Here is a 72,089-nt window from a genome sequence, read left to right on the forward strand (position 1 = left end):
GAGCCAGCCCTGGAAGATATTTGTAAACAACTTGACATGGCAGATGTTATGGCTCCCTTATTAAAGGGACCACTTGTGGACTGGATGCATTTTGAAATCTGGACTAATAAACTAATTAGGTCCTTAATCTTCATTTTTAAAGAATGTAATCTCATTATTTAAAAGAGAGATACACAGGTTTTGAGAGGCAAATGGTTTATACTCAGGTTTAAGATTTGCCTGTTACTTATTTTGTAACTTTTGACATCTCCAATTTTGGCTCAGTATTCTTCCACTTCAATAGCTCAACAATTAGAATATTGGTTATGCAGAGATAATGTTTTCATTATTTGGATAGTTGCCATATTTGCTTGGTCAATGGCAAAAGTAAGAAAATAATTGTGACATTCTTTATGCCCTAAATGGATCAATTTATTTTTCATGTTAATGCAATTTTATCCTTGTATGTTGTTTTACTGGATGCTTTGAAAGTTTAAATTGAAGAAGGGCTTAAATTCTGTTTTCTGTTCTTTGTATCATAATGAACTTTTGAATTTGCACCTCTTTTGTTGAGCATTATGGCTAATGGCTAAGATGCTATATTAATACAATTTGAGTTTGCATTCTGAATATGAATTTGACTACATGTTTGAACTCTGAGTGAATTTTGTTTTTTGATTAAGCAAATCTTAGTTCCTCTTTACACAGCTATTCATACAAACAAAACTGATGGAGGGCATGTTGGTGCAAAATGAATAAAAAAGGGATGTGAACATAGCCAAAGTGAAAATTGTATTTAGAGGTCATCAAAACATTTACAAATACATTTTCTCACTATCTATCCAGTTCTAGGTCAGACCAAGGAAAAGACAAATTCTGGCAGTATTCCACAAGTGAAACAGACTTACAGTCCAGGGGATTGTAAAAGCAAACAAAATGAAAAATAGCTGATCTTGGTAATTAAAATTAATGTACGACTTAAAAGGGTGTTAGACATCTCAGATATGGAACAAAGTACAATTTTTGAATGACATTTTAAAACAAAGGAGATGCTTTATACTATTCTGTTTGGTTCCTTTTCCTTATACCTCCTCATATTTTGCAACATTGTATGGAAACACCTTTTGTGATTAATGTACACATGAGAATTGTTAATTGTTGGTTCATTGAGTTGTCTGTAGCCATTACAAATTGCACATATTGCACCTTATCTGCAGGATATAATTACTCATCACTCTGTGCCTGCTTCATGGCATCTGGGAAATGTGGTCTTTAGTGAACCTCTGGGATAATGGGTGTGGAGGACCCATCATGACTAAATCCCCAGGAGACAACATTCTGTCAGACTTACCAATAATTTTTCTTTCATACCAGTGTAATTGGGTTGTTCATCTGTTCTTGAAGGACTACAGATTGGGGAAAAGGATATTTATTCTGTTTAGTTTTTCTAGCTAGCTTGTTTAACATGTTCTGAAATTTCTCACAGTAACCACAACAATGAATCAACAGCAAAGACCTATATAGCTGTTGTCATTCCTTCCCTTGAAGCGGTTTTCTCATTGTCTTAAACAATTTCCTGATACAATAGGTAAACATATGTCTTTACCAGTAACTTGGTTTTTCCTTTATGCTTCTTCTAGAAACAGTGAGAATTCCCCAAGACTGGAAAAACAGTGTGTTTAAATGAAAATTGGATGCCAAACCTGGATGGATCTTTTGACACCTCAAAATTTTGGGATGTTTAGTTTCTTGTTTCAAATAATTGGTATTGAATGTATCTCTGCTTTGCATGTGGAAATGGACATTTAGACACACAAACATACAGAACTAACTCTTCACCTTTGGGTATGCAGGAAAGATAAATATGGTAGTCCCTTAATATCATGTAACCCAGACTGGAATTGATCTAAGTCTTAAGATGGTTAGGCTGATGTGGAAGGAGGCATTAAAAGAATCAAACTTGTTCCACTGGAGCAGCATAAAGAGATATTTTAGAAATTCATGTAAATTAGACCCTTGCCCATTGTGAAGGGGCCCTATAAAAACAAAACCTACTGCAAGAAAAAAATACCATCTTTCTTCAGCTACCCCACCCCTACAATTAAAAATGTCAGCTCCACTCAATAGTTTTAGATTGTGTTATAGATCAAATGGATTATTGTGAAACCTACAGCTCAAAAGTTAATATATAGTTTTAACAAGAATAGATTGATCAAACTTATTATTTTGGATGTGATAACAAAATTACTAAGATCAATCATCCTTGAGTAAGTCTTTTGTCATAGAATTTCTTATTATGAGTGATATGAAGACTTATAACTCAAAAACAGTGTTTAAGAAAATGCAGTCTAAATTCTTCCAATATATCCAACTCCTAAATTACTTTTTTACATTCTATTTTAAAAAGATGTTATGTTCTGATGGGGCTGGATGACTCTGAGCATTAGCAATCAGCCACGAAACATTTCACCTTTTGGTGGTAAGTCTGAATCTAAACCCAGGGGTTAAATTCTTGCCTTTGATGGGATATATCCAGTCACTGGAAGAGTTTCTTTGTGTGGGTGTATTCTCAGGTGCCAGCATGATTCTAGAGCACCCCTTCTCCTCTCAACTGATGCAGGAGGTATGGGGAAAAGATTGTAGTCAGGGAATTCCTGCATTATGGTTATTCTCAATTCCTGGAACAGCTCTTGGGAGCCATGGGCAACTGACTCAGGCATAAATTGTGTCAAGAGCTGCTCTTGTATAGAGTTGCCCCAGGGGAGGAAAAGGTGGCAAAAAGCTACTTTTATGTCCCTCTGCTTAGCTGCAGCTGAAAACTGGGGCCAAGGTTGATGACAACCAAAAGATGTTACCTATCCAATGGCTGTTCAGGGGCCTCTGTGTAGTAGATTGGTGATCTCCGTCTACTTCCTAATAAAATGTGTCCTCATAAAAACAATAACCCACAATATCCTTTTCACTGAGGCCAACAAATGAATGGGCAAGGAGAATAAACTACTCTCTCTCACTCCTATAAAGGTGATACTTTCTGGGAAAGTGCTTTGAGGAATCTTACACAGCCATTGCCTGTCCCGTATCCGTTTTATGGGACGGGGGAAAAAAACTTCAGCACTATCAATGCATTAATCCACTAATTTTAGAAACAGTCAATTATCTGATAAACTGCATGAATCAAAACAACCATACACATCAAAGCACTATAAAAAAAGAAGAGTAGCTCTGCAGATGGTCAAAATATTTATCACGTAAATAACGCATTAATGTTATCAGTCAGTGAGTAATAGGCCAGATTCTATGGAGTTACACTAATCTATGCCAGATAAATGTCTGGCCCAGTATATTCATTAATATCTTCTTACTATAACACTGATATGAAAGAACAGTGTTCAGAAAAAATTGTTTCCATATATTATGATGTAAATCTGAGAACATGTATAAGTCAAAACGAGAGCTGCATTTTGGGGACAATCACAAGAGAAAATGAGTGATTAAGAGGAATGCAATAGAAGGCATCCATGAACTATATTAGAGGCAGAGCTGGCAGACAAAATATTTCCATAATTCAAGACCCTATTTTTAATTGCTTATAACTTTGCCAAAATTGCCCTTTACACTGAAAAATTCCTTACTTGGCTTCTGCCTTGTGCTGATTTAAAAAAAAAATTGACAAAAAGTGGTTCAGCCATTTCTGAGAATGAGGTTAGGGAAAAATACTTAAAGAAATTTTTATAATAATTTCTTTGAAAAGCTCGAGCATCTTCATGGTTTTGAGCAGGGACATTTAGTGCCCCCCCCACCCCACACACAAAAAAACCTGAAAAATTTCCTTGCATAATACTGTCTACATATATACCTACATACTAAATATAGTGCAATGCATGCTGCAAAATGAATTTTTTAAAAAATTAACTATTCTGTAGGGGTGGAGATGTGTTTGAAGAGACCTCATTCACCATAATAAAACTGTGCACTTCTCTGGTACCTTCACCCAGGTAGGGATCGCCGAGTACTTTACATAAACTGGAGCAAAGCCACTCAAAACTCAAAGTGAGCTGTAGCTCACGAAAGCTTATGCTCAAATAAATTGGTTAGTCTCTAAGGTGCCACAAGTCCTCCTTTTCTTTTTGCCTATGGGGAAGGTAACTGTGGAGAAGCTGGGGCAAAGAGAAGTGACATCACTTGTGCATGATTACACAGGATGCAGAACCAGAAAGAGTACCCTGACCTCCTCAATCCCTCTCCTCTGCTTTAACCAATATAGAAGTCATGTCAACATCTCTAAAGATAGGTCTACCCTTATAGCAGTGTGTAGGATACAGAGACTGCAAACCCAGCTAACACAAATACAAATTGCAATTTAGATAGGGAGGCACTGCTTAGGTGAATAGAGTGCCCTGTACACCTGAACCCTAGGGTATATACCTACACAGCTCTCTAATTCCCCAAGCAGCGCCTTCCACATCTACACTATTTTTAACAGTATAGTCTCCTGCTGCTGGAGCCTTTCCCCACCCCAGAGAAAGGTTCCAGCAGCAGGGAAAGGATCTGGCCGGATCCAGCAGTGGGGAGTTCCCAGAACCTTTCCCCACTGCCTCCCACCCTGCTGGAGCCTTTCACTGCTGCATTTAGCTACACACCTCAGTGACAAGTGTGGGTGCAGCCTGCTTTCACTGCGGCATGTAGCTACGTGTGTGGTGCCTGTACGCTACCCGCTGCCCTTAGTGTAGACAAAGAATAACTGTGACAAAATGACAAGTGTTAATGCTAACAATTTTGCTTTGTGAAGCTCCAGGAGTGGGCGAGATGCATAGTTGCCATTTAAAAAAATTACTCTAGTGCTTTGGGGGATTTTTAATGGTGCATTTTGTAGATAAGTAAATATATTTTTGCCTACATTATACCTTCAATGACATGGTTTTCACTTTTGAAGCATAATTGCTTTTTGATTTTTTTTTGCAGGGAGCTTCCCAGAGGATGATACTTCCCTGGTCCTACACTGATCTCTCAGCACATCAACACATGCTGCTCACTGACCTCTGCAAGGACCCAATCTAAGTGACCCTACCTTAGAGGAGCTGCTCCCATTTATCCAATTACAAAAACACAGCTATTAAAAACACAACAAAATATCCCAACACCATGGTTCAAAATTACTAACAAACCTCTTTCTAAAACAGTATTCCAGGGCCTTCACACAGCACAAATGTATTTTATCACTTTAAATTCATTTATAATTGCATGCAATTTAAAATTAATCATCTTGGCTTTCGTACGGCTCTTGCCTTTTGTGTCCCTAGGACTCTCTTGAAAAAAAAGAGATGCGAAATATCAGGGCCCTTTCTTGGTAAAAACAAATGATAAATACGATAAGTAGAATCAAGGGGGGAATAAGGACAACTGCTTTTGTCGTGGGATTCTCCCAGAAGTGCTAGTTTGGAGTTTTACTGAATTGAAAGAGCAAAGTTGCTCGACCAATAAAAACATAACTAATTAGCAAATGTTTTACCATGAATCCATGTAGAATATACAGAGGATGGTAAGGTTGGGGGGCAGGGAGGGAATGGTTTAATTGTTAGTATTACTTGTCTGATTGTTGTTGGCTCATTTCCAGCAGTGATAGTCTGAGACATAATTTCTCTCTCATGCATTTAGGAACTGAAGTTTTTGATTTCAATTCCCACTCATCAGGCAGCATCTTATAATTGTGAAATAGAGTACTTTACCCTTTAGGTACTTAAATCATTCCAATTATGAAAATTCTTCCCAGGGAGCAGGTTCTATATGTTAGACTTAGTAGGACATAGGGGATCATCTGCAAGAGGGAGATGGTCTGCTGGGAGTCCGGAGTCCTTACTTCGAGCAGCTATTATCACTGTAATTGGGGGGGTGGGGAATCAACCCTCAAGACTGAGATTCATCATTATTACAGTGGTGTTGTTTCTGCCTTGAAAGTTAAACCTAATGATCCTGCTAGACATATGATGTAGAAATTCTCAAGTTGGCTATTGTCAGCACCGGTATTTTAGCTTAACAATCAGATGTCTGTGGTCACGGTGCCATTTCTGACGACACTATATCCAGATTTTGAAGGGAACCAGGCAACAGGAGATCTGGATTCTATCCCTTGTTCAGCTTAAGAATTGTTGTGTGACACTGAGCAACTCACTAGCCCTCTTTGTATTTCAATTCCTCGTTCCTCAAAATGGGGATATAAACACGTAGCACCTACTTGTGGGAAAGGTAGGAGGTCCAAATAAACACAATTCTGAAGTGCTCACACTCCTTAAAAGGAAGGTGCTACAGAATTGCAAAATTTGTGCATAAAACCAGGTCAGAAATCTCAGCTGCCTTCAACCACAATTCACATTATAGGAAACTGTGCCCAAACTGGCTGGTTCATCTCAGGTTACCCCCACCCACCAGGCCCTTTTCTGAGTTTATGAAAAACAAAACAAAACAAAACACACTGAATTAGCTTCTAGCTTTAGAATAATTTATCTCAATCATAATCAATTTTAATTTAGTTAGGGTGGGGGAAAGTGATCTCTTACTATACTGTCTTTATATAACACCTAAGGATTTAAATTTGCCATGTCAAAAGTACTCCACTTTTCTGAAAAGTGGCTGTGAAAGTGATATTGAGAGGTTCTCAATATGTTCCAGATCAATTGTACAAGAAAATTGTGTATTTTTTCCTCACTCCCAGCCCTGCAAACTCAAACTGGGATCTGAAATTAAGTAATATCTATGTAATGCTTAAGTACACATTTATAAATTGTATAAAAATACCATAATTTAACCTCTCTGCTGTCTACAGTAACATCAATTTTTCAGGAAAAGAACATAAACGTAACATAGAAATAAAAATCTACACAAAAGATAAACCAAACAAAATGTGTTTGCTTTTTGCCCTCCACCTTACTGAATTCAGGCTATGAAAATGCAGGATAGAGTCAGTCTTAGAGGTGAAGGCCCTCACTGAACTGAGAAAGTTCTTTGTCAACTTCCCAAGAGAACTGGCCTCTCCCCGAGTTTCTTCCCCAGTATTTCAATGACATATTTCAGTTTCAGAGTGATAGCCGTGTTAGTTGGTATCAGCAAAAACAACGAGGAGTACTTGTGGCACCTTAGAGACTAAAATGTATTTGGGCATAAGCTTTTGTGGGCTAAAACCCACTTCATCAAATGCAGGGAGTAGAAAATACAGTTGGAAGATATATATAAAAGTACATGGAAAGATATATATATCTTCCTACTGTATTTTTCACTCCATGCATCTGATGAAGTGGGTTTTAGTCCATGAAAGCTTATGCCCAAATAAATTTGTTAGTCTCTAAGGTGCCACAAGTACCCCTCGATATTTCAGAGTATTTCAATTGGTCTGGATTTCACAACCAAGGATTAAAAAAAGCTCTCTATTTTGGCCACGTGCAAACATTGTTTCTAACACAATAAACTTGTAATTAGTTTTCTGAAGCCTTTCTCCCCTTTCACTTCACCTCTCACTGGTGATCTGTGTAATATACCAAGCTGCAAAGATGGTATGGGATGAAAGAGGCAACCAGGTGCCATTTTGTCACTGTTCAATCACAACATATGGTTCTGTTTCACTAGATCATCACCAAAGTGGCCCATTAAACAACATTTACATCTCTTTCATGGGAGCTGTGTAAATGAAGTAGTTTTTACTGCTCTAACTACGGCAAATCCAATATATCACAATGGAGGTTACAGTCCCGTGTACTGTTGCCCACAGCACACCAACTCTGGTGCAGCCTTTGTAGTAAATGAGTTAACATTCCTCCATGTACACAGTTGCACATTTTATCTCTATTGATCTGGCAAAATAATATGCCATCAGTTTTGTACAGATTATAGCCCTAAGCTTCCAGCAGCCAGACCTGCAGATTTTGTCTTCATTTTTTATTTTCTTGAAGCTTGCCAGTGAATGCAAAGGTTGACATACACTTTGAATTACCCAGTTGGTCTGTCATCTCATCTCTATTGGTTAAGTTCATCACAAGGGCCAATCCATATTTAACAGCATTTTAGTAAAGTCTTACAGATATCCTGTGTACGCTCATTTAGAGGAGGTCACAGAGATTTGAAGCCAGAGCAGTATCTACTATATGTGCACGGCTGCATGATCGTATTGTTTTAAACAGATTTCCTTAGAATTACACAGGCTGGCAGACTAAGGATATACAGTATAATATATACAAAGCAATATCGATTTTCTTACACAGCAAGCTTCACCAGGACTCTGATTTCAAAGTTTCAGGATTTGGAACTCCTAATTATGCTGCTGTGTCCTAACTGAATACTCAGTATCTTAGGAACCCAAATTTCCTGAGCATCTCGCCAGTCTAAAATATTTTATCTTCACTATGTTTTCAATACAGACCAGTTCATTCTTCTAATTCACCCTCTTAAATTATTTATGGCAGCAGCATATTTTAGCAGTAGTCTCTTAAACTGAAATCTTCCCGTCTATGTAAACGACATGCTGATAGCCTTGTATTTTTTAACTACCAAGGAAATTCTCTCCTGCAGGGAGTCCAGCCATTAAAATCATCTTTGCTGCTGTCTGGAACACGTCTGAAGTTTTCTGCCATCCCAAATCATTAGCGAGCCTAGCAAGTGAGTTAGTCCCAACATCGCTGAAAGTCTTTGTGTTTGAAATTGTTTGAATGGATAATAAGTTTACCTGGGAGTTCTTCCTTCTAGGGTGCTTTTTTCTTTTTAAATCAAAGTTGCAACTCAACTGTAGAAAGTCAATGGCTGCAGCAAGCTGAGACTAAGTCCCTGATTCTGCAAGCTGAGGTATGCAGGCAGACCTCCTCAGAGCCACATTCACGTCAGTGGGACTGAACGCAGGGATGAGAATCTGCCCACATGACTCAGGCTATGTTTACACTCGCACTTTTGTCAGGCGGGTGTGTGTTTTACGCCTGGCGAACATAAATTTCACTGACATAAGCACCAGCGTGGACAGTGCTATGTCGGCAGGAGACATTCTCCCGCGGACAGCTACCGGCACTCATTGGGGGATGGTTCAATTAGGTCGGCGGGAGAGCTCTCTCTCTCCTTGGTATAGAGTGGCTACATGGGAAACCTTACAGCGGCACAGCTGCAGTGGTACAGGTATGCTACTGTAAGGTCTGCAGTGTAGACAAAACCTCAGACTGCAGGATTGGGGTTAAATTAGACCAAAAAGGACTAAGAATGGTAAAAGTAAACTTAGTTTTTTAAGTTTCCTCTTAAACTGTGTAGCCTATTAAGAGCCACTCAGCCTCAGCCCCAGCCCCAACCTAGCCCAGCCCAGCCCAGCCATGGACCTGCTGTAGCCAGGGGAGATGCGCCCCTCCTCTGGCCCCACCCAGCCCAGCCCAGACCTCCTGTGGCTGGGAGAGAGGCACCTCTCCCCGCTGGCCCCAGCCTGGACCTGGCATGGCTGGGGGAGAGATGCCTGTCCCACGGCCCCCACCCCGGAGCTGCCATGGCAGGGAGAGGTGCCCCTCCTCCCCAGCCCAGGTGCTGCTGACAGGAGAGAGAGCTGGGGGGAGTCCTCTCTCCCCGCCATAGCCTAGGGGCAGCCTGCACCCCAAACCCCTCATCCCCAGCCCCACCCCAGAGCTTACACCCCCATCTGGAGCCCTCACCCACTCCCAACCCTCTGCCCCACCCCAGAGCCCCTCATCCCCGGCCCCACCCCAGAGCCAGGACCCCCCCACCCCCGCATACCCCAACACTCTGACCCAGTGCTGCGCCCTCTCCCACACTCCGAACCTCTCAACCCCACCCCCACCACATGAATTTTGTTATGTGCACCAATATGGAGATGATGTGTCACACATCACCTCCACATTGGTGCACATAACAAAATTCATTCTGCATGTGTGGGGAAATTAGAGGGTTATCCATTTCTAGATACAGCTCAGGTGACCCCAATTTTTATATTCTAACTAGAATCCTCAAATCTATTGATGCTGCATTTAATATGTATGCATTTCTCTGGTTTCATTGCTGTATTAAAATAGTTCACATAGGTCAGGTGGTAATGTGGTTAAATAAATTAGGAAACAGAGTTCATGTTTTCACTTGTTTTGCATGGAGTTCACTTATTGAGTTTTTGGTATAAAATCTACAAAGGATAACATCATTTATATATACAGACAGATTCCAGTCCTACTGTGATTTCTTACTATGTATTTGTTATTCAGTCTAATTTCTTTAATCAGTAATGATGGACACCTTTCGTACTAATACTATAATGAAGCTAAGTACCTGTGGAAGAAAAATACACCATTAAAATAATGCTGCATACACATATTAAAACCATTAAGATTATCCACATCTGATGTGACACTTAAGACTAAGTAGAGGCCAGTTAAAAGCACATGAAAGACATTAAATTATTCTTTGATCAAGTACACTACATATCTAATTAATTACAAAAATTACGACTGATTCTGAAAGAATCAATCCAGCTTCCTAACAAAAGGCTACTCTCAGGAGTTAAGGGACCAACTTGACTAGCTCCAGTGACTGGAGTTTCTGTTATGTAGCACCAGGCTACTTTTGTCTACCCATAGCAACTTATTCAAATGGCATCTTCTGTTAAATAAGAAGCTGCAATATCTGCAAAATGAGCTAAGATTCGACCAACAGCACAATACTTTGCTATCTTTCAGATGACTCATTCCAGCATGGCCACAGGTATCCATTCTTCTAGACTGTATTTTCTTGTGGCATCTGAACTTGATAGGCCAAATTCATCGTTGGTGTAATTGCACTGGCTTCAAAGAGAGCTTCATGATTAGAGAACTTCAGACCAGCTGGTCTGCAAATGACACCACATAGCTAGTGGAAACTGTCTAGATGAGGGCTTTAAAAAGCACCTTGGATGTGACCCAACAGTCAAAAGGACCCTTCCTCGCCCATTTGTGCTTGAAAAAGAAACAAACACTCTTTCACGAGGGGAATCCAATGGAGACATTGTTTCCTGACTTAATGGGCTGATTCAACAGGCCAATGAATCCGTCAATACACATTTTTGACATTGATTCCATGTACCAAACATGTAGTGGAAAAAAAGACTTTCAATAGCATTGACTGATATATTGAGCTCTACAAACATCTTCTCAGATACAGCCATGTAAAATGACATGAGCGCAATTCATAGCATACTGGGTTAGAAAATGGAAATGAGTGATTCAATAAGTTTTATATACAGAGAATTGAAACCTTATTTAATTTCCTCTGAATGTTACACTTCATCTGCTGTGTCTGCATATGTACTGTATACTATTAACATTTAAAAAAAACAGATTTACTTAAGTGACAGAAATGAAGTCACACAGGCTGTAACAAACCATGAAACTTCTCTCTCAAAGGACACGTTTGTGTCCTGTATTGGACAATTAATGTCATTACAGATTGTAGAATTAATAACCCTCATTAAAAGCATCTGGAGAATTTCACTGCCACAACTGTGACCAACCTGTAATGCCCAAGTGGAAATCAAGGTTATATACTTAATTTCTGCCTTTAAATTTTACTAAATTAGCTTTTATTTATCAAAGTATGAAGTACTTGTGCCACACAATTATACAAAGCCCTGAACTCTGCTGCTGGTCAAGGATAATTGGAAACACTAGATTACATTTGAGTATATGATTAGCAGAACTGCTTTAAGGTGATACTAATTAGCAAAGAAAAAAACTGAGTTTCTTACTTTGACATAATATATTATTATAACCTTCACAGTTTAATATTTAGAAAAAATGCTCTTGCTAACACATATATTGCACTTATGGAATCGGAAGTCAGATTTCCATCTGTATTAGCTCTGAATTATTATTATTATTGCTTATCTATACTATTGTAGCATATAGAGGCTGCTAATAAAGGGCCCTGCTGCATTAAGCAGTGTATACATTCCTAACTAGATGTTCCCTGCCCCCAAAGAGTCTGCAATCTAAGTAGTGTATCCTCACAAGTAGCCTCATTGATTTCAATGGGACTGCTCACAGGGTAAAGTATTACCATGAATAACAGTGTCAGAATCTGGCTCTAGCTCATCTTAGGAATTTTTCCAACCAGCTCTAACCAGGATCTCATTGTTCTAAACATTATGCAACCAGTGGGTCCCTGCCCAAAAGGCTTATAATGTTTAGAGGCTGGTCAAAAGAATCAAGAATGCTTGTAAATTTCAGAGATAGGAAGACCAAATTGTCTACTTGCAAAGTTGTAACGAGCTGCTATAGCTGGTCAAAATAGATGAAAACTGGTTGATTTTTTTTTCATCAAAAGATTTCCTCAAATTTTGAAAAAAGTTGAAAAATCTCAACTAGTGCTAACTGCATCTTCAATTACATGCATTCATGATTTTGCTTAGATCTATATTTGCACCTGTAAAGGTGTCCATGCTTGTCTATGGAAATGTTCATGGGAAAAGGAAACCTAGTAATTACAAGCATCTGCAGAATTCTCTAGGGACAAACTGTGTGGAAGAAAGATGGGCAAGATAGCTGCTGACTCTGAGAAGTGAGAACAAAAATGTACAAATTTCTTGCTTTCTATTACAGAAGAGGAAGTGGAAATCAATTGTAAGGTGTATTAAAATATTTGTTTCAGAAAAATGAAGATGTTCTCTCATGGATCATATAAAAAGGTTGTCATAAGCAAAATCTACTAAGAGAAAGAAGAGTGACCCATAATGCAATCAGAATAAAAGTGAAAGAAAACAAGAATGGAGAGAATAAAATAAACTCAGAATACAGAAAACAGCAAAAAAACAACAACAATGCAACAAAGATTAAGAAGTAAGGTTTTTTTATCAGACTGGAAGAGCTCTGGAGAGGATATTTTCTTTGTCTATGTCTACATTGGCAGAGTTTTTTTGTTGAGAGTTTGGTCGCTGATAAAAAAAGCACTTAAAGAAAATTGCTGTTGTGTGTTCACATTGTCTTCCACTGGTGGCATAGTGCGTTCACACTTGCATCACTTGCACAGGCAACGAGAGCAGTGTACGGCGAGTAGCTATCCCACAGTGCATCTCTCCCTCTTCTGCCAGTAGGTGTTGAGAGAAGGTGCAGGGGATTGTGGCACATCATGGGTCTGGGCTCAATGTCCCATGCTGCTTTCTGCCCCAGCATTCCATGTTCAGTTCATGGCATTTTTCAATGTCTCTTGTTCTCTGCTTGCCCCGCCACACCTATCTGCAGGAATGGATCCCATGCTGATCTCCACTGCTCTGACAGCTGTCACAAGCACGTCGCGAATAGCAGTGGAGTTATTCTGGAAGTTACGAAGGCAACGCTAGCCTTCGTTGCCTGATGCGGTGTCCGCCATGGAAAGCAGCAACATTAGATTGCTTTCGGCATTAACGGAAGAGCCGAACACAGTGAAGTGTCATTTCTAGGCTCGGGAAACTAGCACAGCGGGGTGGGATCGCATCGTTATGCGGGTCTGGGATGACAAGCAGCGGCTGCAGAACTTTTGGATGCAGAAAGCCACCTTCCTGGGACTGTGTGCTGAGCTCGCCCCAACCCTGCGGCGCAAGGTTACCCAAATGAGAGCTGCCCTCTCGGTGGAAAAGCGAACGGTGATCTCTGTGTGGAAGCTGACGACTCCAGACTGCTACCGGTCTGTCGCAGACCAGTTTGGAGTGGGAAAGTAAACTGTTTGGGCTGTGTTAATGCACGTGTGCAAGGTATTTAATCACATTCTGCTGTGAAGGACAATGACTCTTGGCAATGGGTGTGAAATTGTGGATGTCATTGCAGAAATGGGTTTCCCTAACTGCAGAGGGGCGATACATGGCACACATATTCCAGTTCTGGCACCGGACCACCTTGCAAGAAGTGCAACAATTGGAAGGGGTACTTCTCCATGGTTTTGCAGGCACTTGTGGATCACCGTGGGCATTTCACTGACATCAGTGCGGAGTGGTCCGGAAAGGTGCATGATGCCCGTATGTTTAGGAACACTGGCCTGTTCAGGAAGCTGCAAGCAGGGACTTTCTTTCCAGAGCAGAAGATCACTGTAAGGGAAGTAGAAATGCCCATAGTGATCCTGTGAAACCAGCATACCCCTTAATGCCATGGCTCATGAAGCCGTACACGGGAAACCTTGATAGCAGTAAGGAGCAACAGGCAGAGTAGGTACAGAATGACAGCTGAATGTGCATTTGGTCGATTAAAGGCATGCTGGCAATGCCTATATGGCAGGTTAAACCTTAATGAGGAAAAATTCCTATGGTCATAGCCGTGTGTTGCACACTGCATAATATTTGTGAAGGGAAGGGCGAAAAGTTTACTCAGGGGTGGACTGCCAAAGTGGAACACCTGGCTGCTGATTTTGAGCAGCCAGATACCAGGCTATTAGAGGGGTGCAACGTGGGGCAATAAGAATCAGAGATGCCTTGAGGCAACACCTCGAAGAAACCAGTAATGTTTGTTGCTATGCTTGGGACTGCAATGGTTAATTAAATTTGGTATGCTAGGCAGCAGTTGTGATTGTTAAGGCCTAGGATTTAATTTAAAGAACTGATAAAGTGCCTGTTGATTTGCAGGTGCCATCTGCTATCATAACTTACGTGGAAACAAATAAAGAGTTCTTGTAATTCAAATAACTTTGTTTTTATTGCCAAATAAACCACAACACAACACCATACGCACACACACACAGATTCTTGGTGGGGGAGAAGGTACCGGGAAGGCTGACTTTCAGAGCTGAGCATAAGTCCAGTTTTAATTTAAAAAGCTCTCTGTGGGGGTGGAATGTAGAGAAAAGTGCAAAGTGCCAGTAAGTGGAAAGGGATGCACAGGGGGAGTTTGTGAAGTGCATGGGAAAGAGTTCTGAATGTGCTGAAAGGGACAGTGGACATGCATCTGCTCAGCGTAGACCATTATTAGAGACTGGATCATGCCGGTTTGACACTCCAAAACTTTTATCAGCCTCTCCATGGCGTCCCTATTGTACGCATCCTTTTCTTTTCTTTCCTGCTTGTCGCTTTCCCTCCACTTCTTGCATTCAGTCTTGTCTGTCTTTGACTGCAGTAACACCTCCTGGAACATATCTTCCTTGCTCCATCTTAGGCATTTTCTTATCTGGCGCAGATGCTCTGCTGCTGTTGGGTGGTGGGTTCTCAAGGTCACGTCTGGAAAGGTGTAATTAACAACAAACAGAAGTACTATTGGCAGCCACACACAGAGCATTGAAACGCTACATTAAAACACACAGCTGGTAACATACCTATCACTTTCTCAGTGACCCTAGGCAAGCACACATGCAGGAGAACACCCCAAGCATGGTAAGTGAACCCAGGGGCATTGTTCATTAAAAAAAGCAATGTGAAAGGGTCACGGGACACTTATGGGGCGCAACACTCTAAACTTTCCCACCGTTTTCCACATGCAGGTGTCAGTATGGAATATATCTCACTTCTGAGGGTAAGCAAGGAAAGAATGGTGCATCTGTTACACACTTACAGCTTCCATCCCGGTCCCTGTGCTGCTCTCCTGTCTGCAGCTTTGGTCCCTGCCCAAGTAATTGCAGAGTGGCGCAGGAAAGTCCCTGTCAATGGGGGAAGGAACAGAGCTGCTCTGCCAAGGAACCTCCAGCAGAGGATTGCTGAGTACCTCCAGGAAAGTTTCCGAGATATCTCTCTGGGGGATTCTCGTGAAATCTCGGAGTGCATCAACTCCCTGTTCTGCCGTACCGCCTAGCTGTGCAAGGAAATGCCCAGCCCACCAAAACACAGCCATCCTTGTACATTTCTCTGCCCTCAACCCGCTTCAACTTCAAAGCAAAACCACTTACCAGGGATCCGCTCTCCTTCTTCTAGCTCACCAGAGAGCGACTGACGAGACTGGCTAGACACCTCTGGAGTGCAGAACAGCTCCTGACTGGACACACCACTCGGCAACACCACCTTGGGCTCCACATCTTCTTCAGTCTTTCAAAATTTCAAAATTCCCAGGGCTTTAAAGAGGGAGGAGTGGAGGGTTGTTTAGCTGGCGGCAGGCAGCAGAGTTGAAACTGCTGACCAGAGTGGTCAGGAGAGACATTGTGGGACACCTTCTGGAGGCCAACAGCAGCACTAAAATCAAGCACGGTGTCTACACTGGCACTACTGTGATAAAACCTTGATGCAAAAAGCCTTGTGACTCTCGTCGAGGTGGTTTTTTTTACAGTGCTGGAAATGAGGAGTTAGGTCGCAAAAAGTGGCTTTGCAGTGGTTACATCTCGGCTGTTTCATTGCCAAAAGCTGCCTTGTGGCGGAAAAAACCTGGCCAGCCCTTAGTAAGAGCTGTAAAAACAAATTGCAGACAGAGGTTAAAGTGCTGCTTAAGAAGAGACAATGATCTGCTGATAGCATCAATCATTTCAGCACTATGTTGCCTTTGTGGGGATAAGTCTCCTTGAAGCGCTTTAAAAAATATACCAGACTACAGTATGGAATTGGCAGAAGTCTGTTAGAGCTAAGGTGATAAATTGTTAAAAGGTACTGAAAAGTCTTTTAGGTATTGTAAGAAAACACTTGAGTATGGGGGGAACAGAGACCAAAGGAGACCTGTAATCCTCAGGTTAAAAGCAGAAGGAACTAAAGTAGTAGGAAGGAAAGCAGAGATTAAACAGGAGATAATTCCAAGTAGAAATCAACTGAAAAATAAAACGGATTTGTAAAAGAAGCAAATATGAACAGCTCATAAATTAGACAGAGAGAATAAATGACTACTGTTTTTCCCCCCTAATCCCAATTCTATTCCATTCCATTATAGCCACAACTGCATTGTGTTTTCCGTAGGCTTAGTTTGGCACTGCAAAGGTAAAGTCATATTATCCAAGATACATATTTCAGAGTAACAGCCGTGTTAGTCTGTATCTTGGAAAAAGAAAAGGAGTACTTGTGGCACCTTAGAGACTAACCAATTTATTTGAGCATAAGCTTTCGAGAGCTACAGCATCCGATGAAGTGAGCTGTAGCTCACGAAAGCTTATGCTCAAATACATTGGTTAGTCTCTAAGGTGCCACAAGTACTCCTTTTCTTTTTCCAAGATACATAGTTTATCATTAATATTTATTTCTAATCTCTTAACCTATATATCAAAAAAAAAAACACAACAAAAAAAACCCACTACAACCACAAAAGGGCAGATTTTCCATGATTTTGCCCTACCAAAATTCACGGAATGTTCATTTTAGTGACAATATGCATTATGCTGAGATGTGTAATTTTGCCTCTACTTTTGTGAATAATCTGCTGCTGTGAAGCTGATGTTTCTCCGTAAGTATGTGTTCTGAAAGAGAATAGGTTTAAGAGGGTTCATAGAGTTTCAGGCCATACGGACCACCAGATCATCTAATCTGCCTACCTGTATGTTACAGGACACCCCCACCACCCAGCACCTGCACCCTAAACCCAACCACCAAAATTAGAGCAAGTATTACAACCCATAAGAGACTAGCCTATAGTACTGCACAGGTAGAGAATGGGGGAACCAGGTGCACCAATGCCTAAGGCCCCTGCAATGGCAGGAAAATAATTAATTGAGATATACACAGATAATCCAGGCAAGTGACCTGTATGCTTCAGAGAAAAGTGTAAAATCCCCAATTGCACGGTCAATCAGACCTGGGGGGAAATTCCTTCCCAACCCCACATATGGTGATGAGTCAGACCCTGACCATGTGAGCAAGAACCAGACAGTCAAGCACCTGAGAGAGAGAATGCTCAATGCCACTCAGAGCCCTGGCCCTCCCTGTAAAATGTTTCATCTCCAGCCATGGCCATTCCTGATGCTTTAGAGGAAGGAGATTAGGGGGAAAACCTGCCGTCTCCACTGTGTGTTTTGTGTGGAATCTCTTTCTCACCCTGCCAGTGGCTGGCTGAAATCCTGAAGCTGTTAGCAACAAAAGACAAACTAGAAGTTGAGCCCTTCCACCTACCATCACAAGCAAACACATCATACAATTGCAATCAAATTTTCCCACCTCTGTGTTAAAACTAATTAAGTTGTTTGCCCCCACAACTTCTATGGGAAGGCTGCTCCAGAACATCACCTCACTGAGAGTTAGAAACCCTTTAAACAGATAAATATACATACATAAAACCTCATTTGTAAAACAAAATGATGCAATCAAAATGGGTCCAACATCCATCTCCAACCTGTCAGGGCATTCAGATCCAGACCAGAAACTTGTGGCTTGGACTCACTTTTAGTGTTTCATTTAGGCTGTGGTTAGTGAGATCACAGACTGGATGGGATATGTTTTGTCATATAATTAACTCAATGACTCAGGCATTACCTTTAGCAGTAGATGTCCTGTAATTCAAAGTAATTATCCATAAATGGTTTAGCAGTTCCTAAGTGTAAGGGTGGCAGCTGAAGCGTTGCTTCTGTGTAAGCCCCTCAGTGACGGAGATAATGTACTACTAGGTCAACACCGCAGAGCCAGTTTAAATCTGGAGAGTCTGATAGCTCCAAATAATACAGTGCAGCTTTATCAAGATGATAGTTGTGAGCAACTGTAACTTTTAGCTTGGAGTTACACAGGTTTCAGTTAAAATGTGATCATTCTGAGCCATACTGAAAGATGTACTTTCTTGCGGCTTCTCTGTATTATCTGTATGCTAATTTATGCATATAGTCACTTTTTGTTAAGCTTTTAAAACACACATTTTAAGTTACTGAGGTTCAGCCAGTTGCTCTCCGGGTTTCGAACCTGTTTCCTGTTCTGCCAATAAACTCAACAGGAACTTGCATAAATTTCAATCAGGGTGATGCAGAAAGAAAGCTGTAGTTTGCTCCTGTGTGTGTGTTTACATGCACTATTATAGTTTAATCTACCCCCTAATCTCTAGAACAATGAAATATTTTTCCTTTTTCATTCATTTTGAAAGCATCATGTTCACAGTTGCTGATTACTTTCCGGCTAGGGATTTTAGCCATCTGTGCAACCATAGTTTCTGAGAGAGTCACATACAACAGGAAAAAAAAAAAAAGACAATAATCATTAACATGAAACAACAATAAAAGATCTAAATTTGTAAGCTTTGATTTTGCCTACATTTTATGATTAATGAAGGCTAGTGCTTACTGAAAGCTGATTATGTGTTTCATTCTATGTGAAGCCTCAGGGCTGCATCTTAAAACTGACTGTACTGGAATCCCTCAAATTCCACATACAAGTGCAATTTGCTGTCCCAGTTTGAATTGACTCTGGGGCCCAGATCACTGAGTCAGCACAAACAATTATGCACATCAGTGCAGCTGAAGCAGTCTGGTTATATTCCCATGGGCCAACCCAAAAACTGATACCTGAAGGTCTGAGATGCTGATCAATACAAAATAATGCAAACCTTTCAGCAGCTACATAAATCAAGTCTCTGGTCCATGGAGCTGCTTCTGCCATGGTGGTGTCAATATCATCTCCTTTGAGAAGTAACAAATTGTTAACTCTTATTTTCCAGATGCTACTTTACACACAATTTAAAAATCCCTGGGTCAACTCTGTCTCTGCACAACTGCTTCAGACCTCTGGCATAAATTCAATCCTGATCAAATCTGGACACCAAAAATATAGGTGGAATGAACACAGGAAGACTGAACCAAAATACAAAGTGACAGGGAAAAATTGAAACAAGCAACATGGAGAGATTCAGTACAAAGTCCAGAAGGAGGAAATAACATGCACTGGTATGTTTCAGAGTAGCAGCCGTGTTAGTCTGTATTCTCAAAAAGAAAAGGAGTACTAGTGGCACCTTAGAGACTAACCAAACTGGACAGTCTCTACGTAAAAGAATAAATGGACACAAATCAGATGTCAAGAATTATAACATTCATAAACTAGTCGGAGAACATTTCAATCTCTCTGGTCACTCGACCTCAGACCTAAAGGTCACAATATTAAAACAAAAAGACTTCAAAAACAGACTCCAATGAGAGACTGCTGAATTGGAATTAATTTGCAAACTGGATACAATTAACTTAGGCTTGAATAGAGACTGGGAATGGATGTGTCATTACACAAAGCAAAACTATTTCCCCATGTTTATTTCCCCCCCCCCCCGCCCCCCCACTGCTCCTCGGACTGCTGGAAATGGTCCACCTTGATTATCACTACAAAAGGTTTTCTCCCCACCCCGCTGGTAATAGCTCATCTTAAGTGATCACTCTCCTTACAGCGTGTATGATAACACCCATTTTTTCCATGTTGTGTGTGTATATAAATCTCCTCACTGTATTTTCCACTGAATGCATCTGATGAAGTGAGCTGTAGCTCACGAAAGCTTATGCTCAAATAAATTGGTTAGTCTCTAAGGTGCCACTAGTACTCCTTTTCTTTATGCACTGGTATGTAACTAAGCAGACACACCTTTCACATTCAATAACATATTTTAACTTTATCACGTAACTCTAGACTAAAACAGGAATGGTGTTAAATTAGGTTTGAGGCGAATGGTCCATAGAAAGATCACTATTTTAAGCATTAGGACTCAATATGATAAAGATGGAGAACTAAAGCATTCAATTACCTGACAGAAATTACTCTTAGCCCTTAAATTATTTTTTCAGTCGGGACCATAATTCACCAAATAGAAGATGCTTTCAAAAGAAATTCCTTTGGGGGGATCATCATGGGCCAAAGTGGTCTTCAGCATCTCTCCACTACATTACTGTTGAGAGTATTTTTTCAGGAGCAATGTATAAACATTTCCAGATAAGTACACTGAATATAAGTTTGTTTTCTCTAGAGTGTTGCTCTTTCTTGATGCTAATAATGAGAAAGTTGTAGGAGGGAGGTTAATAGCTGGACAAAGTTTCAATAAAAAAATGCCTTTTCATCAAAATGAAAATTTTTATGGAAAAATCATTGTTCATTAAGTCTTCTATTTGTCAAAAAATAAAAAAAACAAAAATATTTTGGAAAAAGTTTGATTTTCAAAACCTGAATATTTTAAATGATTTTTAAACTAAACATGGTTTTTAAAAAATGGTTTGCTTTTTGTTGTTGAAGAAAAAAGTAATCTGTGGGAAATGTTAATAAAAAATGAGAAAAGATAATTGTTAAACCATTTAAAAAAAAAAAACAAAAACACCCAGAACTGGTTAACAAATAAGTAGATTCTCCAATTTCTCCTTCCCTTCTCCTCTGATCCAATCCTCTCTGACACTTCTTCCCACATCACACAGGTTGAGGGAAATATTTTTGAGGAGACTTTGTTGAAATATTGGCAGAATGTCACTGGAAGTGGGATGTGCATATCCTGAATTTGAAGATACTGGTATTGACCCCTTTGCAGCTAGTCAATTTAATACCCATTAATGTGCTGACATATGCTTTTGTTCCCATGATTTCAGAGTTCTCTATTTTAGCGGTTTTCCCCAGGGTCTCCCATTTCTTCTGTTATTCCAGAAAAAGGGCCTGATTCTCCTTTCTCTCACACTAGTTTTGCATCAATGTGACTAACTTGACTTCCATGGAATTCCTCCTGATTTATACCTCTGTGAAAGGAGGAGCTTCAGTTGGTGTAAATTGGCATAGTTTCCTTTGCTTCAATCGCACTATGCCAACTTACATCAGCTAAGGTGGTGGCACAGTATCTTATGACAGCAAGTCTTTATTACACATTTTCCCAAAAATATGACAGTGTAAATTGTTCCACATTATAAAACATGGGAGTGAGGCAATTTCATTTTTATCTGACACCAACAGGGGCACAGGAGTTTAAGCTCTTCCTGTATTGCCAAGACCTTGTGCCTATCCTCTAGAAATCTTTCTACAGGCAGCTGTTGCCCTGGCAACTAGAGGCAAAAAATTAAAATTTATGCTACTGAAAAAGCATGTTATTCCATTGTGTTAGCAATGTGCATTATCCAGTCTGGATCTCCACACAAGTGTCAGGAGCAGGGTCTGAATTTAACAGAAAAGCAAATGTCACAGCACAGCAGTGATTACAAAACACTAAATGTGGTGTCCTGTTCTTATTTCCAGATATCAGGTACAATTTTCTGTTGGAATTAATTCATTAAAGAAAAAAATATATATTTTGAAAGTGGGTGTGTGAAACACTGTTGTTTGTGTTCAAAGTTCTGTAGTTTTGGGGTGTTTGAATGGATTAGGCACCTCCCTTTGTCTATTAGTCCACCTCCCTTTGCCTAATCTCTCTGGGTGTACTGATCACAGATTTCATTTTACTACCACAGTAAACTGCCATCGTAGCCAAGCTAAAGTTGAGCTTCAAAACAAGCTACCAATATCACCTTGCAATTTCAGTTTTTTTATCTGTCAAGGCCACAGTTGTGGAAAAAGAGCTCTGCCTCAAAAGTGTCAAACATAATGAAAAACAGGGGGAAAAAATTGATCATATTTGTATGAGTTCCATGTGTTTAGGTGCCGCAGATTCTTCTGGGTCATCAACCAAACCCAAATTAGAGGAACTGGCCGCATTCTTCACAGCCTTACATTTTGTGTAGCCATTTGCACCAATGCAAAATCAGCGTGTAAAATGCTACCAAAACAAAATGTACCATATTTACATTAATGGCAACATTTTACACCCATTTTGCCCAGATGCAAATGATGGTAAAAGGTGTAAAGCAATGGGGGAATTAGGCCCACTGCTACTTTGTTTCTCAATACAATGTTACAGGATTACCATCCGTTTACTTACATTTCTGAAGAAAAACAGAGTGAATCATGACAGGGTGCTTGGCAACCTGAGAAAAGCTCCCTTTGCTGTATACTGTATCTTCTAAACAATATTTCACTAAACACAGGAAGGCTACTTCAAGAACATTCCTATCCTGGAGGAGAAAAATACCAATCCTAAAAATATTCCAAAGGTAACTTTTCTGATTTAAACAAAAAACAAAACAAAATCTTGGGCATATTCATAGAATAAAGGACTGTTTGAACAAGGAACTAAGTTCTTCAGAAACCATTTAATAAGATTTTTTTCATTTGAAAGGAGATCAGTTAAACAATCCTCAGAACAATCAACAGTGTGAATATGAAACACTATAATAATTCAATAATTAATTAATGTTTTTGGAGGTGAAAACAGAAGAGTAAGGTTACATTTCCAATTACTCGGCTTTCTTTGTTTTGGAATTTTTTTTTTTTTTTTTTTTTTACTTTTTTTCTTTTTTACTTATATACCACATTAGTCTGTTGCGTCACATTCTGCTTCATGAACAAAACAGGATTAATGCACTATATAAAAACATTTGTATTTTATTTGTACGATGCTGTGCTTTGTTGTATAAAGTTGCGGGATTTATAAATCATTCTACCATGAAAAACCATTTTCCATCCCTCCCTACTATGTGCATGAAGCTAGTTAGCAAGGTTTCTTTCAATGCCTCAGTCATTTATATGGACTAAAAATATCAACAGAGCGAGCTTACTATAATAATGGACGTGGGTCTCTGTCACATGGCAAACCAAAAGCATCAGCTCCAACCACCTTCAATTTAAATGGGGACAAAATTAAAAAATAAAGAGTCAAATTATCCCTGTGAATAAACATCTCAAATGTGAAGTCAGCATGTATCCTTCCAGACATTATTTCGAATTGCATTTCTTTTGCCTCTCTATTCTGAAAATTTTGAGAACAATCCTACATTGTATACTCTTCATACAGAATAGTAGGGTAATAGGTATTAGCCAACATGGATTTATCAACAACAAATCATGCCAAACTACCCGAATTTCCTTCTTTGACAAGGTTACTGGCCTAGTGGATAGGGGAGAAACAATAGGATGTATTTTAGTAAAGCTTTGACACAGTGCCACAGGACGTAGAATCATAGAAGTGTAGGACTGGAAGGGACCTCAGTAGGTCATCGAGTCCAATATCCTGCACCCAAGGCAGGAGAAAGTAGTAACTAAACCATTCCAGACAGCCGTTTGTCTAACCTGTTCTTAAAAACCTCTAATGACAGAGATTCCACAAGCTCCCTAAGCAATTTGTTCCAGTGCTTTTTACCCTGACAGGAAGTTTTTTCTAATATCCAACCTAAACTTCCCTTGCTGCAATTTAACCCCATTGCTTCTTGTCCTATCCTCAGTGGTGAAGGGGAACGATTTATAAAAAGGATGGTGATAACAACCCTTTACGTACTTGAAGATTCTGTCCCCCCTCAGTCTTCTCCTCTGCAGACTAAACATCCCCAGTTTTTTCAATCTTCCCTCATAGGTTATGTTTTCTAGACTTTAAATCATTTTTGTTGCTCTCCTCTGGACTTCCTCCAATTGTCCACATCTTTTTTGAAGTGTGGCACCGAGAACTGGACACAGTACTCCAGCTGAGGCCTTATCAGTGCTGAGTAGAGCAGAATTACTTCTTCTGTTTTGCTTACAACACTCCTGCAAATACATCCCAGAATGCGGTTTGCTTTTTTGAAACTGTGTTACACTGTTGACACATATTTAGCTTGTGATCCATTAAAACCCCCAGATCCCTTTTTGCCGTACTCCTTCCTACGCAGTCATTTCCCATTTTGTATTTGTGACACACTCATAAACAAGCTAAGGAAATGTGATCTACATGAAATTACTATAAGGTGAGTGCATAACTAGTTGAAAAACTGTACTCATAGAGTAGTTAATGGTTCACTGTCAAACTGAGCAGACATAGCTAGTGGGATCCTGCAGGGATCTGTCCTGAGTCTGGTACTATTCATTTTCATTAGTGAGTTGAACAACAGTGTGGAAAATATGTTCAGAAAATTTATGGATGACAGCAAGATGGGAAGGGTGGAAGTACTTTGGAGGACAGGACTAAAATTCAAATGAGATTCTGAAATTAAACCCCAAACTTTAAATGGCACATGACAGAAAAAAAGCTCTCCCTCTCTGCAATATAGCTTTTCAAATAATCCAGTAAGGATTTTAAATATCTAATAAGGTTTTGACTCCCTGAATTAGTCTCACTCTCAGTCTAGCTGCTGGATCTCTGGTGATACTGGGAGCTAGACTGATTGCTGGTTTTAGGGTCTGGAAGGGATTTTTTCCATGATTTTCCCCCCACCTTTTACATGAAATCCAGGTGGTCTGATTCTGGGATTTAAATTAAAACTTCAGCAGGTTCCAATGCAGTCGGTATGTTAGAAAATGTCCAGCTGAGGTCCCCATAAGTCAGTGGATTGCGTGGGCATGGGTTCTGGGCAAAGCAATACATGGTGAGGAGGTGTGCCTCTGTTTCACATAGCTTGTGACTCCCCTCATTTTATCCCTCATACATCTGGCAGAGAAGAGGGAAGGAGGCAGATTCTCTGGCTTCCACTCAAGGTCCCTTGGCAGGCCTGAGGGTGCAGAGGGAATAGCCCTCACATTCCTCTTCAGGTCTACAGTACAACAGGGACCGTTGGTGCCATTTGCAATCAGTTTCAGTAGAACAACCTCACCAGATAGTATGAGCTTTGCTCTGTTTAGTATTAGTTCAAATTAAGTTGGGTCTTCTGCATTTAATCATATTATAGTGTCTGTGTCGCAGTGTTATGCCCACATTGAAACCCCATTAGTTAAACCGGTGTTAATTTGCAAGGTTTAAATGTACAACTTAAAGTTATGAATGTTCAGAGTTAAGAAATAAATTTCAGTGGGCACCTCGACAAAAGGAGATCTGTAAGACTTGTCTCAACAATTAACCACAAGGTTAAGACTCAGTTTTAAAAATCGTGTTCATTTACTGAGTGCCCAACTTAAGACACTTCGGGATCGATTGTTCATAGGTGCAGATAAACTGCAAACAGAACATTGTGTCTCAAAAATAAACTTGTTTAATTAATCTGAAATTTTCAAAAAACATACAAAACCCATACTTTTCTGGCAGGAGACCACATCTGCAACATTTCAGATTTTGTTTTTTGGGGGGAGGGGGGAGGCAAGGGAGAGAATAGGGGTAGGAGGGAGATAGGGAAGTTAGAATTGTGTAAAAAATTAGCTTGTTCTGGAAAGGAGTTAACAACTTTAACTACACAGATGTATGTCTTGACCTTAATTATTCCTGGATAGCTGGACAGGTCAGGTAATTTAATTCCTCTGTGAAAGATTTTAATGCCACACAAATTGCTTCACAATCCCTGTATGTATATCTACTAATTTAGAAACGATCAGTCCTGAATTGTGCAACATATAATTTGAAGAAAGTCTTAATTTTTGGTCAATTTGTTGTTACAAAGCATTTGTAGCTAGAATTGTTGACAAATTGAATATATATCATATAGTATCTAAATCACATAACTCATATAGTATCTAAATCATATAGTGTCTAAATGACTTTCTCTACTACCACAATTTTGTTATTCTATCCATGCTATGGAATCATCTATCCCACTCTAGATCAAAATCCTTGCACTCAAACAGATGCAATTGTAAGACTTTAATAGTCACACCGGACATTTGTCATTTTTATATTTCAGTAACAATATTAGGGCATTATTTTGTGTTGCTTTTGATAGTTTTTATTCTGCTCACAAGTGTACTCCCATTTCAGCTTAACTACATTCATTATAACTAATTTTCTTCATAAATATTTCTACAACACAGTATTTATGTTTTAATCAACTGTTTATAAGAAAGTGCTAGGATCCTGTGAATACACAGTAATACATTAGTATTTCCATTACTTTTAGTAGTCATACTTAACATACGTAGATGAGCTTTTAGGACTACTTGTAACTTGCTCCTCCAGTCTCAGTGTATTTCTCACTTTAGCCTTCTGCAACACATCTCCCTGGGAGAAGATCATCTATTCTTCTCTCCTCTCCTTGTTCATATGGCTATCATCTACCTTCCACCCTCTCCCCGTCCACTCAAGGTTTCCTTTCTACTTTCAGCTCCTGATTTTCTCTCCTCTTCTCCCTTCAATCTCCCACACTCATCTTTGGTGACTTCAGCTTCCATGTTGATGATCCACCCTTCCCATCAGCTGCACGTTTCCACACCCTCACCTCTTCATTTGAAACTGCAGCTCTCGTTCAACTTTCCCTACACCAAAAGGGTCATTCACTCAACTTGGTCCACACCAAGTACTCCTCTTTTTCTCCTGTTGCGGAGTTCTCTCTCTCCAGCCATCATCTGGTCTTTTTCAGCATTGCCCATCAGCCTGCCCCCCAGGCCCTACCATTTGGATTTTCCATGACTTCCAGTCTATCACCATTGATAAACTCTTGTTGGCACTCAGCCCTCTCCTCCTGGCCCTCTCTTCCATCAGTATGGTTGTTGACTTTCTCCATGCTTCATTCTCCTCCACCCTTGACTCTTTTGCCACTCTCTCCCAAATGCAAAGTCTATCCTACACAGGCTCACATCCAACAGCTGCTTCTTCCATTCCTACTCTTGCGCTACAGAGCATCTCTGGAAGAAATCCCATGACCAGGGGGACATCCACTACTACAAATTCATTCTCTCCTCCTCTTCAGTTCTGCCATCTCCCTAGCTAAGTAACTCTACACTTCCAAATTAACTCATCTGCACACCCACAATTCCAGCTGCTATTTCATCACCTTTGACTCTCTGGTCAAACCCTTTCTCTGATGATCAAACTAGCACTGTTTGGACCACCCCACCCCCTGCACACACTGCACCCCATACCCCTTCCTTGAAAATTTCCACTTTTCAGAAAAAATAAAAAACTGAAAAGATTCAAACTTCTCTGAATTCAGAGATGCTTCCCCAGGGCTTCATGGGAGTTATGATCTGGGACCTTCATGCCCTCATTTTTTTCTGTAGGCTAGGTTCCCTGACTGAACTGCCTCTCTCATGACACACTACAACCTCCCCATTTTCTGAACTGCTGTGATATGCTATAGAAGTGCCTGGTCATCATATGTCATGGAGACAGATCAGCTGGGGATCCCAGCCCCTATCCACAAAGTCCTCGAATACAATTTTTGAAATGAATAGAAATCCTGGTTTGTCACCCTGTGTGTATACACAGAGAGAGACAGAAAAAGAGAGAGATGGATCTGACAAGGATTAATTTATATTTTTGAGGTATAAAAATATAAGGGTGAATGGTTCATTGACAATATGGGTATCCAGATGTTTCAGAGCATCTTTGCAATACAAAACAGGTTGCCACAAGAGGTTCTCTCATGAGCTTTGTGGGTTCCGTGCTATTGGCACAAATTGCCAAGATAATTTTCTTTCAGTAACTTGGTACTTCAGATCTCAGCCAAAAGAAGTTAACAGCAGCTTTTCAAACCTCAATATGTATACACATTATTTATTTTAAAAGGTCCAAATTTGAGTTGGGGGTGAAAGGTCAGTCAAGTCTTATCTTAGAAGATCCTGATCCTGCTGCTATTGAAATCAATGGCAAAACATTCATTACTTCAATGGAAATAAAATGTGGCCCACTATGTTTGAACTTCCCACAATATTAACCAGTCAATCATTCTGAGTACAGCATACTTCTCAAATAATTTTGTTCTCACAATGACTAAGATTGGGCCCTAGATTTTTTTCTCCACTTTTGTTCACAGGACGGAAGAGGCAGAATTTGGTTTGTTTGTTTTCTAGAACTTTTCAAACTCATATACTTGCAGGCAGTGCTAGGACAAAATAAGCAGAAATGGGCATATTTAACAGAAACTTAGCAAACATTTATCGTGGGGGTCACTGAATATGTAACAGGAATTATGTACTTACATTTCTATTTAAATTGAGGTCAGAGAAATGTGCAGAAAGATAAAATAGTTAAATGTGCAAATTTTGAAAAGCCAGAGTAATGGAAAATTTAGGGATCTTTTAGAAATGAAGATAAATGTTATACCTGGGGAAATGGTATCTTCATAGATTATGTCAAAGATTAAGACATGCATAAGTGATTTAGCTTGCTAAAGACAAATGAGACACAGAGAGAGCCAAGAAGGTAACAGTTTTAAGGCAAAGCTATTAAGTTTAGCTAAGCAAAACAGTTCAGAACATGCAGAGTAACTTCTACAAATTAAACTTAGTCATTTTATATTTTCATTTAAAATATGTATCCTTAAACTTAGTGAGAAAGGGAAAGATGCAGTTTTTAAACTATTCTACAGATGAAACATACAAGGCCAGATCAATTCACCATTATGAGCTCAGGGACTTGTTCAGGGTACTCTAACAAAACAATATTGTTGATAAATGTAAATCTGATTTGGTGCTGTAAAGCACAGAACTGTACAATATACCTGAAGGAGATGAGGATTTATAAGCATATAAAACTCTGCTTAGCTACAGACTCACATTTTGCACAGTGCAGTTTATCATTTTATTTTTGATATTTTGGGAAGCATGCCAGATTGGTTTTAAACTTGGGGACCACATAATTTGGGGGGGAGGGGAACACAACTGAATCATTATTACGCTTTCTAAATAAAGGAGATGAATGTTTATCTACTTAGGAAGTTTGTGATAAGGTGTCCATAATATTCTAGTTAAAAGAAAAATGCACAATAAAGAAGGTATTAGTTGTGGGGAAACAGTTCCATCACCTTTTAAATGATCTACCATTTTGTGCACTCCAATGCAGTGTATTCTCTCCCTTATATAAACCTTATTTTTAATCCTTCTTGTTTTGTTGTTCTCTTCTAAAGATTGTCTTTCTATGGAGGCTATAGAAAGTTGCAAGTGTTCTGTTACTTTATCGTTCTGGCATATTAATGTACATACTATATTATTTCCCTGATCCTTTATTGCTGAGATAATTCAACAAAAATCTAAAAATGAATAATAAATTCTAAATAAATAATTCAACATCTTATGGAACATCAAGTTGATTCCATTATTAGTTAAAACTTTTGCATGTAAGTTTTCATGCATATTTAGCTCTTTGGGGTGAATGGGTTGAATTGGTTACTGACAGGGATTAGAAAACACCACATAAGGTAAAAAATATGACCAGGGTAGAAAGTGTGTTGATGAGAGAATTCTCTCTAATACCAAGAAGAAGAAATTCCACAGTGATTAAAATTCAGAATCTAAGTGTCTCAGAGCTTGGCCCTGGAAAGGCAGGATGTGAAGGGCATAGTGCTAGTGTTCCCAGCTGAGATTTGGGACTAGAAATTTGATCTACTGACTAAAGAAAGCTTTCAGATCAGTTCACATTTTGGGAGATTAGATTTTCAATGAGCCTTCAGTCCCTGAGCTGGGACTGAAACTTAATCATAACTTTGTTTTGGCACTGACAGAGGGAGTATCGATCAGAGAGGATATACATTATCACAATGGAATCAACCTTTTCCCTTTGGCTTCTCCCATACCCATCCATATTCCCCAATGAAATCTTTTATTACTATTAAAAATACATCAGCCAGCGATCCTCAGACTATGGTCCAAAGAGTACCTGGTGGGGGCGTGAAGACAGCCGATCTATCCCATGTTGGTGGCCCATCTCTTTATTTCCTGCTGATAAATTGCCTTAAAATACAAGCGACATTATATATTAATTTTCACCTTGAACACCAACTACATAGATGGCCAATAACAAGCTGGATGAAAGTGAACCATACAATTGCGATTGACAAGAGAGGTGGCATGCAAGACAATTTTGCTAATAAGATATGGTCCACCCTACGAAGACTTAAGAACCCCCAGACACAGATTGTTTTGCTAGAGTAATGAGTAAAGAATCAGGCCCACTGTGATCTTTATGACGATTATGGATTGATCCACACTATACATGAGAAGATGAGTATGCATTACTAGATGTTCTCCTTACAATTCGTTTTGTATGAAAAAATATTTTCAGCTATTTCAGTTCAGGTTATAGGATTGTCAGAAATGACTGCATTGTGTAAAAAATAAAATATTTTCTCTTCAATATTTTCCCACACATAAGAACAAGAGTCAAAAGCCTTTTGTACAAGCAAATATCGTCAGATACCAAAAATATAATCATTTTGTGATTTAGATATGGAAATATAGAAATAACATAGATTTGTCCAAAACCACAGGTGTCTTGGGTCTTTTCAAAGGTTGCAGGAGATATACTTTAAGATTAATCCCTTTGGAAATCAAACTCCCCCCCCTCCTCCCCCATCAAATCTTTTTATCTACATAATATTTAAAAACAAAACAACACAGTGGGCCAAATTCACCCTGGTTTGGTTGTAACTCTTCAGAAGCCAATGTTTTAAGACATTTCAAGGAGACACCATAGAACACATTTCCTTTGATGGCCATAGTCACATTATATTTTGTGTGATTAATGTACTTTGCTATTCCATGGAAGAAAAAGCATAAAATAGAAAGGCACTTACATAACAGACACACTCTGACTCTATGCACCACTCAAAAAGTTAGGAAATCCCTCCCAGCCCCCATGATTGTTCTGAAACAAGCAACTACAAAAACATGCTCTTTATGAAAACAAGATTAAAATATTTTGTGCACAGGCCATAAAACAGTGAGCAAGATGGGAAATGTCAGTTGTATTAAACTTCTGTAGTGACAGAGGAAAGTGGGTAAAAAAGAAGTCAGAGAAAAAAGGTGTAGCTAGCTGGATGAATTCTCCCTGCCTATATGTCATTGCAGAGGCAGCAGGATTTTCTAAAGTGTTGCTCAAAATATGCCACCAGTGAAGTGTCATTGCCACTAGCTTATCTTGACTATGCTTCCTAATTACTCCCAAAAGAATCAGATTTCCCCTGCTTTCTCTCATCTACTCCTTCCCTTCGGTCAAAACATAGCACTGGTCTACCTCACAGTAGCATACATTGCAACCTATTGACAAGTGTCTCTCCATCTATTCAAGCTCAACTTCTTCCTTCTCCATTACTGGTGGTTGTTCCACCATCCTCCTTGTCCCTCCCAGGCTCACGTTGGAACAATTTTTCATTTCTCTCTCTCATTCAATCCCCAAATTGACTCCAGTTGGAACTCCTAAGGGAAATGCACCCTAACTCCTTTAGGTCCCTTTGAAAATGTCAGCCTCCATTACTAAAACCCATTGATTTTTGCTCTACATCTCAAAAAAAAAAAATCCTTCCTGTCAGCTCCATTTCCATCATACATGTGTGAACCTGTTAAGCCCAATATGCATTTATTATATAATTATTGTCCTCTCTCAATATCCTTTCATATTATTCTGAAGCACGCCAGTGCTTTAAGAGGGACTGGTGCATACTGACCAGGTCCCTGGCAATAGTCATTTCAAGAAAGGCAGGGTATAAAACTCTTTTATGGTCCCAGATGAAAACATTAGCTAACCACCTCTGTGTTGATATATTGTAGATTCAGAATAGGCACGTTAAGTACAATTTGTCAGCTACAAATATGAGGATAGTAATAATATGACATGCCAAGTGCACTGCCCAAATATATTCCCAAGAGTTAGTGAGTGACAGGTACAATCTCCTCTGCTGGACAGAAAATGGCAGCACAGTAGGGAAGAGCAGCTGCAACCTCAAGGGTGGGCATTGCCAACAGTTTCTTCCTGTCGACTCTACCTATTGAAATTAGCAGAAGGAATCTTGGATTGACCAGAGTAAATTTGTGCACTCTAGAGTCCAAGAAATACATTTCTAACTACTTCTGTTCTCCTTCCCTAAATAGGGAAAGGAGTAAAATGAGTTTGTTCCGACTGTAACAGAAATCAGTGGACCGAGTCAGAGAATCTGAATGGACTTTGACTTTAAAAAAAAGCTGATGCTCTGATTAGGGTACAAGTGTCAAATTAATGCATTAAACACAACTATAATTCCATATATACTTCTCTAATAACCTTTTTCAGTTAGTACTTGCTGTAGTTGCCATAGGAATGGTATTTCCAAAGGGATTGGGGGATGGGGGTGGAGATCTAACAAGATAAACATCATCTTCACAGACTACCCTACAAAAAAGTTTGCAAACTCCTCATCTATATCACTAGCAATTGTAGTTTTCTGTAAGTGTAGATGTGTGGTATGCTGGTATGAACAAATTCTTTTTTTCAGGCCATGCCATCTCTCCAACCTCAGGCTTGAAGTCATCAGTGCTACTTAGGTGGCCACTACACCGCTTGGGGACAGAGGGCGAGAATGGTCAGTGGATCTATACAACAATCCCAAATCTGGTTCTGCTGGAAGACAATCCTCCATGTTTACAAAGAGGAAGGCAGGATTTGCACCAAATACAATCTTTTCTATTGCAATATATTAATATTTTTTCCCCCTGAAGAATAAGTATGTAAGCAGAGTCAGGATGAGGTCTACCCTGACATCTGGTGGTGAGTTGTGGCGGGTTGTGGAAAAAAACTTCAGGGGCTGATCTCATTTGCATAGGCACACCCAACCCACCTAGATGGTCACTTTGGCTGCTGTGGGATCCCCAGTTTCTCCGTTATTGGGGTAGGGAGAATAAAGTGTTATTATCCTGATTACATGAATTAAGGACAGTGGAACTGTACTTGGCTTTTTGTTATGATGGAGGGACTTGCCATCAACTAAGTAGCACTCGCTAGGCAAGGTACATGGGTTCCAAAACTCAGTGAATGGAGAGGGGCTGGGGACAGGCATTTGTACCTTGTGGGATGGTTCCCTTCTGAGGGCACTAAATGCCAGCTGCATTGCCTCCTCTCGCCACTGTGTAATAGCAGAACTAATTTTGATTCTATTAGGAGTCTGGTTACAGATTGCAGAGCTGACTTCACTTTGGGCCAATGGTGCACCAGCACTGGGGCTCCCCTACTATGAGGTGAAATTACTGATTGCTGTGTTAAGTAGTAGAGAGTCTGAAGAAATATTGGTGAGCGGCTTGCAGGATGGCTACCAGGGAGGAGCAGCTGGTGGAGTGGCTTGTAGGACGGTTACTAGAGAGGAGCAGCAGGTGGAGAGGAGCAGCTGGCGGTGAAGGTTGCAGCAGAAACCCATGGAGAGGCGGGGCAGTCAGCCGTTGGAGCATGTAAGGTGCCCCTCTACTCCCCCCCCCCCGCCCCGCCCATTTCCACATAGGCTGGGGGAGTTAAAACTCTGTAGATGAACTTTTGAACTCTGGACTCACCAAGGAGAGAGACAGAGACTTTGGAGTTGTTGGACTTTTGGGACTTTTGGGTTGCTGGACTCAAGAACCAAAGAGAAAGGACACGGCCCAATTTGCTTGGGGTGGGCTTTTGCTCATGGTTTGTGTTATGAATTCTGTTGGTGGTGTTTCCCCAACATAATGCCACATTGTTTCTCTCTGTTATTAAAAGGCTTTTGCTACACCCAGACTCTGTGCTTTTGAGAGGGGAAGTATTACCTCTTAGAGGTGCCCAGTGGGGTGGTATGTATTTGTCCCAGGTCACTGGGTGGGGGCTCGAGCCAGTTTTGCATTGTGTTATTGGAATGGAACCCCTAGATACTGAACCCAGCCCTTGTTCCTGCCAACTGTCATGAGCAGAAGGATTACAAGTACAATCATCATCAGAACAACCACAAACCTGACCCCAAAATGTTTGTTTGCACAATTAATCTCCCTTAGGTTTGATGGTCCACGCACAGCTGATTGAGTACTTGTTAACTTGACAAAGCAAATACTATATGTGTGTGAGAGGAAGTGGTAGGGAAGCAAACTACTAAAACCACATCTAGTGAATCAGTTCCAATGTATGACATTTACTATTCTGTCATTACTATCACTAAGATGAAAATTAAGCATGATCACAAGCTATTTTATATTCATCCAATTCAGAAACATGTTATTCTGATAAAATAAGCACTGCTCAAGAATTTTATGATTTTAAGATTGCTGGGTTTTTGTTTCTTTCCTTTTAAGGAAGGGGTGGTTCATTTAATAAATCACGCAATATGCATTGCTTCTTCCCCGTTACTACAGTTTTGTGTCATGCTGGTCAGGGATACATACGTAAAACAAGTAGTACTTTGTGTATGGAAATTTTCAGTTCTGTAATTCAGTGTCAGCTAATGAGCCAGTCCTCACATCAATTTGACTGATGATCACCAGCACAGAGCAGCCAGGGTAGTTCATCAAAGCCATTTTAGTAGCAACATCTACAGTGTAGACTATTTAGACTTCTTTGTTACCTTAAAGTAAGTTCCAGCAGATCAAGGTAGCTTTCTGTTACATTGTAAACTTTGTCTAAGCAAATATCTTCCTGTATATTGCAACATGACAAAAAAAATTGAATGGGTTCCAATTAGCATTTATAATTAGTCATGCCACTGTATAACTGCTGTATTTTAAGATATATTGTACAGCAAGGTTTCGTCTTGCCCATGTTATTCTTTTCAATTTTTTAAAAATGGTCTTACATTTAGATGTATTTTGTTTTAAATTGACAGCAAAGTTTGTTACTAAAAAAAATTATGAGATTCAAAATCATTAGTACAAGAACAATACGGGGTGTACCTAGGCTTTGTCACAATTCGTCAGGGTACTTTAGAATGTGCCTAACTCTAAGTACATAAGTAGTTCTGATGAAGTCATTGGGTTACACAATGAAGGCAATGAGACAATGCCATAGATTAACATTAAGCATGTCCTGAATACCTTGCTGAATAACATAACACTTAAAAACAAGATGATATTGCAGAGGGAGGAAAGTTTTGCTTTCATTTACCCACCAAGACTTAAGCCTTACTGTCTGTATTTCCCAGCCAAAAATCAGAAGCAGGTGAACTAGAGCACTCTGCCGAAATGCCTGTGGGTGCTTGAGATATTAAATTCTTCCAAGGAAAACACAAGGTCTTGAACTGAGGTATTGGCAGATAAAAATCTGAAAGTCACTCCTTCCTCTTAAAACTGTAACTCCAGGCGTTATTTACAGGCTCCATTTTGAGTTTTGAAAAATGGCCAGGGCTGCTTCCCCAAATATCACACATTCTTTCCGACAGCAGACTTATAGTCCTGGAGAGCCCCCACAAGACTCCTGCAGACATGTTTCCTGATTAAAACTTGAGGATTTCTGCCAAGATGATGATACCTTGTATTAGACAAGTAGGTAGAATCCCCATGAGAGAAACAATGCAAATACAAAACTCAGGTTGCTCAAAAAATGTCCTTTTTCCCCCACCAAAAGAAAACAGGGGGCTTTGACAAAATTAAAATTTTCATTGAAAGTGTCTGTTTTCCTTGTAATTTTTTGATTTTTCACTGGAAAACCAGAATTCCAGTTTTTGATAAAATTTCATCAACGTTTTAGCATAAAAAATTGATACAAATAAAATTATTTATTTTAGTTGATATTTTTCAAGGAGGGGGAGCTATTTTTCATCCAGTTTCATACAAAAGCTAATGTAAATATAAACAACATGATTAAAGTTAACATTAATTATTATATTCTTGGTACAAGTCTCACAGTACAGGATGGTGTAGCACAGAAATGAAGTAATCTCTCTCGCTTTTAAAGGCCAACAACATAACTTTTGGGCAAATTGTCCAAATTGTAAAAAAGCTTTAGTTGCATTTAAATGTGAAGAGTTAGAAAATACACAAGAGCTTGCTTCCTCTTAAAACTATCTGTCCTGACAAGAATACGAAAGCTAACTGAATAATTTATTGAGTGATTTTTACCTCTCTTCTTACAGAATTTCCTCAAATTTTCTTTTTATTCAAACCAGTCATATTTTAGGATGTTTGTTTCTTAAACATATGTTCTATTTATGAATAGTCTGTTGAGAGTATTCAGTTGTTACTCTTTTATAATTTTAGTTTTGGTTAATTATAATTGGCTATATAATCTTGTTTCTGTTCTCTGATTTGATGAGCATAACTCAGAATCTTTTATGAAGTCCCTGGTTCTTTGATTAGCTTTTGGTAGATGGCTAAGTAGAATTTTAGATTTTAAACCTTCTCCTTTGTAGGCCATTCACAAGACATCTCTAGATGTTCATTCCTAGAAAGTTAGTCTATTATAAGATTTCTGGGCTGGGTGCAGAGTTCAAATTTAAATTTTCCCTATTCACATTCCACCAGAGTAACAATGTGGGATGTTCAGCCTGCTATGAGAACCTTATTTAAATGCCTGTGCACCACTGAAAGAGGAGCTTTATTCTCTAGGATGTCAAAGCTATCAAATATAAAGCAAGTTGCCAATACAATGTATAAATTGCACAATCTGGTACTATTTGGTAGAGACTAGAATATTCTATCCCAAGCAGTTTAGGAAGGCTGCAGGAGAGAATCCCTTTCCTGTGGGCATTAGGGCCTGTGGACCCTCTCTGATTGTGGGGCTTCTTAACGTGCAGCAGAAAGGATTTCCTCTTGTAAGCCTTACAAAACATGCAGAATATCTAATGATTTTAGATCTTCTAAGTTAGCCACACGAGTGCACAATCTTCCTTAGAAATTAAAGGCATGCAAAATTTGCTGTACATCCATAGCATCCAATAACTCAGACAATTCCAAACAGAAGCTCAATAGAACATATAAAGGTTCTTCTCAATGAAGAATATTTCCATAACTAATTCCCATTTCCCAGTGTCTACTATACAGTTGGTGGTGGGGTTTGTTTTTTTTTAAAAATCATATTTAAATATACTAAAGTGGGGAGAAATATATTTTCTTCAACTCTTTGTACTGAAAATCAGCAAAATAATCCCCCCAAAACTTTCCAGAAAATATTCACCTTCACACAGAGACCACTGGCCAGATCCTCATCTGGTATAAATTAGCATAGATTCGTTCACGTCCATGTGGCAATGCTAATTTACACCAACTGAGGGTGTGGCCCAGTTGCAGCCTAGTGGATGAAAGTATCATCCAAACAATAGGAGCAGCTAAAATGTTTAGAATTAACTCCACTATGTGGCATTAAGTATAGCAGTTGCTGAAACTCCTGTTCCAAATGAAGAGTCAAGAAATACTAGCCATGCTAAAATGAGAATGACGAAAATGGCATATACCAATGTGTATGTGTTATATTTTAGTGTAGAGAAAGGATACAAAATGCTGACAATTTCATGAAAAATGTAAATTTCCCACACGTTCCAGCAATAGCATGCTTTTGGTAGATGGCCCTGTAACACAGATTATTGTGTTGATATCATCATTCACATCAAGAACACTATGGCCTGGTCTACACTTGGGGGGAGGGAGGGGGGAAACGATCTAAGTTACGCAACTACAGCTATGTGAATAATGTAGCTGAAGTTGACGTACTTAGATCTACTTACCGTGGTTTCTTCACTGTGGAAGATCGACTGCTGATGCTTCCACGTCGACTCCGCCTACGCGTCTCGCTCCGGTGGAGTACCAGAGTCGACGGGAAAGTGCTCGGCGGTCAATTTATCACATCTTCGCTAGACACGATAAAATCGACCCCCGCAGGATCGATCGCTCCGGAGGTAAATATAGACATGTTTAAAGTAAATAATGTAAGTGTAAATAAATAAATGTAATAGTGGAAATAATATGTACATTTAAGGTAAAATATGTAAGAAACTATTGATACCTGCATAAATGTGTTTAAAAGAGAATGATTAAACATACTTAAAGTAGTAAGAAAGATTAGTAGCTAATAGATAATTTCAAGGATAAACCATTTTCATTTAAATATACTTGTACATTCCATTAAAGTGACCTTTAATATACGTGTGAAAAATAATACAAAAGTGGATCCTCTACACTTCAGTTAAACCATTCATATTCTTCACTTCATCTTCAAATCTAATCATAATATTAAGGCCAGCCAAGCAAGTAAAGTAATAATTTAGCTTATCCCTATGACCAACAGGAAATGTACTTTTGTAACCATGTGTGTCTGGATAATGTATTTTATACAGGACAACTTCTCATGTGCCTAGCAGATCAATAGATCTGGACAGTTTATCTGTGAAAGTTTTAAATTGATTTCCCAGGGACTAAATTACAAGCAACATTACAGGCTAAAGTCATATAAAATCCTTACTCATACATCATTTCAAGAATCTTTGTTCATACTATACAAAGCACAACTGGGAACACAATTTTAGCTTTATAGTTCTTGGTTCTCTCTCTTGGACTTAACCAATACATTTCACACATTGCTCTAATCATTTGATCAGATGATTTTTCTTCTTCTCTCTCTCCCATGATGTTTTTCTTTTCTATCAAGTGCAGACAATTAAAAGATCATTAGGCTTTACTAGTGCTTGTTAATACAAATTCCTTTCAATTTCCTTTTTAATCCCTCTTTCACAGCTCAGGTATTTGGGAATCTCAGTCCATATTGCATAGAAGTAAGGAGGGGCTATTGAAAAGTAAACATTACCATGCTACAGTTCCATGCACTGTCACAGCCCCATACATATTGTAAGAGACAGTCCCTACCCAAAGAGCTAATAATCTAATAGAAAGACAGAGGATGTGTAGAACAGAGAGATGAAGTGACTTGCCCAGGCTCACCCAGTAGGCCAGTGGCAGATATAAGAACAGACCCGAGGTCTCTCGACTCCCACTACAGTGCTCTAGGCACTGGAAGGCTCTAAATAACTTCCTGCCATATGCATACCTGTAATAGGAAATACTTAATACTTAACCTTAACTAAGAATGTACGACAATCGGTGGTGGCAAAGATACTACTAGGGTACTTGATTTATTTTATGTTGCTCACTGCTAACTGGTAAAGTTTCCTTGTTCATCTGCTCAGTGTGTTTTAGCACAATATTTTAGATTTCCCTTTCTGAGATTGAGCTGGAAAGTTTTGTTCCAAACTATATTAGAAATATTTATGAGTTTTAGTCTGATAGGATAATTGGTGACAGAAATGTAGTGCTGAAAACCAGGGGGAGAAAAAGTATGAGAACTTGATGAATAGTACTAAGAGGTCTTTGCTTTATTAAATGTCGCACCATATTGACACCTTCAGCTGATACACTGAACAGCTACAGCGCAGGCAGCAGCAGGCGAACATTCCCTGTGCTCCTAAGCCTTTCTACTGTGACCACCAGCAAAACTACATATTAGTAACATGTGAGCAACATCCACCACGTCCTGTGCTAAGACCCGTTTAATACTGGCCATCAAAGAGCAGTAAGTAACTAAGCACTCTCACTGCTCTCGATTCAATCCTGTGTGACTTAAAGGTGACTCATAGGGCTATTCCAACTTTTTTTCAGTAGAAAACTGGGTTTTCAATCAAAGAAGAATTTTCTAGGAAAGAGTCTGCTTTTTAGGGGAAAAAATATGAACGTGTCAGAAAACTGAAACCTAAGAACTGAAAAATCAAAACTGCCTAGTTTCTAGGGCCATCCCTTCCCCCTCCAACCTACTACCATAAAATGAAACTTTGGGGGCAATAAAAACAAAAATTGCATTTGGGATTGGATTGTGGGGGTGGGGGGGTTGGATAAAAAGTCAAATTTTCTAGTTACAATCTTGATAACAACTTATCCTTTTTCATTAAAATTTCCTGCAGAAAAAAACATTTTCCAAATGGTTCTAGTGACCCATTACTAATCCACTTTTGCCATCCAGCTTCTCACCCTCAGTATATGTTTATTTCAAAGACACCCTCCATTCACAAACTACTCTTCATTATCATGACGGCAGTGCCTAGAGGTTGGGGGCCATTTCACTAGACACAGTAGACACACACAAAATGACAGTTCCTGCCCCACAGAAGTTACATTCTGAATAGACAAGGAGAAAACAGGCATTTACATATAGATCAAGGTTTGCAGAATCTGATCCAAACAACCCAATTCCACAAAGCCTAGGGTTTTAGTAGTGGATGCTTATCCCATGGGTTTTCCCACTGGTAACCTAATACTGGAATTATTTAAATTCAGATTTAGCTATTCATGCATGCAAGTGCTATTTGTTGATAAGAATATGCTGAATTTCTGAGTCATACAGTTAAATCCTTTAATATAGCATTCATAATCTGTCACCCATATAGTCAGCTTGTTCTTTGTTTAGGAGTGTTGTAGCAATTCAGAGTATATTATAAATTGTGCCCTAGGTTAGATAATCTGTTCACTACACAACATGATTTCATGAAAATTGCAAGTTAGTTGCAAATCTATTTAACTATCTTATGTATGATTCCTGGCATAAATACATTTGGACAGTAAAAGAAAAAGGATGAATGTCTTAATAGTTATCTTATTTAAAATTTTCAAAGGATATTATATAAAACATGTCTTCAATTTATTACACAACATAAAATGCTGGATGACAAAGTACAATAATTTAAAGTAAATATAACATGTTTATGAATATACCAAACATTCTGGTACATACAGAGCTCATTGATTAAAAAGCAACATTTACAATACATAGTTACCATAGTGTAAGCTAAAATACAACATCTATTTCCTAGTCTAAAAATACGGAGGTCTATTTCATACTTCTGTATTATTAACAGTGGGTATATGTTGTCTCTTTAATGATAAGCACCATATGCTCCAGCATCCATAGGCAGGATTATAATTTATCCATTTTAGCTCTGAGTGATCTATATGTATTTTATGAATACATGGTCTAGAATATGGTCTAACTCAGTAATATGCCTCGGAGTGCAGATCTGGGGGATGTAAAGATGAAAGAGAACCATTCACCCAGCCATAATTTTAAAATATGTAGCAGGTAGCTATATACCATCCCTTCAAATTTGAAGTGCTTCTGCTCTAGTTGAAAGCAGACACAGCACCATAACACGGCTGCTACTCTGAAACCTACCATATGTTTGAAGCTGGTCTTCAAAGATAACAGGACATTTAAAGATTAGAAGAAACAAGACATTTAAAGAGAAATATATGAGAAAAGACAGACTTTTTCCTGACCAAGCAACAGAAGGAAATAAAGGGCCTGATCTTGCAAACGCTTATGCATGTGCTTAAGCACATAAATAGCTCCACTGAAGACAAAGAGACTACTCAGGTGTTAAAAGTTATACATAAGTGTTTGCCTAAGTTTGTATTTAAAAAAGAAAGGAGTATTTTAGTGGAACTTCTCCCTATATCAAATGCTATTTTTATTTAATTTAGAATTTTCTCTCTTCTTCCTCAATCTCTGCTGCACAGTCTCCTAAAGTGGTGAATAAATACTCTTTATAGCAATGGCAGACACAAACACATAAAAGTAGAACTGAAACTTCCTTTAGGTGGCTAGGAGTCTGGCTGTAGTATGCTTGCCAAAAGCTTGCCAAGGAGATGCATCACCAGTCCTTGGTCTAGTAGAGTTCATTTGTGATTTACCTCACTCAAAGATTTCTGAAAAGGACTTCTAGTGAGCTGAAGAATATGCTCCTCAGATTTCACACATTACTTAGAAGCATATTGTACTATTCTGACCACAGTGCTCAGAGACAAAAAGTGCATGTGTTCGTACAACTGGCATGTATTGATGTCTCTCCTTTAGATCAAGTGGCAGATTTATAATTTTGAGATCCAGAAGTTCCTGGTTCATGTCTCAAAAGGCATGGATTTATCACACTGAAAAAAACATTCATTAGATTAGATTTGCTGCTCCAAATGGATTATAATGCCACAAAGGAACCTTCAGAAATAATCTCCAGGATTTGGTCAGTGGGAGTTGAGGGTACTCAGAAGCTTCCAGGAAATGCTGAGCAGCTCACAGCAGCAGACATTAGGCAGGAAATTAAGACCTGCCATACAATAGCCCTATGATCCATCTTGCATAGTATTCTATTTCTAGCAGCAGTCAGCAACAAATGCTTCACAGGAAGCTGAGACACCACTTTCCCCAGCTTCCATCGTGCATCTAGAGCTTGATCCAAAGTTCACTGAAGTTTAATCTTAAAGTCTGGCACAGGAACAAATGGATATAAACTGGCCATGAACAAATTTAGGCTTGAAATTAGAAGATGGTTTCTAACCATGAGAAGGGCGGGGTTCTGGAAAAGCATCCCAATAGGAGTTGTGGGGAGCAAACAACTTTGTTAACTTTGAGAGAGATGGACAATTTTATGAGTGTTATGGTATGAGACAGTTGCTTGTGATGGTGGGGGCAAAGACCTTTGAGGCTTACTTCCAATTTATATCTTATGTTCCTTAAAGCTCATGCTTCAGGTTTCAGCCAGCCACTGGCAGGGAGCCAAGAAGAGACTCACACTCTCCCCCCCATCTCCACTGTATTCTGTTTTTATTTTTCAATCTCTTTCCTCTAAAGAATCAGGGATGGCCAGGGCTGGAGATGGAATGTTGGAAAGCGAGGACCAGGGCTCTGAGGTGGTACTGAGCATCCTCTCTCTCAGTTGTTTGGCTGGCGGGTTCTTGCTCATAGGCTCAGGGTCTAACTGATCACCATATGTGGGGCTAGGAAGGAATTTTTCCCCCAAATCAGATTGGCAGTGACCTTGGGGTTTTCCACCTTCCTCTGTAGTGTGTGGGTCGCTTGCCAGGATTATCTGGTATCTCTCACTTAATTATTCCCTGTTATTGTGAGGGCCCCTAGCAGTGGGTGCACTTTAGTCCCTCCTATTCTGTGCCTGGGGCACGTAATAGTCTAGTCTCCTGTGGGCTGTATTTGATCTAATTTTGGTTGTTGGGTTTAGGACACAGGTGCTGGTTGGTGTTGGTGGCCTGTAGTATACAGGAAGTCAGATGAGATGACCTGGTGGTCCCTTCTGGCCTTAAACTCCATGACCAACCGTGATCTTTGGATTAGGTCCCTACATACTTACACAACAACCCCCATGAAAGGAAACTTGTCTTTGCTCAGCCTCTGAATCAGCTTATTTCCTGACACATGAGATTTGATGGTCCTAATGTTATCTTACCTCGTGTGGTTGCAGATATTATATTGATAATTAGCAGTGACTAATACTTTAAAAATATTAAGCTCTTTGCCTCAGTAAATTATCCATTTCTAGTAATATAGTATCTTAGGCCACGTCTACACTACCCATTGTACTGGCGGGTAGTGATCGATCTATCAGGGACCTATTTATCGCATCTAGCGTAGACGCGATAAATTGATCCCCGATTAGTCTGCTGTTGACTCCGGAACTCCACCAGGACAAGAGGCAGAAGTGGAGTCGATGGGGGAGCAGCAGCTGTCGATCTCGCGCCGCGAGGATGCAAAGTAAGTGATTCTAAGTCGATCTAAGATACATTGACTTCAGCTACGCTATTCTCGTAGCTGAAGTTGCATATCTTAGATTGATTTCCCCCCCCTAGTGTAGACCTATACTTAGATTCAGGAAGAGTTGAACCTAATACTCCTGACAACATTAGGACTAAACAAAGGAATGAATCTGGCTCATTGTGGTGCTAAATAAGGTAAACCATCTTTAGAAAAACCTAAGTTTTTATTTCTTTTACTTAGCAATAATTCAGTTTGCCTGTAATGATTCCTTAGTGAGGTCCAACAGGGTTTTGGCCCCCCACTATAGACTTCTCTCCATGAGTTGTGAACAGCAGGAAAATACAGTGACAGAACTGGTTGCTTAAAACAAAATAGCATGTATTTATCCATAGGAAAATAGAGAGGGGAAAAAGCTAAAACCACAGAAGGCTGGCGCATATACCACTTAAACCTTAGCATTTCCTTGCAAACTTGGCTAGTCCTACTTGTTCTAGCCATCACCCAGCGCTGTGCTGGGCAAGACAGTTTGCTCCCTGGCATCTGCAGCCTCTCTCTCAGGCTGACCCTCAGTTTCTGTCTCATCCTAAATTCACTTGCAGTCTTGTCTCTTTTAAATTCCTTTACTTGTCCTGGGACACCTAGACTAGTCAATTTGCATCTTACCAGGTGGGCTGGATGTAGACTTCCAGCAATGGATTGATAGTATTTGCTATGGTGAGCTCCAGCAGAAAATTAACCCTTAGTGTTCCACAGAGCCACTCCAAGATACTCAAACTGATACAATATTCATAAAAATCCAGATCTCCCTCAAATTCTCCACAGACACTCTTAGGTGTTGAGATTAGCTGTAAAACTGATTTTCTTAAATGTATGCCACCTTAAGTTTATTGGTGAAAATGAAAGCCTTTTTCTCCCCTCCCCCCACATATTTGATACAGCCTATTAGTAGAGAGAAATTGTTGTCTGTTCTGTCCTGGATACTTCACTTTTGTTCTCTGTTTTGTTTCCTTTAACCTGAAAGGAATGACTGACAAATGCATATGGTTGCTCTTTGTGTATGAAAGACATAAAAGAAACTTAACTTAAAATGTGACAGGGTCGGGCCAGATGGCTATAAGAGAGTAATAGAAGGCAAATATATTAGTCCCAGGCTAAGTAGGTCCCTTTTCCCTGGGTAAGGTAACAGGGAAGGTTCCAGAACAATCAGGAACCTTCAGGAGACAATTAAGACAGGCTGATTAGAACACCTGCAGCCAATCAAGAAGCTGCTAAAATCAATTAAGGAAGGCTAATCAGGGCACCTGGGTTTAAATAGGAGCTCACTTCAGTTTGTGGTGTGCGTGTGAGGAGCTGGGAGCAAGAGGCACTAGGAGCTGAAAGTGAGAACGCGGACAGTTAGAGGACTGAGGTGTACAAGCATTATCAGATACCAGGAGGAAGGTCCTATGGTGAGGATAAAGAAGGTGTTGGGAGGAGGCCATGTAGAAGTAGCCCAAGGAGTTGTAGCTGTCGCATAGCTGTTCCAGGAGGCACTCTAGACAACCGCATTCCACAGGGTCCTGGGCTGGAACCCAGAGTAGAGGGCGGGCCCGGTTTCCCCCCAAATCCTCCCAACTCCTGGTCAGACACAGGAGTCATTGACCTGGACTGTGGGTTCAGAAAAACGGCCAAGCTGCGGGCTGCTGTGAAGCTCCAAGGTGAGCAAATCTGCCAATAAGCGCAAGACCCACCAAGGTATAGCAGGAACTTTGTCACAATGTAATAAAGCCCCAAAGTTACTAGTTTAGCTTTTGCCTTACCCTGAATCTCTCCTCTTCTTTTAACATTCAATGCAAAATAATTTGAGTCCAAACTGCTGTAGGCTATTATTTAAATGAAAGATTTAACAGCTTGTGGCAGCAGAAGGTTCTCATCATCAGAGGACAGTAAAGATTACAAAGAAGTTTTACTGCTGCCTGATTAAGTTGCTTGCATTGGCAATGGTGCAGTTATCCTTCCTCTTTTAAACAAAGTTGCTGGTATCTTTTACATACACAAAGAGCAATCGTATACTTTCTCAATGATGTATTTTAGGTTAAAGGAAACAAAACAAAGACGTTTTCAGGAGAACAAACAAAATAAGTTGTCTTCCACTAAAAGGAGGAGGCAACAATCCTGCCTAACAAATCAGTAGCTGCCTTTGAAGACAGCAGACTAAGGAACAGCTTTCCAGCTGGTGTAAATCCACATAGCTCTACTGAAGTCAACAGAATGACAATCTGACTTATATTCAGCAGCTGAGGATTGGGCACCTAAAATCACAGTTGGCTTTTCTAAAGCACACATTGTTGGCCTAACTCTGTTCTCATTAAAAGTCAATGGTAAAAATGCCCACAGAGAGAAAATGAAAACAAAGTTAGATCAATGGTTCGCTTTTATGAAAATCCTACCCTTAGAAATGCACCACACAAAATCCACAAGGGCTTCTAATTATAACCCTGTTCACAGATCAAGCGTTTAATTCATGGTTAATGGGGATAATATTCTAGCTTTTTGGTCCATTTGATATTTGGCCATGGAATAAGGACGCCGACCATCAGAAATCCAAACTTGGGTGGGTTCCAGCCAGGAGGTGGAATTTCTGTGGGCTTACTGGTAATAGTTATTTGAGTGAGGTTGGTAGGGTTCTTTCCCTTGTTCAGAAGATTCTTTATGACAAATTTAAGGTTAGTGGGATTTCTATTTGGGGGTGGGGGTAAGTGTAATTTCTGTTCAAGAGTGATTGTTATTTAAAAATTATGCAGAGACTGGAATCCCCAACTCACCAAGGAAAGTATCTCCCTTGCTATTGGTGAGGGGACTTAGCAAGATCAAGTATAGTTTAAGAGTTTTTGTTTTATTCTTCAGAAAGAAAGAAATTGGGAGAATCGAGTGAGCTGCCTGCTTGCCTGCCTGCCTGAAGTCAGAAGTTGCCTGATGGAAAGTATGACAAGAATGGGGGAGTATCTTAGATTTTAACCACACCCCTTAATAGTGACATCCTATACAGTCTGTATATTTTTAAATACTCTGGGATTTCAAACATGGACTCCAATTCTGAGGGGGCTATCAGCTCCTTACTCTCCTAAAGGGAAATCTGCACTGGCCTGGCTATTCTCCATGGCTCATGATAATCTCTCCCACCCAATCAGAGGTCATGGAAGCTATTGCTGAGGGGAATGACCTTCAAAAGGGACACAGACATTGGAAGAGAGGGGGAAATGGGAGAACTGGGAAATATCTATTATTTTTATGAATGTTGTGCATGCCTCTGTGCGTTTATGATAGAGTTAGATCAAAAGTGGGCTATTAAGGGAACTAAACAGGAAAGGCAACACAATGACTTTGTTAAGGAACATACCAGCAGAGACACAAATAATATATCCAAATTAACAGCTGTGAAGAGACAACTCCTCAGCCCCAAGCCTGGTGACATAGCTGTTTTACCAGAGTTGAGAATCTGGAGCTCACCAGGCACTAATGCTCCACCCTGCAGAAAGGGAGGGTGAAGTTGTCAGCTCTTGACAGAGGCTGACAGACAGCCAGGATCTGCAGCAAGCAGTCTGTACCTGGGTTTCCAGAAGAAAAGGACGAACAAAATGAAGCCATGTCTACATGGGGGTTAAGGGAAATGCCAAGAATAGTAGTCCAATAGATTTTGTGTTGTAAATCCATTTATCTGAGTGTTCTGCACCTTTTGGCAAATAAACAATAGTTTGTTTTGAAGAAATTCTGCCTGCATCGCTGCACACTACAGCTTAGTGAATAAGGATTTTTTTCAAATCACTGGCAATTAAAAACATTGTTTCAGGTGAAACAAAATGTTTTGTTTAGATTGAATATTTAAAAAAAATAGAAGGAAATTTCAAAATGGAAAGTAGTCAAATCAAAAATCGAAATGCTTCCTTTCAAAAGTATCCAAATGAAATGTTTAGATTTTTTTCAGAATTTTGCTTTAGGGTTCTTTGTATTGAAACAATTCTGTAAAATCAACATGAATATGCAAAATTTTGATTAACCTGAATCTGCATTTTTTGGGTAAAAAAGTATGTTTTAACCAAAAAATTTCACCCAGCTCTTTTGCACACTATTCCTGTCCACAGGTTCCTGAATGGAAACAATAGGTTACAAGCCTATTGGGCCTGGTAGATATCACAATTAGCTACCAAGGTGTGAAACCCAGAGCCGTAGTTAGAGACTATCACATTCTGGGGCATAGTCCAGACCAGCGAGAGGTTGTGTCCTGCAATCTTAGATGCCTCGCTATGCTTTGCTGCTGTAGCTCCCAATCTGGACTACTCACAAACAGCATGCAGATCACACTCTGGTGTCTGTGTATAGCTGCAGCCAGCCAACATCACTCCACCCTGTGGCTTCCACCAGCCTTGGTTACCACTTGGAAGGTGGGTGACCCCAACATACTTCCAGTCCTGAATTTTCCTTAAAGCGGTGTTCTGCGCTGCCCAGCCCTCTCCTGGAGAGTTCAGATATTACAGGTCGTTTGCCCCTATAAGGGGTCAATATGCAACAGTTTGCTCCTTGAACTGGAGTTATCTGAACAATTCAGTTTAAACACAACACTGGATTAGTTTTGATTAAAAAATAAAAAGTTCATTTAACCACAAATAGATTTTAAGTGACTACAAGTATAAGGCATTAAAGTCAGAAATAGTTACGAGAGAAAAAATAAAGTTCTTAGTAGAAAAAATTTAAACTTGTCTTTGTTCAAGGTAAAATCCTTTCCACATGTTCCCAGCAACAGAGCTGACCAAATTATCCAGCCAGGATACCCTCCATACACAAAGGGTTGGTTCCGTTGCCTTCTTACGTAAAAAAGAGAGAGAGAAAAAAGAAGAGATCTTGGTGTGGTTTTGGCCTTCACTTTTATAGTCCAGTCACTATAAAGTTCCCTTATATTTGTCGGACTGCACAAATAACGTCACAGCGTGGCTTTTATATTGGCTATGGCATCACAGACATAATTGTTGCAGCACGACAAATACCAGAGAAGACTCATGAACAGAACAGTGGCCTGTATAAGGTGTTTGTTGACCTGACCCAGGCCTTTGACACAGGGGCTTATGGAAACTCCTTCGTAAATTGCCAGCAGAAGAGGATTACTGTCATCCATTCATTTCATCATGACATCATGGCCAGAGTGATGGAGTGTGGTGGCTCATCAGAAGCCTTTCCCATCACCAAGAGCATTAAATACGGATCCATAATGGCTCCAGCCCTCTTTGCCATTGTCTTTTCAGCCATAGTCTTGTTTGTATTCCAGGTCTTTGATAGAGGTGTACACATCCAGTTCAGATTGTATCGGTGTCTTTTCAATCTACAGCCTGTATATTATAGATACATTTGTATGTGTGCAGTGTAAATATATAAAAAATAAACTTATGTAGGAGATATTTTCGCCCATTTTCCATGAGACAAAACCTGAGTCACCATGTCTCTCGGCAGAGATGCAGGCTAGAGCACCATTCCTCTGCTTGCTTCTGTGCTACCAGAGCTGTACCGAGATCCAGATGTGGGAAGGGGGGGGAGTAGCCACAAAGTTGCTCAGCCCCATCAAATACAAAAACTGTGAGACTGGTTCCCACTGGCATAGAATATAACTGAAGTGAGAGTGTGGTTGTAGGGCCGGAGCGGGGAGGTTGTCTCCACTGATGGCCTTGCATGGATGTAAGTTTTCCCTGCTCTAGTGACAGAAGAGGACAATCTGAGGGACCGAGACCACTTAAAGATAAGCCTATTGAGGACAACCCATGCAAGGCTCTTCCCTGCTCCAGACAGCAGTAAGATTCCATAGTGGTTGCTCTCACTAGATATACTTCCCTTCCTTTTGCATAGTTGGACTATGAAAGCATCCTTTTATTCCGGGGCATGGCACCCCATTCCCATATAGTTTTACACACATTTTACATGCACACATTTCAAGATCACATTTTTTAGATATAAAGCATCCATTCTTAAAATGAAGATTATGCAGTAATTGAGCTTATGGATTTCAAAAATGCAAAGAGATTGTTTGTGAAAGACTCACAGATATGCCCTCTCTAATAACAGATTCACATTCCCACTCAAACACTACATTCAAAGAATGTTAGAGATGTGCCAGAGGGTTGATATCAAAGAAATTCACAAATAGAAAACACAACATAAGGAACGTAAAAGCTTCCTTGAACTTGCTCATCAGCTTTGTGAGAGGCACATCACTGAGATCCTGGAAGAAATTACTGCAGCTCTCTGTTTGAAGCTGAGAGTTATTGACCAAATACATTTGGAGATCTTCCAAGTTGTTAAAGGTGCCAATGATTCATGTATGCAATTTTGGAAGAAAGAAATGAGCTTCAATAGCTTGTTTGATTTTTCTGTCAGAAAGTCAAGTTGCCACTTGAAGTTGTTCAGTACTACTGTCTTTCTGAACATGCTGAGAGGCTTAGGTGAGAGATGATGAAACTATGCCTCCAAACAACCCATCTTCAAAAAATCTCTCATGATAATAACACTGTTCCCCATGGCAAATCTAACTTTAAGAAGAAATCCAAGAAATTCTGCATGCTTTTTCTGGCATCAATGTGCTAAAATTGTCCAAACCCACATTTTGTTTTAAACAATTTAGCCAAGGTTTATAGGAAAGGTCCTTAAATTTCATTCTAAAGTTTGCACCTCCTCAAAAGGTTTGCTGAACGATGTACAGGACACAAAGGTTGTAACGCGTGACAAAGGATGATGTGTGTTTGCAATTAGAAAACAAGACAGACAAGGTACACAGAAAGCTTTTTCAGGGCAGTTTGGAAAGCACATCTCTTGTTAAAGTCAAAGTTCCGCAGTTTGTAACAACTTTTTCATAATATATAGGGACAGGGTGATTAAAGTGATCTGATGCAGAAATAGTGTATCAGCCAAGCAACCCTAACATAAACCAACCAAACAGTTTCCTCCCCCCCGCCCCAAATTCAGGTGTGACATGTAACAACATAGCTTCTATTATTGTCTCTTATTTCATCCATGTTCATTCCAGAGGCTTCACACACACACAAAAACTTTATCAAACTTTTAATCCCCGTACTTTGTAGACATCAGAAATAGATGGGAATAGAATCATAGAAATATAGGACTGGAAGGTACATTGATAAGTCAGCTAGTCTAGTCACCTGCACTGAGGTAGGGCTAAGTATTATCTAGACCATCCTTGATAGGTGTTTGTCTAACCTGTTCTTAAAAACCTCCAATGATGGAGATTCCACAACCTCCCTAGGTAATTATTTCCAGCACTTAACCACCCTTACAGTTATGAACTTTTTCCCTAATGTCTAAACTAAATCCTAACAATTTTTTAAATCTTTCCTCACTGGTCAAATTTTGTAGACATTTAATAGTCTTTGTTGCTCTCCTCTGGACTTTCTCCAATAGCTCCTCTCAATTGTCTACTGGTACAGAAAAGTGTTCTCAGAAAGGAATGGTTGCATATTATTCTATAAAAGTGGTTATATGGATTATTAGCTCATGCACAGTGGAAAAAATGAAATACATTGACTCGGAATGCAAGATCTGAGAGATCCTATGGGAAATCTTCATTATAATTAAGCATAGACGAATTTGTTTACCAAACAACCACCATCCTGAATTTCAGCCCAAAAAGATAACTGGTACACATCTCATATTCTCTAGGGTGTAGCCTTTGAGATTTGAAGGCATTCTTGAACAAATAGATGTTAGTGTTGGGGATAATATCAGTAAAGATGGTAGCAAGGATAAGGAAGGCTGTTGAAAGTCAAGGGAGGAAAGTGAACAGTGTAATGGATCAGTCGTGTAGTACAAGAAGGAGAAATGAATGTAAGCAAAGTGTTAGCATCAGATGCTAAACAAAACATGGTTATGCTGTTGAAATACCCCTGCCTGATGATCTACTTAGCTAAAGTACTCTACTCGTTGATGGGGAGGAAAAAGAGGTGCTCCTTCCATGCCCCTGTTCAACATTGTGGTATCTGGAACACCTCACGTTGCCTACTTATATTACGAATCATGTTTCTGGTTAGCCTGTTCTTCTTGCTTTACATCCATCCAACATGTTCAGAGTATAGAGTGGCACACTGATCAGCAGGAGATGCTCTTGGAGCAGACCCAGCAGTGCTGGAAACATATAGGGGATTTTTACCACTAGGATAGAGGAGAAAAGGAAAAAGAAGTGGGGTACTGAGGTATAATATATCTAGGTAGGGTTAGAAGGAGAAAAAGGACCATAATAGTGACAGAGGAAGGGGGCAATAATAATGGAGGGGAGATACCAGAGAGGTATGTAGGAGGATTGGAACAGGTGTGTTGCAGAGGGGAAGGGACGCTGAGTATCAGATAAGCAAAGGGAGTGTAAGTACCATCTCTCTTTCTATGATCTTCACTTCCCAGAGAATGCATTCCTTGTTCCAGAAGATAAGAACATGCTTCTTATGGGTTGTAAATACTAAGAAACCACCTGCATTCACTCTCTAAAGGGAGAGTGAAGAAATGGACAAAACATCATCCACCCTAGCAAGACGACCAGGAAAGTAAACAACCAACTGGAGGAAATGATTGCAGAATGATGGAGTCGTTCAACAATGACTTCTAAGGGCTCAGTTCTGCTGCTACCCTCAACCATTTTATGTATTACCTTATTCTGCAAGGAGTCCCAGTTCAACATGTGGGATTCCTTGCAGAGTAAAACCCCACAGAATATGAGTAACATGGGGGCAGAATCTAGCTCAATAGAAATAAAATTTCCTCCAATAAATTATAAGTAACAAAGTTCTAGTCATCATCAGAATGGGGAAACATATGCATTAATATCTGATCAACTGAAACCAAATTTGAGAGTGACACACAGATGGGTAGCAGGGGCACTAATCTCAGAAATGTATAAAGAAGACATCATAAGGTTTTGATAAATGGTGGATTGCCACAACAGAACACACAGTGAATTAATCCTCTTTGCAGATCACAGCAGTAAAGTACAAGAAACATAAAATTACTCAAAGAAGGATTTTCTAAATGAACAGCTGACAATAAGCTAAACTATAAATAGGCAAAAATAAGCAAGTATGAGATTTGCTGCATTTCCTTTCAGTTTTTGTTTTATATTGGTTTGTTTAAATGTTCTGTTGCTTTCAAGATGGCAATGATTAAACATGTCATATAGCAAGAAAAGAAGAATAGTGATTACGTTGCTTTTGGAAAGATCAGTCAGTTATGCTGTTACATATAACTGCATCCAGGGACTCAGGAGATGGATTCAAAGCATAGGACTGACTTTGGGGAGTAAAATGATGCAGTCACAGGAAGTTTTGGTGCTTGAAGAAAGCTTTGAACAAGAGGCAGTGACCAGTCAAACTGACCTTTCGTGAAGGCTGGCAGGTTGAAAAAATATTAATCTAATCAAATAGCACTAGTCAGAGAAAGTGAGATGTCCTGGGATTCTTCTAAACATTGTAAGATACTGTGATAATGGGGGAAGTATCTATCATCTAATAAATGGTGTGTCTACTTGTCTTTCTAGGGAAATGTTAGAAACCCATCATATGAATCAGTGAAGCCGAGACTGGCTGAAGCACTCAAAAATATACCATAGAAAAATCCTTCACTGACTTTGGTATTAGGTAATCTCTAATTTTTTTAGTACTATGATTCTATTTATTTTCTTTTTTCCTGAACAGGCCTGAAATCATTTAACATGCATCTATCCCCAAACAAGCCGGTTTTACAAACAAGGGGCTACATTTGGAGCTGGTGGTGCAGGGAGCAACAGAAGCTAGAGTGGCAGTAGGAGGATGAAAAATGATAGAGTAGCTGGAAAGGTGCATAACCACGGTTACCAACTTTCACTCGGTAAATAAGCACCCCAACTTCCACAATAAGTCAAAAATCAAGTTAATCTCATTTCAAAACAAGTCAATCCCTAAGAACCCCAACACTCTATGTGGCTAGATCCCCCCGGCATGCAGTCTGGGACTCTGGTGGGCTCACTGCACTCCTGACTCTCTTCCCCCCTTTGCCCCTGCTTGCCAGGAGCGGATGAAAAAAAAAAAACAGCAGCAACAACAAGCTGCAACAAGCTACAAGCCAACAAGCAACTCACAAGCCAATTAAGCCAAAAACAAGCCCAATTTCTGCATTTTTTTCATAGCTTTGGCATGTATGTGTATAATATGATGGTAGCATCTGCAAAAGAATTAGAGCTATTTAACATTTTTCAAACCAAAAGTTTTAGTGGAAACATACGGCTTATTTTCTAAAATGGGGGGCTTGGCAAGAACTCATTGGCTTTTTCAATTTTGGGGGTGGTTTGCATCATCATCAAAATTGTATTGGTAAATGCATGTTTCCCTTAGTATTTTGAGAGTGGCTTTGACAGCATTTTTAATTTTTTAAAAAATTGATATAAAAACATTGGGGGCGGGGGGACTAAAAAATTGGGTCCGTTTTCACCCTGGAAATTAACCGAAAACTGAACCAAAACGGAAATAATTTCCATATTTCATGCTGCTGTTTTAAAAATGGTTGGGCTCAGTTCGGAAAGGGACTAGGCCTACTCCAAGGTCAGGGTCAGGAGACCCGCAGAGGTGCTGCTTCAAAGAATCCTCACATGACTCAGTCATTTTACTGTAATCAAATCATAAACCCGTGAGCAAGCATTGCTGGGCTGGCATATCAACGTATATGAATATAGAAAAGGTGTTATCTACACAGAACACAGCACCCGTGCAAGTCTTAGTTACAGTATAACAGCAGCTGGAGGTTGGCAACCCATCCACACACTAACACATACCCTTAGAAATGCCATTGGATCTGGGGTGTACAGTGAAAACTACAACATAATTCATTACTGAGCAGCAGTAAAAATTTATATATCCTAAATTTAGTCACCTGACACTATTTGGAAACTGCTCTTTTTCCTGTCTCTGCACTCCCTCTGACCATGTTAATGAGAGCAGCCATCCTGCTAAGGGAACTGACAACACTGCAGTGGGCAGTGACATTACTGGCATGAAGCAGTAGCTGTGGAATGAAAAGCCTGTTGTTTCCACAGTAGTTTTGTGTGATTTGCATTTTAACTCATTCCTATGTAACTGAATGCAGAAGTTACCCTCCAGCTAGCATATTTGAGTGCAAAGTGGCCTGCAAAGAGTCCTATTTTTCTGCAAGAAAGATACAGGAAGATGTGGATTTAGGTGCTCAGTATGATCTTGCCCCACTCTAACAAAATACACGATTAGGAGGAAGATGAACTATCATACTACACACCTTCAACACGATCTTATTTCTCAGAACATGGCCTTGCTGTTCCAAATGCATTTTATGTAATGTCTTTCTTCTCTAACCACCCTCTATTCAGCCCAAAAGACTAACCATTTCCATAAACAAAACCAAGGCCAATCTTGATCTTGGCAACTACAGATCTGAGGTGGGGACCTTGGCAGAAAACCACCCAAGTCTTCCTCATGTGAGTAGCTGAAATCGAGGTTCAGAATATGTGGATATTTATCAACGTTCACCATTTAGAATTGCCATTGCACATGACCTCACATTGGTATTTTGGGGATGCAGAACCAATACACCATTTAGACAGCTGGTTACAGTTCAAAGGATTTCTTCCAGAGCAGCATGGCATCTGTGCTAATTTAAATTTCTGCTGAAATCGTTCGCCTCCTTATGCCACTCAACTGATGTTAATTAAATTTACACCTCCTTACACTACTGCATCCTAATCTAGTCTAGGGCCTTGAAGTCTAGAGATCTTGGAATAAATCCATTGCTGGTGTAATTCACTGAGACTTCAGAAGAGTTGAAGCCCCGTACTCCAGCTAAGAATCTGACCCCAAATTTCTAGACTTTTAAAACATAATTTTCTCACTAACTGTGTATGACTTTTTATTTATATTTTCCAGTTGCCTTTGTCAAGTTCTGTGGATGTATTAAAATTTAAAAACATAGGACCCAATACTAACCATATACAAGCTAAACTTTAAATATTGAAGTATTCCCTTAAAGGTAAGCATGTGTGAGAGTATTTACAAAACTGAGCCATAGATATGAAACAGACCATATCAAAAAACAGAGCTTGGAACAAAACCAGACCAACTGAGAACACCCCTAACTCCAAATGAGCTTTATCACATTATCATCTCAATCCCAATCAATCACCTCACCCCCATGAAATGCCAGAAGGACAGGGAGTCTTTTAGGCTGTACTGAACATCACAGAATCCATGTTCTGAGAAGGAAATTCTCTAGCAAAGGATCTCTTACAGAAATTATGCTGCCACCACCCCACTTCCATTTAAACCAGGCAGCTGTTTGCTCATTTAATAGATTTAGCAGGTAGTTTAATAATCTGAGCAGGTGCCCTACTCACAGTAGCAGCTCTTCTTCCCACCAAGAGGCACATTTTGTTCTTCTGGGACTCTGTTAAGCTTCCACGTGGCTGCCACTGACAATTTTGTGATAGGAGATAAAGAGATTAGAGAACTCTCAGAATCCTTCCTTCCTAGTTTTGTTTCCCCTTTAGTCTCCCTCTTCCTTTTTAGATAGTAATCATTTACAAAAAGTCTGAAGTCTATATTTTAGCAAGTGATGCCGGTTGTGCTGGAGACAGCAGCCTGTGGGAAACATGAGTGCTAGTAAGACAATCTTGAACAGATGTGTCCAGCATTTTGTGCCAGCTTCTGAGCCACTGTAAATCACCATAGTGCCACTGAAATCTATAGAGCTATGCTGATTTACACCAGCTGAGCCATTAGTTTCACATCCAAATGCTCTCAGTTTACACAACAGTGCTAACACATTGAAACAAAGAAAGGGATTCTGCTTTGGGTTGTGTGTTTCCTTTTTTTTATTTTTAGGTTACAATCCTCCTCTCTGGGGGAGGTGAATAAATATCCAGCTACAGAAAGTCAGAAATTCTTACTACAAGTGTTATAAACTTGTGAAATGACTCAGCAAGAAACAAACACCCCCAGTCAGCAAGAAGTAAAGTGATAACATAAAAAGCAAGGGTTTCCAGTTTGTCATCTATCCCCTCACCCCTAATCTAGTACCTACCTCTCCACAAACACTCTCATCTCCTTGTCCAATCAGCCACTCTTTTAGCCTTCCTCCTGAACACCTGTGAAACAGCCAGGGGAGCTACATTGAGTTAACCCTTTATTTACCATGGACCAGGAAATTCCCTATACTCATTCCGAAAGTGTTTTCTCCAGAAAGGCAACAAGATCAGGTGAGTGTCTTGCCCTCTTCCAGATCTTTTAGTTCTTTCAGTTTATAAAGATTTCTACCACCGCCCCCAGCTGCATTTCAAATGAGAATATAAATTTACCTAGCTTTTTGTGCTGAAGGATTATAAGGAATACTCTTTTTTTCCCCCACAGATACGTTTTTATTTTAAGGGAAGGTATCTGGTTCTAAGTTCACAAGGTTTCACTTCATTGCTGCAAGTGGCTCATGATCATTACATGATTTAACATATGCAAATCAGACATGGAGGGCAATCTATATACATTTTACTTTAGATGAGCATGGAGAGTCTTACAATTGAGAAGAGATGTTTGTGTGTGTTGGGCATAGAATCATAGAATATCAGGGTTGGAAGGGACCTCAGGAGGTCATCTAGTCCAACCCCCTGCTCAAAGCAGGACCAATCCCCAATTAAATCAAAAGTGATTTAATATCCCAGAGTAAATAAAATGGATTATTTGAGCAAATAATGATGTTTCTTTTAAAATAAAAGGGGTGAAAGTAAGTTAGAGGACTTACCGGTATGCTGGAGTCCTGAGCAGGGGGCGTGGCCTCAACCGGAAGAGGAAGGGCCTTAAATCTTGATTTAAAAGGCCAGGGCTCCAGCCGCGGTAGTGGCGGCTGGGAGCCCGGGGCCCTTAAAATCACCCCCGAACTAGCAGCTGCAGGGGCGGCTGGGATCCCAGGACTCGGGGGTGATTTAAAGGGCCCAGGGCTCCAGCTGCCGCTACCGCAGCGAAGCCCCGGGCCCTTTAAATCACTGAGGAGCCCCGGGGCTCTGGCAGAGCTTTAAAGGGCCTGGGGCTCCGCTGTGGTAGCAGCTGCCGGAGCCCCAAGCCCTTTAAATGTCTGCCGGAGCCCCGCCGCCGCTACCCCAGGGCTTCAGCAGCAGGGCTCAGGCGGGGATTTAAAGGGCCCCGGGAGAGTAGTGAGGCCTGGAGTTCCAGGGCCCTTTAAGTCCCCACCACAGCCGCTACCCCAGGGCTCGGGCATCAGGACTCAGGTGGGGATTTAAAGGGCCCCAGGGGGGTAGCAGCAGCTGGAGCTCCGGGGCCCTTTAAATCCTCGCCACAGCCCCACCACCACTACCCCAGGGCTTTAAATTGCCCTCTGGGAAAGTCGGTCCTGGTACTGCGCACAAGCTCTTACTGGTACGCCGTACCGGGGCGTTCCGGCTTACTTTCACCTCCGGTGTTGGGGAATATTTCATGCTATGGATCAGCTTTAGGGCCTTGCTTAAAGCATCTAGACCACAGTGACAAGGAACCAATGGTGAAAGAGAAGATTCAGTCTTCCTTAAGTATTCAACTCCAACTCCAAGTGGATTGTGGCCCTAGCTTTTAAAGCCCCTTTATTAAACTCCAGTGCTTTCCCTGGGGGCTGAAATAGTGGTGAAGAGCTCATCCCATATGTATCCATATACAGATAAACACAGAAAGGTTAATCAGAGGCAACGGGGAACTAAAATCACACTAATGTAATTAAAGGACTAAAAATATTTTAATAAATCTTTTAAATAAATATGTCACTGATGGCCCAAGACCATTTGCCATTGCTCTCCAATCAAATTGTTGAATAATGCACACATTCCTGGCATCATCTGTCAAAAACTTTACAAAGCATCACCAAAAAAGAGTCACATTATTCTAGTGCTAAACAGAAGGATGAGAGAAGACAGCCTGGATTGCAGCATATCATGACAGAACTCAGCAGGGATCTCTACAGGAAATGTTACAAAGCATATTTCATTTGAAGCAATGAACTTTAATAGGAATTTCATTTTACACATGAATGTACACTGTGAGATAATCTTCAGTCTGTTTATTCATCAGCTAGAAATCAGGATTAGAATGTGAAGGTGACATGAACAGTGAAATTTATGTTCCTGGAGTGTAAGAAAAATTGGTATTAACCTTTTAAATGATGTTTCATTCAAACCTGATTTTATTTTAAAAGAAACATCATTATTTGCTCAAATAATCCATTTTATTTACTCTGGGATATTAAGCTGGAGAAGAAATACAAGGGCAAAAATAGAGTATCAGTGATTTTGCGCTCGATACCTACCCTGTGTGTTCTGAGGCAATACTAAATGACACGAACAGCAAGTTCATCATCCCAGCAAAGCAAAACCTAATCCAGCTTTTGTACATTTACCCCAAAGGTCTATCTGTTGCTCTTGATCCACACACACAGCTTCCATTGCCCCATTTTTCCAAAGCATCTAAAATAGCCTCAGTAAATATACTGTGAATCTTTTAAATATCGCTTAGCAGAGGGAGGGAAAGGGGCAGTTGGCTGACTCAGGGGATTGATAATGGAAGTACAGAGTAGAGCTGTCTGAACTATCTGAAACCAGGGGCAAGGTAGGGAATATTCCAACTCAAACTCAGGGTGCGTGAGGCACAGGAGTTGAAACCAGAAAAAAATTCAAATGAACCCATATAAACCAAAACCATTGCATTCTAACAAACATTCCTCTGTCATTAGATCACCATTATGAATAGGTCAATAGTAACTGAAAATTATTTCCATGCGATAGTTCTTTGGTGGTTTATATGAAGTTATTATGCAGTGTCACTCAGTCCATTTACTAGGTCTTCACATCACAAAAACCATCCTATCTAGCATGTGAGCAGCCCCCCCACTCTAAACACAATACAAAAGCTTTAGCAAATCAGAACTTACCCCTTTCCTGGGATTTGGTTTTATTCAAAGAGGGAGCTCAAAATAAAACAAAATCCTTCCCACTCTATTTCCCAAAGCTCCCTGGGCTGTTCTCTAATGTCTACACTACAAAATTAGGTCGATTTTATAGAAGTCAATCTTTAGAAAGTGATTTTATACAGTCGATTGTGTATGTCCCTACTAAGCACATTAAGTTGATGGAGTGCGTCCTCAATACTGTGGCTAGCATTGACTCACAGAGTGGTGCATTCTGGGTAGCTATCTCACAGTCCCCGCAGTCTCCACTGTCCAGTGGAATTCTGGGTTAAGTGCCTGATGGGGCAAAAACATTGTCGCGGGTGGTTTTGGGTACATGTCATCAGTCTCCCCTCCCTCCGTGAAAGCAATGGCAGACAATTGTTTCATGCCTTTTTTCCTGGGTTACCCATGCAGACACCATATCATGGTAAGCATGGAGCCCACTCAGCCCAGCGCTGCTGTTGTGAGCGTTGTAAACACCTTACACATTATCCTGCAGTATGTGCAGAACCTGGCTAGGAGATGCCAGCATGAGAAGGATTGTGAGGAGGACATGGACACAGATGTTCCCGAAAGCAATTGTGGGATGAGGCAATTGGGACATCATGGCGGCAGTGGGGCACTGCTTCTGGGCCCGGCAAACAAGCATAGACTAGTGGGATCACATTGTGTTGCGGGTATGGGACGATTCCCAGCGGCTGGGAAACTGCCGCATGCATAAGGCCACTTTCCTGGAACTTTTTGAGTTGCTTTCCCCTGCCCTGAAGCACAGGAATACCAAGATGAGAGCTCCCCTGACAGTTGAGAAGCGAGTGGCGATAGCCCTGTGGAAGCTTGCAACGCCAGACAGCTACCAGTCAGTCGGGAATCAATTTGGAGTGGGCAAATCAACTGTGTGATATGCTGTGATCCAAGTAGCCAGTGCAATCACTGACCTTCCGCTAGCAAGGGTAGTGACTCTGGGAAATGTGCAGGTCATAGCGGATGACTTTGCTGCAATGGGGTTCCTTAACTGTGGTGGGGCGATAGACAGAACGCATATCCCTATCTTGGCACCGGTACATAAACTGCAAGGAGTACTTCTTAATGGTGCTGAAAGCACTGGTGGATCACAAAGGACATTTCACTGACATAAACGTGAGATGGCTGGGAAAGGTGCATGACGCTCACATCTTTAGGAACTCTGGGCTGTTCGAACAGCTGCAAGAAGGGACTTACTTCCCAGACCAGAAAATTACCACTGGGGATGTTAAAATGCCAATAATTATCCTTGGGGACCCAGCCTACCCCTTGCTCCCATGGTTCATGAAGCCGTACGCAGGCAGCCTGGACAATAGTAAGGAGCAGTTCAACTATAGGGTGAGCAAGTGCAGAATGGCAGTAGAACATGCCTTTGGACGTTTAAAAGCTTGCTGGCACTGTTTCCTGATTAGGTTAGACCTCAGCACAACCAATATTCCCATTGTTATTGCTGCTTGCAGTGTGCTCCATAATATCTGTGAGAGCAAGGGGGAGACGTTTATGGCGGATGGGAGGTTGAGGCATATCGCCTGGCAGCCAGTTTTGAGCAGCCAGACACCAGCGTGATTACAAGAGCACATCTAGGTGCTCTGTGCATCAGAGAGGCTTTGAAAATCAGTTTCATGACTGGCCAAGCTTTGGTGTAACAGTTGTGTGTGTTTCTCCTTGATGCAAAACCACCCCCTTTGTTGAATTTACTTCCCTGTAAGCCAATCCCCCTCCTCCCTTCGACCACAACTGGCAAAGGAAATAAAGTCCCTATCGGTTTGAATCCATGCATTCTTTCTTTATTAAAAAAAGGGAGATCACTGTCAAGGTAGCCTGGGTGGGGTGGGGGAAGGAGGGAAAGACAAGGCCACTTTGTTTATTGTAGCCACGCTACAAATCAAAGCTGTTTGAATGACAGCCTTCTGTTGCTTGGGCCATCCTCTGGAGTGGAGTGGCTGGGTGCCCGGAGCCTCCCCTGGATTCTTGGGCATCTTGGGGAGGAGGATATGGAACTTGAGGAGGAGGGCAGGCTGTTATACAGTGGATGCAGCAGTGGTCTGTGCTCTTTTTGCCTTTCCTGCAGCTCTACCAGATGCCTCATCATGTCCGTTTGCTCCCCCGTTAGCCTCAGCATCACCTCCTACATCTTCTGATCATGCTCACTGAATGCTTTCCTTGCCTCTGTCACTGAGTGCCTCCATGCATTCAGCTGTGCCCTATCAGTGCAGGAGGACTGCATGAGCTCGGAAAACATGTTATCGCGAGTGCGTTTTTTTCGCCTTCTAATCTGCGGTAACCTCAGGGACGGAGATGATAAGGGGAGCATAGAAACATTTGCATCTGCAGGGGGGATAAAAAGGGAGAGTAAATTTTAAGATGATACATTTCTGAGAACAAAAGGAAGACTCTTTCACAGTGAATCAAGCAATTCACAGAAGACAGCACATGTGCTTTAGGTACAAGGTCACATTTTGCCTTTTATATTGAGCGCCTGCCAGTATGGTGACACATCACACACGGCTGGGCAACAGAATTCGGTTTCCAGGCAGCCATGGTAAGCCAAAGGGTACGCAGAGTTGGCTTCTTCCATCTTCATATCATGTGGGAATGGTTTCAAACTGCAGTACCTTCCTTTCCCATAACAAGCAATGCCAGCTGGGTTTGCCATTTAAAAGGAGGGGCTGCGGTTTTGGGGTGGATGTGCAGCACACCCCACCCGCGTGGCTATTCTCTGGGATGATCCCTTTTAGCTAAGCGCAAACAGACCAGCATGAACAGGGTCTTTTACTTTTCCCTTACAAAAATTCCCCTATTTCAACCAGGTGACCATGAATGATATCACACTCCTCAGGCTAACACAGAAAGATAAAGACCGAATGTTGCATGAATGCGACCAAAACCCAGGACCATTTGCTGTCATGCTTTGTGCTGCAATGATTCCAGACTACTTGCTACTGGCTTGGCGTGGTAAAGGGTCCTACTCTGGAGGACGAAATAAGGCAGCCCTCCCCAGAAACCTTCTGCAAAGGCTTTCAGAGTACCTCCAGGAGAGCTTCATGGAGATGTCCCTGGAGGATTCCCGCTCCATCCCCAGACACATTAACACACTTTTCCAGTAGCTGTACTGGCCACGAATGCATCCCAATTCTTCAGGGCAAATCAAACATTAAAAGCAATTGCTTTTAACCCCTGTAGTGTAGTTACAAATGTGTACTCACCAGAGGTGCCTTCTCTGGCTTCAGGGTCCGGGAACTGGCCTTGGGAGGGTATTGGCTCCAGGGTGATGAAAAGGTCCTGGCTGCCGGGGAGAATGAATTTTCCACTTACCTGCTGTGCATTCTCCTCCTCCTCTTCTTCATCCACAAAATCCTCCTCCATGTTGCGTAAGACTCACCCCTTGCAGGTGTCCATGGACAGTAGTGGGGTAGTGGTAGAGTCCCCCCTCGCATACAGCTGATCATAGAAGCAGCATGTCTGGGGCTCTGACCCAGAGTGACCATTTGCCTCCTTTGTCTTTTGGTAGGCTTGCCTGAGCTCCTTAACTTTCACATGGCAGTGCTGTGTGACCCTGTTGTAGCCTCTCTCGTGTGATTTTTGGCATACATATTTGCATTTTTTCTTTTTCATCGGATTTCTGCCTGCACCAGATTCTTCTCCCTGTACAGCAATCAGATCCAGTGTCTCCTGTTCAGTTCATGCTGGAGCTTGTTTGCGATTCTGGGACTGCTTGATCACCTGTGCTCCTGAGCTCACCATGCTGACCAAACAGGAAATCAAATTCAAAAGTTCCCGGGGCTTTTCCTGTATACCTGGCTAGTTTATCAGAGTTGAAAGTGCTGTCCAGAACGGTCACATTGGAGCACTTTGGGATAGCTCCCGGAGGCCAATTATGTCGAATTGCACAATGCTGCGTCTGCACTACCCCAAATTCGACCCAGCAAGGTCAATTTTAGTACTACTCCCCTCGCCAGGGAGGAGTACAGCAGTCGATTTTAAGAGCCCTTTAGGTCGACAGAACGGGGTTAGTTGTGTATGGCTTATAAAATCGACCTAATGTGGCTAAATTCAACCTAACCTCATAGCGTAGACCATGGCTAAGGGTTCCTTAGCACACACCCTGGGTGCTGTCCCTCTGCAGAGCCATTACCACCTTTCTCATATCCAGGTGGCATAACAGAACATCTAGATGAGTGAGTACACTCTATTTTCTAGCAAGACCAACACCTACCACAGTATGTGGCTTTCAGGCAGGTACTGCCATCCTGTTAAGGCACTAGTTAGTAATCTTCTTGGAAGTAGCAGGAAATGTGCTCAAACTTCTCTCATATACTTAAAAATGTTCTGCACGCTCATGTTTGCATCCACCCTTCTTCCCCCCAGTCCCCAGAAGGCAAAAAGAGAATCCTATAGAGGTAAAATTATCTATAAAAATAGGAAGAATATGAAGACAGACACCTGGCACTGTCCTATGGAGGAAAAAAGCACCACCACCACCACCACGAATTAGCCTTCTTATAAAGCCACTGGCCAAAAAAAAAAAAAAAATGATCTCACCTTGCCAGACTGGAAGATATAGAATATATCTGCATTATCACACACAGTCTGGGAACTGTATCCATTCAATTCATGACCAAATAGTGGCCCCATTGAACAAGAAACAATACAGTCAATCAAACTACCACCTTACCCACCTGCCTAAAACAAAAATTACCTGCAGTAGCTAAACCTAGCCCAGTTCTAACAGTATCCTTGCAGAACTGGCATCAAGTTGGAGAATCTGTATTGTAGGGATAGAAAATTGTCTAACTCTTCTAATTGTAGGTCTTACACAATTGGAACCAGTCAGAAAATAAATTCTTTAAAGATTGAGGAACTTAAGAGTTTACTGAGATCCAAGCCTGTCTGCAAAACAAATTAATTTCTACTCTGAATGCATTCATCGTAGCAAAGCATTTTTTAAATCTACTATTCTAAGACTTTGCACTTAAGAGCTTTCTCCATTGTCCTTCTGCCACCTCACCCAGTAGCTAAAAGCCAGTTGTCTCCAATAACTAGTCTCAGTTACTTCAGATTCTACCCTTGACTGCAAATGTTCAAGCAATAACTTGTCTAGAATGGAGAAGAAACTTCAGCACTAAACTAGAAGAAACCAACTGGTTAGCTGCTGAGAAATTGAGGCATTGCTGAGAATGGTTAGGGCTGGTTGTTTGTCATGTTGTCACAGAATGTGTGATTTTGCCTTTTTTTTTTTTTTAAGTCACAGATATTTGAGATGAGCTTCCGCAGTATTAGCTAGTACAGGATCACAAGCAGGGCTGAGAAACAGTGTGCAGGTGCAGTGTGGATCCAGTGCAGATTCAGAAGTGAGATGGAGAGCAGCAGTGTGTGGAATTGTACCTTTGAGAGGCACTGGCAAGAGCTGCTTGGAATGGGTTGTTATGCTATGCGGAGGTTCATGTTATGTATGCAGTGCTCTGACACCACAAGCAGAATCAGCAGAGGACTGAGGGACAGGAGAAATATGTGAGTGCAGACTCAATGCAGTGCAGCAGAAAGCCAATGTATACACAAAGCCTGAGAATGGCCTTTTAAGACAAATGTGCAGTTCCCAGTTCCCATACTTGGCATTGCAATCCTGAGATGGAGCATACTTAGTGTAGCTGGAATCTTTAGAGAATTTGGCTGCCAAACTCTAACAAGTCTCTATAGAGCATGTGAGAGCTGAGATTTTTCCAGAGGCTTATAACTTGGCCAATTTTGGGCACCTTTACTCAGGGATAGCAAAAGGTATATTCCTGACACTAAGCTGACCCCCAACACACATACATTACCAAATTCCAAGCCTCTTCTTCAAAGCATAGAAGCATCAGAACTTTTCAATGGAACAGCTGTAAGATTTTTTCCAACCTGGGTAAAACAAAATATTCCCCCTTCCCTCTTATTGTCAGAAATAACCATTTTAGTTTAAACTTCCAAAAAAACGCAGACTGAGGCCGACATCTGGCATTAAAAAAACCTCATCTGAATGATTAGTTTTGCAAACTTATGAGCAACTGAAAAAATGGTCTTATAATGGGAAGTGTTGGAAAACAAACACCTTAACTATAAGTGGGGATACCTGCATCACCTAAAATATGTCTGTGTGCGCAAGCATTACACTTGCCGGCAAAATAAACTGTCATAGTCTGAGAGCTATGAGCCTGATCCAAAGCCTATTGAAATCAATGAGTTTTCATTGACTTCAAAGGATCATATCCTATACCTCTAATGTGCAGGACCGCTTATCCCCAGGATGCACATATACTTCTCAAGCATCCTAAAAAATCATTTACAACCAATTGTGTGAGTGCAATATTATATGAGTCATACATTATTCTGTTCTCCAACAATTACCATCAAACTACGGACATATGCTTTCTGGACTTAAATCCAGAACTTTTATATTAAACTGATTGGAGGAGATCCGCAGCCTTTGTTACGAATGCTAGTAGGCATTGATTGTACGACTGAATTGCATGAAAGAGATTTGGAGGCAGCTAATTGATTCTTCTTAATTGCCAAGGAAACAAATTTGGAATCTTTCAATATCCAGTGCCAGGCCACACTCAGTCATTGGAAATTAACACACAAGAACTGTTTTAAATTGGCAAATCTCATGCATCCTTTGAGTAAATCCTATGTTACGTGATTATGGGTCATATTTAAATGGGGAATAATCTTCAGTGCTTCAACAAGTGACTTAACTAAGCCGCATATATAAATAGGACTCTTTGTAGACATTGGGCCCCTGAAAATCTACATCTCATCAAAAGGAAAATCAGCTCGCTCTCTCTCTGAACCATAGAACCAATTAAGTATACTAGCTAATTCACTTTAAAGTTTTATAAAGTAATGGGCATATCTTAGGCTGCCTCGCATTATAAACGTCCAGAATTACATTCCAAAAACTACATAATCTTTATCACAACTACTTGTAAAATATTATACTTTCTATGTTTCTGCTTTCATCAAATATTGCAGTATAAATGGGACGAAAGGGGGACAATTCAAACCCAAGACATTACCCCAAACTGAACCCGCTGTAGTGAACTCATTTCTTCTTTTCTAATCATTTCATTTTCATGGTACAGCTAGAACAAAAAGGTGATTCACTGCAGAAGGACTTGAGAAGTGTGACAAGGCTGTTAAGGATTTTTTTTTGCTCCAGCAGAAGCAGAAAGTACTGGAAATCTAGTGAAGAAGCTTGTTCTCATGAGATTTCCAGTTCAAATCACAGATTCTCACAGGTCTGGTTAGGGAGGATAAATATCCAAACCTTTTGTGTGTATCTGAAATCAATTTATGAGTGTTGCCTATCACAAACATGTAATATGTTTTGAAGCACTGAAAATGTGCCATCTGCTGCTGATAATCTTGGGCACTAAAGCAGCTTTGGATTTCATGATTTGCTGTGACTTAAGAAAAAAATATTTTGTGAGCATTTTACTACTTTTAGCCGCAGGATAAAAAGAGTGTGCATTTCATTGTGTACAAGTGATCTTCCATATCAGCCATTATTCTAGCTATGATCCAGCTTCTCTCTTAATGCAACATCTGGAAGTCTTGGATGACATTCATTACATTTGGATTTTTAAAGGGAAGACTTGTCAAGCTCTTGACATAATAAGCAGTGATGGCAGATGCCAATCATTTGATCTCTGACAGCCTACATACATATTTTGGCTTGGATTTTGTGGCACCCAAGAAATAGCAAGCAGTATCAATAGAGTATAAAGATGATTAAAGTACATAAGCTAAATGCCAATGACAGCAATAAACGTCAATAATATAAAATTACTGTTACATGAGAAAAGCAGCATTTGGGAGCAGCAAAGCGAGAGCACTGCTATACAACAAGAGAAATGATGATCAACACTGGAAAAACATGTATAGCAGTTAAAATGGAGGACAAGATTCTACAGCCGGCAACCCTGAACCTGAGAACAGGGAACCGCTCTGTCTTTGACCCTATCAATTCAATACTCCACTAAAAGTCAAAACTTGTAGACGTCATAACCCATCCACACACCAGGACAAATTGCAGGGCTTAGCCCTTGCCCTTAGGAAAGGCAATGAATTTAAACCTGTCTTAGGGATGTAAGAAATGATCTCTGGAAATGGAATAGATATTTGAAGGGTTGTTGACTATTTCTCTGTTCTGCCATGTGACAGATGCTTTTGCGGATGATCATTTTTAGTGTTAGATAAGCATAGCATGAAACAAATTAAAGATAATATTTAGATGTTATTTGTATTGGGAATATGTTGTCAGTAGCACACTAACAATAGACAGTGGACCAGCTAGATTCTGCTCTCACGCTGGAGGAAATCCAGAGTAACCCTACTGAGCTATAGCACAAGCTAAAACTATGCAGGGCAAGTCTAAGTTATACTGTCCCCTGAGAAGTTACAGTATGTAGTACGGGCATTGAGGGTATCTCCTAAGTCATGAACTGCTTTTTGTTGTAATCCTCATATTTTGCCCTTTCACATTCATCCCAAGGTCTAGTATGGAGAAAAGGAACAAGGACATGTGAGATAGGGTAGAAGAATTCCCTTTTAGAAGGGAAGACTGGAGAGACAAGAGGGACAGAAAGTAGAGGTGAAGGAGGGTGGAATAAAGAGGGAAAATATTGAATTAACCTGATGTTTGACAAACTGTCTCAGACATTTTGCTTGTTTGTTATATTCCTTTCACCTCTCCAGTTGTGTCTACTTAGGATCAAAATTCTGATTCTTTTACTCATATTGAGAAGTACTGTACCCTGTGAGCTGACCTGTTGATTTCAGTGGGACCACTCCAGTAGTTAGGTGCTACTCGGTATGAGTAAAGGTGTCAGAATGTGCTCTTAAACTCTAAGAGGCAGAAATCTGTATTCTGGGTGATGCCCAACATACTTTGGAGCGTTTGATAAATAATAAAAATATAAGCAGAAGTATATGTAACTACTCGGTTGGAGCACTATAAAACATTGCTTATCTTGTTTCCATATCCAGGACTTTCAGTAAAGTTACTACTAACTTATAAGGAGTCCGGTGGCACCTTAAAGACTAACATTTATTTGGGCATAAGCTTTTGCGGCTAAAAAAACCACTTCTTCACAAGCTTCAGTTGCATCTGAAGAAGTGTTTTTTTTATCCATGAAACCTTATGCCCAAATAAATCTGTTAGTCTTTAAGATGCCACTGGACTCCTTGTTGTTTTTGTTGATACAGACTAACTCAGCTACCCCCTGATACTAATTTATATTGGTGTCATTTAATAATCACCTACTACGGAAAATAGTCTCTCATTTACTTTTTTGCAGAAGGATGATTCAGAAGAACATCTTCATAAAAGATGATGGAGAGAGTGGTGTGCTGAAGAAGAGATTTCTCTGCCATAAAGCTGGTGATGCTGCCCCTCTTAGGTGTTCTTAGTCTATCCTGCGATTCTGAGAAACTGACATACAAGAAACATGTTTATAGTGTAGAATGTATGTTTTCCATCTTAATATGCCACTGCAGCACAAAAATCAATGGAGTTATTCTAAATTTGTTAAGTGTAACTGAGATCAGAATATGGCCCAGTCTGCCACTTTAACAATAAACATTCTCCTATCTGCCACTTTCTCCATTATCCTCTTTTCCAAATGTTCAGTTCTCTGACAAAGGTGCAAACCTATCTTGGTATTTTTAAATGCTATGTAAATGTTAAGTCAGTGAAGTATTGTACATTAGTACATGATTATTAGTTAGCAATTTGCCTGTGGAAACAAGAACAACCTTTATCCTCAATTACTAAAGCTATATGTCCCCTCCCCCAAGCTCCCTCCCAAAAGTTTTTACACATTATTCATCCATAGCTCCAAAACAAATGCTTGTATGCATTATTTTAAACATACACAGTGTATCATAACTGATCCCCACAAAGGTTTAGCTTATATAGTCATTTCCTAGATTCTTTTAATATGCATATTTTGGCCCTTAGAACAGGACAAGCTGGAGGGGAGGGGTTGGATGTCTTGACCATCTGTTTTATGAGTCCTTGAATTTATAATAGAAAGGTCACCATTGTAGCATATGGGGAATGGATTTTCACTAATAGAACAAGAGTTGGCAAGAACTAATGGAATATGCATTAGGTTTCTGTCATTGTTGTTTATTAAAATGTTCTGGACCATTTATTTCACCTGCTTTGAAGTGGGAATTGCAAGCATTTTGATAATTGATTGAAGGTTTGTCCAGATTCACTGTAGCTTCTATGAGGATATTAGTTTTTCCTCAAGTACTCTTTTGTAACCCCGTACAGCAGTACTCCTACATGAATCGCAATGGATATCCCTATATTTCATACAGCAATAGTACAGTAGGGGTGGACTATTTTTCCTTTCTCCATCTGTGAGCACTACTGTATTAAAAGCTATGCTAAATTGGAGCATTCCGTTTTTCTACAGAGATTCTAAGATGCCCTGAACTAAAATGCGGACCAAAAAAGTATAGCATTTGTTCACCTTTAAATCCTTTGTGAAACTGATCTTTTTCTCTGCACATCAGGCTATCCTGAGTTTGATAAAGGTAATAGTTTCAGTACAACACTGCTTCTAAATGTCCACATGAAATCCTCCAACTGGGGCAGAAGGCAGTTGTTATGAAGCATCTCATATCTGAATATTTGTTAGGGTCACTGTATGGCTATGCAAGTTCTTTGTAAACTTCTTTGGTGCTAAAATAAGCATGACACTTCACTGTAAAGGGTAAATGATAGTCGCGAGATGAAACCAGTAGCCTATTCCTGTAGCAGACCATATTCTTAATTAATCACATTAACTGAGATTTGATGTTTCTGGTTCTTCGTAGTCTACAATCTGAAATAACCACAGTATTAGACGTTTGACGTTTCTCATTGTTTTGAATGCAATTTATGACAAGTACTAGTGCTTTGCAGTGCCCTAATGATTTTGTCAGAGTTTTTTGTTTAATTCCCAATGGATAATTGATTTCTGTATAACATTTTTAGACTGAACATTGTTAACTGCATACAAATATTTTTCTGTTTGTATCTTTGATGAATTCTCCAGAGTGAGAAATCATCTTTAGGCCAATTTTGACAAGCTTTTAAGAGAGTTTAAGAGTGAAGAAAAAGAAGTGGTGTTATCATATCTGAAACACTAAATCCTCCAAGTTTTTTTCCTTAACATTATCCTCTAATGTCCTATAGTTCTACTAAAAAAGAAAAACCTTCTCACTACTGTTTCAACTATTTATTCTACGAGAAATGTAATGAGTGAAGTAGACTCGTCATAATATTCATACAATTCTCGGCTCCAGCGCTTATCAGACATACGAAGTGTTGAGTGACAAGAGAGGAAAAAAATGGGAAACAAAAGAGTGGTAACTTGCATGAACTCAGATGATTTCCATTTCCAATAATGTGAAGCAGCAGGATGTCAAAATTGCTGGTAAAGGATAGCAAAACATTTAAGAAATGGACACTGAAACACAAAAAGAAATGCTTTTTAACATTCAGCAGTGGATTTTTTTTTCTTGACAGGAGCAAATACATTTGAGAAGTGGCCAAGGAACTACAGTAACAATCTTTCAACTGTTATGATATTCCACTAGAGATTTTCGGCTTCAGCGTTTAGAACTTTTTTTGTCTGTTCCTTCAGTGGTGAATGCTAAGTATACATTTGTCTTTCCTAACACAAGCTGTAACAATGAATTTAGGAGCAAGCCAAAGAGGAGAAAAAAATTACATGCTATATCACCTTCAAAAATGGACTTTATCAAATATTTTTAAACATGATTATTTTAGGAGGGGAAAAGCAAAGATTTCACTGCTATATTACTGACTAATATTTCTTGGAAGAAATAAATGATCTTTACATAGCTAATTGGAAAAAAAAGCAGGACAATGTTTAAAATGCAAACTGCATTTTTACTGTGGAGTCCAAACCTCTATATTGTTATCTGAATAATAATTTCAAAGCTTTTCATTTTCCCGGCTCTTCAGACTATATTCATATCAAGCTACATTAAACCAAAGTCTCATTTTATCGTCAGCTATCATGACACATTGTAACAGTCGGAAATCAATGTGTGTCTCATGTGTTTGCATTAATCTAG

Source organism: Eretmochelys imbricata, chromosome 11, assembly GCF_965152235.1.
Source record: "Eretmochelys imbricata isolate rEreImb1 chromosome 11, rEreImb1.hap1, whole genome shotgun sequence".
NCBI classification, from domain to species: domain Eukaryota; kingdom Metazoa; phylum Chordata; order Testudines; family Cheloniidae; genus Eretmochelys; species Eretmochelys imbricata.